The sequence below is a fragment of the Myodes glareolus genome, chromosome X (genome assembly GCF_982192425.1).
Source record: "Myodes glareolus chromosome X, mMyoGla1.1, whole genome shotgun sequence".
NCBI lineage: Eukaryota > Metazoa > Chordata > Mammalia > Rodentia > Cricetidae > Myodes > Myodes glareolus.
In genome coordinates, this window is record NC_142053.1 from 37300488 (window position 1) to 37372576 (window position 72089).

Consider the following 72089-nt stretch of genomic DNA (forward strand, 5'->3'; position numbering starts at 1 on the left):
TGTATTTTTATACTCTATTGTATCTGTAAAATATAAAGAGCAACCATGTACTGATAAATATCAAGCTACATCCCCAAGAAAGTAACTGAGACTAGTAAAAATGCTACCAATAGGGAAAAGAAATGTCAAGTGGTTTTGACAGAGGTTCCTCTGTCCCACCAGGTCCCACATCTATTTAGTCCCAAAGAAATACACACAGGTTTATATTAATTTGAAACTGGTTGGTCTAGTAACTCAAGCTTCTTATTAATTAATTCTTACATCTTACATTAACCCATTATTCTTGTCTGGCCCCACGTTGGGCACCATTTTTTAATAAAACACTGATTGGCAAGTAGCTGAGCAGGAAGTACAGGTAGGGCAACCAGGCAGGAAGAATAGTAGGGGTGACAAGAACAGAAGAATGCTGGGAGGAGGAACAGCCAGTGTGCAGTCATCATCCAGACACAGAGGAAGCCAGACACAGAAAAAGCAAGATGTGACTGCCTTGCCAATAAAGGTACCAAGCCATGTGGCTAGCACAGGCAAGAATTATGGGCTAATATAAGTTATATGAGTAAATAAGAAGCCTAAGCTAATAGACCAACCAGTTTATAATTAATGTAGGCCTCTGTGGGTTTCTATAGGACTGAATGGCTGAAGGATTGGGTGGGACAGAAAACTCTGTCAACAAAGTGGGGTGACAAAAAGGTTGAGGATCACTTATAACCCTTGGACAAATGACTTAAACACTGAATTTTATAGTTTGCTCCAGTAGCTTCATTTTTTTTTTCCTCAAAGTTTATTAAAATACAAAAGTCTCCAATTCCGCCCCTCCTCCCAGAACCCTCCCACTCCCCCCCACTCCCTCCCCTCCTCCCTCTCCATCCCCAAGAGCAGTCAGGTTCTCCCGCCCTGTGGGTAGTTCAAATTCCTCCCCCCTTCCTCCAGGTCCAGGAAGGTGAGCATCCAAACAGAGTGGATCCCAAAAATCCAGTATATGCAGAGGAAACAAGTCCCAGTGTCATTGTCAATGGCTTTTCAGAAAGACTCCGGGCCAGCCCTATTCAGAGAAACCGGCCTCATTCAGAGGATCTGGCTGGATCATGTGCTCGCTCATTCCCAGACAACTAGGCCTTGGTGAACTCTCATTAGATCAGTCCCCTTGTATCAGTGGGTGGTTGCATCCCTCGCAGTCCTGATCTCCTTTTTCATAGTCTTCCTGCTTCTGCTCCTCATTTGGACCTTTGGGGACTCATTCCGGTGCTCCAATGTGGGTCTCTGTCTGTATCGCCACCCATTGTCGGATGAAGGTTCCCTCTGATCTTGCCTTCCTTGCTCACGTTCTCTTTCCTTCTGCTTCTCGTTTGGACCTAGGGAGTTAAGTCCAGTGTTCCAATGTGGGTCTCCGTCTCCATCTCCATCCATCGCCAGATGAAGGATCTATGGTGATATGCAAAATATTCATCAGTATGGTTATGGGCCAAGGCCAGTTCAGGCACCCTCTCCTCTGTCCAGAGAACATTCTGGGGATCTCTCCTTGGACCTGGGATCCCATTTATAATCAAGTCTCTAGTAAACCCTAAACTGAGTCCCTTAGTTGAGATATATTCTTCCCTGATCCCATATCTATCCTTCCTCCCTTTTGAAAAAAAAATAATAACCCAGTTCTTATGACAAAGTTATATCCTCACGATGCACCTAAAAGGAAAAAGCAATTTTGGGATACTAGTATCCCATAAAGGTACCCTTTATCAGGAGATGCAATCCTCCTTCGCTGATCTAATGGCATTCCTCTTCACACGTTGAGACTGTATTACATACACATAAGAGGTTGGTTTTTCCTCAATGACAAAAAGATATGGAATATCATTATGTCTGATATGACACTAAAATACTCTTCTCCAGAATTTTATCTACTTTAAAAAATTATGTGAATGGAACTGGTGTATTAATATTTTCTGTTGGTAGATATTCCTGCTCAAGGTTTTATGTTACAGGCAGACATATTAATACTAACTCTATAGTTTTGGTTTGTTTTCACTATTATATAATGTTCATAATAAATACATTAAAATGTATTGTTATTTCTTAGAAAACAAAATTTTGATGGAAAAACATTAGTTACTTTCATTTTTTATTGCAATGTGTTAGATATTTGTACATTCATCTCTGTTTACAAATATGAAATTTTCCGTTAAAAAAAAAACATAGATGAATGGTTATGTCATTATAGGCTAGCAAACATTTTAATTTCATGATGTAATTCTAAATTATTCAAAAACTAACTGAACTAATTAAAATCATAAAAATATAAAAGATTACTGTTTTTCACATAATTGGCAGTATTTAGTGTTAGAATAACTTTTATATGAGAGATTTGCCAAATTTCCTTATATGAAGTTGTATTTTATAGTATCAATTCCAATTTCTTTGGTTATTAATGAGCATTTTATAATTTTACATTTGTTTGTATCCCTCATATTTGTCAGTTTTTTTACACCTTTGAAATACTTATTTTTATTGCATTTTCTATTCAATTATTCATATGATTTTTGCTGATACCTAGCCGTGATTCTACTCTGTGGAAACCAAATGGGGCATTTAGGAGGATACATTAAGTGAAGCAGTATGGGAAATTCTACAAAAAATTAAAGTGTCAGACTTTGGCGATTGGAAAGGCTTAGGTAGATAGGGACAATAAAATATAAACTAAATTGGGGGTTAAGAAGAGAACTCATGGAAGTTGAACAGTCAACTACTGAATCACCCCTGGATCAAGGAAGAAATAAAGAAAGAAATTAAAGTCTTCCTTAAATTTAATGAAAATAAAGACACAGCATACTCAAACCTATGGGACACTATGAGAGCAGTGCTAAGAGGAAAGTTCATAGCACTAAGTGCCCAATTAAAGAAAATGGAGAAAGCACACATTGGAGTCTTAACAGCACACTTGAAAGCTCTAGAAAAAAAAGAAGCTGACTCACCCAGGAGGAGTAGAAGACTGGAAATAATCAAACTGAGGGCTGAAATCAACAAAATAGAAACACAGAAAAAAATCCAAAGAATCAATGAAACAAAAAGCTGGTTCTTGGAGAAAATCAACAAGATCGACAAACCCCTATCCAAACTAATCAAACGGCAGAGAGAGAGAACACTCAAATTAATAAGATCAGAAATGAAAAGGGGGACATAACCACAGACACAGAGGAAATTCAGAGAATCGTCAGATCTTACTACGAAAGCTTATATGCCACAAAGGTGGAAAATGTAATAGAAATGGACATTTTTTTAGATAAGTACCATATACCAAAGTTGAACCAAGAACAGGTGAACAATCTAAATAGACCTGTTAGTCATGAAGAATTAGAAGCTGTTATCAAAAATCTCCCTACCAAAAGAAGCCCAGGACCAGATGGTTTCAATGCAGAACTCTACCAGAACTTCCAGGAAGAGCTAATACCTATACTCCTTAATGTATTCCATAATATAGAAACAGAAGAATCATTGCCAAACTCCTTTTATGAAGCTACAGTTACCCTGATATCAAAACCACACAAAGACACAACCAAGAAAGAGAATTACTGGCCAATCTCACTCATGAACATCGACACAAAAATTCTCAATAAAGTACTGGCAAACCGAATCCAAGAACACATTAGAAAAATTATCCATTATGATCAAGTAGGCTTCATCCCAGAGACGCAGGGCTGGTTCAACATATGCAAATCTATCAATGTAATCCATCATATGAATAAACTGAAAGAAAAAAACCATATGATCATTTCATTGGATGCTGGAAAAGCATTTGACAAAATTCAACACCCATTTATGATAAAGGTGTTGGAGAGACTGGGGATACAAGGATCATACCTAAATATAATAAAAGCAATATACAGCAAGCCGTCAGCTAACATCAAATTGAATGGAGAGAAACTCAAAGCCTTTCCACTAAAATCAGGAACACGACAAGGCTATCCACTCTCACCATACCTCTTCAATATAGTGCTTGAAGTTCTAGCAATAGCAATAAGACAACATAAGGAGATCAAGGGGATTCGAATTGAAAAGGATGAAATTAAACTTTCGTTATTTGCTGACGATATGATAGTGTACATAAGTGACCACAAAAACTCTACCAAAGAATTTTTACAGCTGATAAACACCTTTAGTAATGTGGCAGGATACAAGATCAACTCCAAAAAATCAGTTGCCCTCCTATACACAAAGAATAAAGAAGCAGAGAGAGAAATCAGAGAAACATCACCTTTCACGATAGCCACAAATAGCATAAAATATCTTGGGGTTACTCTAACTAAGGAAGTGAAAGACCTATTTGATAAGAACTTTAAGTCTTTGAAGAAAGAAATTGAGGAGGATACCAGAAAATGGAAAGACCTCCCCTGCTCTTGGATTGGGAGAATCAACATAGTAAAAATGGCAATTCTACCAAAAGCAATCTATAGATTCAATGCAATCCCCATCAAAATCCCATAAAACTTCTTCACAGACTTTGACAGAACAATAATCAAGTTTATATGGCAAAACAAAAAACCCAGGATAGCCAAAACAATCTTATACAATAAAGGAACTTCTGGAGGCATTACCATCCCTGACTTCAAACTCTATTACAGAGCTACAGTATTGAAAACAGCTTGGTATTGGCATAAGAACAGAGAAGTCTACCTATGGAATCGAATAGAAGACCTGGGTATTAACCCACAAACCTGTGAACAACTAATTTTTGACAAGGGAGCTAAAGGTATACAATGGAAGAAGGAAAGCATTTTCAACAAATGGTGCTGGCATAACTGGATGTCAACCTCTAGAAGAATGAAAGTAGATCCATATCTATCACCATGCACAAAACTCAAGTCCAAATGGATTAAAGACATCGACATTAATCTGTCCACTTTGAACCTGATAGAAGAGAAAGTGGGAAGTAGTCTACAAGATATAGGCACAGAAGGCCACTTCCTAAGTAGGACCCTAGTAGCACAGACAATAAGAGAAACAATGAATAAATGGGACCTACTGAAACTGAGAAGTTTCTGTAAAGCAAAGGACACTGTCAGTAAGACAAAAAGGCTACCTTCTGACTGGAAGAAGATCTTTACCAACCCCTCATCAGACAAAGGTCTGATCTCCAAAATATATAAAGAACTCAAGAAACTAGACACTAAAACTCTAATTAACCCAATTAAAAATGGGGTACTGAACTGAACAGAGAATTCACGACAGATGAACTTCAAATGGCCAGAAGACACTTAAGGTCATGCTCAACCTCTTTAGCGATCAGGGAAATGCAAATCAAAACCACTTTGAGATACCATCTTACACCTGTCAGAATAGCTAAACTCAAAAACACCAATGATAGCCTATGCTGGAGAGGATGTGGAGTGAGGGGAACACTCATCCATTGTTGGTGGGAATGCAAACTTGTGCAGCCACTGTGGAAATCAGTGTGGCGGTTTTTCAGAAAACTGGGAGTCAGCCTCCCTCAGGACCCAGCAATTCCACTCTTGGGAATATATCCAAGAGATGCCCTATCATACTACAAAAGTATTTGTTCAACTATGTTCATAACTGCACTATTTGTAATAGCCAGAACCTGGAAACAACCTAGGTGCCCCTCAATAGAAGAATGGTTAAAGGTGTGTAACATATATACATTAGAGTTTTACTCAGCGGTAAAAAACAATGACATCTTGACTTTTGCATGCAAATGGATGGAAATAGAAAACGCTTTACTGAGTGAGGTAACCCAGACCCAAAAAGAGGAATATGGTATGTACTCCCTCATAAGTGGATTCTAGCCATAGTTAAAGGTTTTTGAGTCTACAATTTGTGATCCTAGAGAAGCTAAATAAGAAGGTGAACCTGATGAAAATCATATAGTTATCCTCCTGGATAGTGGAACTAGGCAAGATTGCCAGGCAAACTCGGGTGCATGGGGAGTGGGGGGTGGAAGTAAGGGAAGATGGTCAGGGAGAGGGGAGAGGGGGAGGATTGGGGAAGGCTTGGGGGAATGGGAGGGGGGGAGGGAGGAAGGATGGTTGAGGGAGCAGGGAGGTTTATATCTCAGCTAAGGGAGCCATTTTAGGGTTTGCAAGAGACTTGATTCTGGAGGGGTTCCCAGTAAAAATTAAATAAAAAAATTAAAAAAATTAAAAAATATAATTAAAAAATAATAAAAGAAAAGAAAAGAATACGCTTTACTGAGTCAGGTAAGCCAGACCCAAAAAGAGGAATTTGGTATGTATTCACTCATAAATGGATTCTAGCCATAATTAAAGGTCTTTGAGCCTATTATTCGTGATCCTATAGAAGCTGGATAGGAGGGTGAACCTGAAGAAAATTCAGGTAGTTTTCCTCCTGGAGATTGGAAATAGACAAGAGTCCCAGGTAACCTCGGGTGCATTGGGGGGGTAGGAGGGTTGTTGGAAGGGGAGATGGTTAGAGAGAAGGGATCAGGGGAGGAATGGGGAATGTTTGGGGGGACTGGGAGGGGGTGAGGGAGGAAGGATAGATATGGCATCAGGGACGAATATATCTCAAGTAAGGGACTCAGTTTCGGGTTTACTAGAGACTTGATTATAAATGGGATCCTAGGTCCAAGGAGAGATCCCCAGATTGTTCTCTGGACAGAGGAGAGGGTGCCTGAACTGGCCTTGTCCCATAACCATACTGATGAATATTTTGCATATCACCATAGATCCTTCATCTGGCGATGGATGGAGATGGAGACGGAGACCCACATTGGAACACTGGACTTAACTCCCTAGGTCTAAACGAGAAGCAGAAGGAAAGAGAACGTGAGCAAGGAAGGCAAGATCAGAGGGAACCTTCATCTGACTCTGACGATGGATGGCGATACAGAGACCCACATTGGAGCACCGGATGGAGTCCCCCAAGGTCCAAATGAGGAGCAGAAGGAGGAAGAACATGAAAAAGGAAATCAGGACCACGAGGGGTGCGATCACCCACTGATACAAGGGGACTGATCTAATGAGAGTTCACCAAGGCCAGTGACTGGGACTGAATGAGCACGTGATCCAGCCAGATTCTCTGAATGAGGCCAGATTCTCTGAATGTGGCTGGCCCGGAGTCTTTCTGAAAAGCCATTGACAATGACACTGTAACTTGTTTCCTCTGCATATACTGGATTTCTGGGATCCAGCCTGTTTGGATGCTCACCTTCCTGGACCTGGAGGGAGGGGGGAAGAGCTTGAACTACCCACAGGGTGGGAGACCCTGACTCCTCTTGGGGATGGAGAGGGAGGAGGGGAGGGAGGAGGGGTTGGGAGGAGGGGCGGAAATGGAGACTTTTGTATTTTAATAAACTTTGAGAAAAAAAAATAAAGTGGAATTATAACAAAGAACAGGAACTCATTAGAAGAAAAGAGCAACAGAATTAAAAAAAAAGAGAGAGAGAATCCAAGGAAAGGGTAAATGAAAACTGTATCAGAGCCTATGATTCAATAAAACAATTAAAATGTAATTGGAGGGATAATCAAATTCATGTAATATAAAACTAAAAGGAGATATAAGGGAGTCAAAAGACAAATGGGAGGGTCAAGGGTATAAGGAAGATGAGGGAATAGCATGGTGTTTCAATAAAATATGGCTGTATTAACAACACTTTATGAGAATTTACAATTTAGGTGATTTCCAAGCACAACTTAAAACAAAAAGTTCAAGCAGAATTACCCAACATGTGTCAATAATTTCACTCCCTTAAAACATGAGTAATTAAATCCAAATCACAGTGTAAGAAATAAGACACCTCACCTTGAAGTACTAATCAGGGTGTCCTCAACAGACTATAAAATAACATATCTTTGCCAATATCCTTGGTTAGTAAACACAAGTTCTTGATAAAATCCTAATGATAAAAGTGCCACATATATTAACTAAAGACACAGAGAAATACATTTCAAAATTACTAGAAAATTAGCTTACTGCTGAATAGCTTTCATAGTATTTGAGTATATACTATGAAATATGTAGATATAGAATATGTAAATACATAATATATAGAATATGCTTGGGGATAACTAACATACATGGTCTTACCCAGTGCTGGAAACAGTACACTCTATCATTGACTTGACAGACAAGATTGGCCCACTGTTGCTATGGTTGCAACACTATTATGAGGTATCTACCTACATTCTTAGAGCATTTGAGACCTGTTCAACATGACGGAACTACATGCTTTGAACTGCAATCATAATCAAAGGCTCATGGCTTGGGAGTTCTTAGGTCATAGGATAGAACTTGCTCATGGAATTTTGCTCAAAAATAATGTGTAAAATTGTCTTTTAAATATTTCTATTTATACAGAAAGATTGCTCTCTACCTTGATCAAATAAATTGTGAAGTTGGCAACAATAATTACAAAGACCAACAATTTGTCAATGTGCAGAAAATAAGTGACATAAAACCAATCCGAAATCTTATGTTCCCAATAATGGGAAAAACAATGACACCTCCCATACTTGGTGTAGGAGGTTCTTCTATCTATGTGTTGCTTTCATTGGTTAATTAATAAAGAAACTGCTGGGCATGATAGGTCGAACATAGGTAGGTGGTGTAGTCAGAACTGAATTCTGGGAGAAAGACAGCAGTTTCAGAGAGACAGAGAGCTGCCCACCATAAAGCTGCCAGGTCAGACATGCTGAATCTTTCCCAGTAAGCCACGAGCTTGTGGTGATATACAGATTATTAGAAATGGGTTGAATCAAGATGTGAGAGTTAGCCAATAAGAGGCTAGAACTAATGGGCCTGGCAGGGTTTAAATGAATACAATTTGTGTGTTGTTATTTTGGGGTATAAGCTAGCCAGACAGCTGGGAGCCAGGCGGCAGTAAGCGGCCCGCCACTCCTTTTACAACATTACTCTCCAAATTTCAGGGATCATCACAAAAAGAGGAAGTAACAAGAATATAAGTGACATAAGATGAGAAGAGTGCTCTAACATGCTATTTTCTGGAAAGAATATAGGCGTTGCAGGTACTCATCACCTCATAGTACCTGTGAATACCTAGATGCCCACATAAGAACATGCCATTCAGGATTTTTTGAAACATAGGTGAGTGTGCTTTGCATGTTTTATCTCTTCTGAGGAGCAATTGGCAGTTAGTAGCTGTTGGAGAAGGATATTAAGATTTCCAGTGCTCTAGTGAATAGTTTCACATCTAAGTTCATATGAGCAGCACTATCTGGACTTAGTGAATTACCACATAATAAAGCCATGCAATTGGGAGGAGGATATATTGGATGGGAAATGGGTGAGGTTTGAGGAACAGCAGAAAGATATGAAGATATTTCATTGTATATACATATGAAATTCTCAGGAGTAAAGAAAAAATATTTAAAAGTACAATTCCACATATCCCCTGATATTATGAGCTTATACAATCACTATCGTGATTAAACAATAATGTCACTATAAATTTTTGATTATTCTATCTTAATGATAACTGTACTAAAGGCTTCTTTCTTCATGGTGGTGGTTTTGGGAGGACTGGTACCTATTAATTTTCCTTAGGTCAATTGGGTTATGGTCTTCAAATAGAAAACTTAACTACTTTTCTATTGTTGTGATCAAACACTAGGCAACATCCTTTAATTTCTGAAGATATACAATAAATAATCTGCTTTTCTTTTTTTAAAAAAGTTTATTACTTTATTAACAACATATATTTTGTACCACTCTCCAAGTTTGGAGTTTGGGCTTTTTAATAAAACAGATTAACATATACATAGAAAAATGCACAGATTATGCTTATATAGTGGTCTAGTTTCCTTTATATTGCTGGAGTAAAAAGACATGATCAAAAGCAATTTGGCATGGAAAGGGTTTACAAAAAGGCATGACCAGAAGCAATCTGGAAGAAAAGGGTTAACTTCACCATATAGTCTTATCATTAGGGGAGTCAGGAAATTAACACGAACAAAGACAATTTTAAAAACTTGAATGAATGCTTCTCATAGACTTGCTTCACTCAGCTTGCTTAGTTTGCTTTCTTATGCAAAACAGAAGTGGAACTACTCATAGTAAGATAGGTCTTCCTACATCAATCACCAACCAAGAAAATGCCCCACAGACTTGCTTATATTCTAATCTGATAGAGGAAATTCCTCAATTGAGATTCCTTCTTCCCAATCAAGTACATTTTGTGTCCAGTTGACAAAAATTAAAATGAGCAGCACAACATACAACATGTTATATCAACAAAACTCCTATGAGCAATTTGAATCTCCTGATGAAGTGTTTTGTCTCTACCAGGGAGAATCAGCTCAACAGAATTAAAATTTATTTAGCTTATATTGTGTGTTGCTTCTTTCAGCTTGCATTCTCTAGATTCTGAAACCCAAGATTTTTATGTTGCAATTATTCTTTTACAATTTGCCTTTTAGGATGTATTACTTTGTTAAAGAAATATGTATGTTGCACCTGTCTACAGATTCAGGGCTTGGAATTTTGAATAAAAATACAAATACATACAAAACATACTTTTTTGTGGATAAATAATCTAATCCAGTAGAAGAGTAAATTATTTGGACCATAAACAGAGTACCTTATACTACAATAGAATGTTTTCAAACTCTGGGACCCACTTAAAATTGGCTTCCATTTATGGAAAAGAAAATATTATTGGAGCAGCATCAAGTGTATAATATATTGCTTTTAAATTCTTAATAGATTTATTTAGCATTATGCTTAATTCTTTGTGGTCAGAATTACAGCAGTCAGTAACATGTTCTTCAAGAGATGTCCAGCATTTTAAGGGTCCCTCAATTGCCAAAATTTCTGAATATGAATCAAGCCTTTAATAAGTTTTATCTATAATTCTCTTGACCATATTTATTTATCGAGGTATCCATTATACATACCATATCTTCTCTGTGTAGTCCAATTAACCATGGCATTTTTAGAGTGAACAAATATTCATCTTATTATTTAAATTATGCATAGACAGATCAGATATCTTTCTACAAATTACAGAAAGTAAAACTATTCAAATGACTTTGTATTTTTAACTATTCCAAATGAAGTTTTACAACCTAAAATATGCTTTTTTTAATGCTTAAGAGCATCTCAATTGTTTAAGAAAGAGGTGGCAGCTATTTTAACTGATGTAACTTATTTGACCTTACAGTAATCTACTATCATTATGAAGGATTAGATTTTATAAGCATTAAATATTGAATTAAATGAATACCACTGCAGCATTCTTAGGGCCTATTGGGCTAGCAATAATCTGAGGCATATATCTGCATTATGCTCTACAGTTTCTAGTTAATTATTTTTTTGTGCAAAAGTCAATATAATGTGTTAACATACATTAAATGCCAGGATATATTGACTGCTATTGTTTTTCCTTTTCCTGTGCAAATGAACCAACGTCATTTCACTTCTGATAGGTCGCCAAGGACAGATCATAGAAACAAGTTAACTCAAGTATACCTTAGCTAAACAATGAGTTAATTAGAATTACTTTTAGAAATGTGAGTGAAAGGTCACTTGCAGAAGAAGAAACTTATTGTTGGCTACATCACTGAAGGAAAAACTCATTCATTCCTCAGCAACAATCTCTATATATCCTTAGACAAGGTTGTGTCTTTATGAGACCTCTCTTCTAGTAATCATTTGTAATTATTAACTCTCTATGAATCTTCAGAGGGACATGGCTTTGTGATACTACCATGATGTGAATTTAATGTTTTTAACCCCAGAGTCATAAATGCTTTCTCTCTCTCTCTCTCTCTCTCTCTCTCTCTCTCTCTCTCTCTCTCTCTCTCTCTCACACACACACACACACACACACACACACACACACACACACACTAAAGTAACTTACCAACAGTTGTTTCATACCCAAGAGACTTGAAATCCTATAGTTGCTTGGTAATTGAGGCTGGGTACCTCAAAAACTGAAGTCATTGCACAGTGTCTGTCTTACACTGGAGAGAGGTCAACAATTCATACCACAGAGGTTCCTATCTGGTACAGGAAACCATGAATTTTCTCAGAGAGTTGCTGCTTCTTACTCAGTTGTGGAAGTCTGAAAATACTGGTCCTGGTACCAGTGAAGAAATGAGCATTCTCAGCAAGAAGCTAAGTCAACTTGGCAGCCAGAAGATAGTGGAACTGGTCAAGAAGAAAAGACCAAACAAGCAAAATTTGAATACTCCTCCTTCTGCCGTGGATTTCCTAATCTGAATTGCTATCTGAAGATGTCACCCATGTTTGCTATGAGTCTTCCCATATCAGTAAATGCAATTGGGACAAGTATTCAGTTGAGGTTCTTTTCTCAGATGATTTAATTTGTGGCAAGTTAACATTAACATCAACCATCACAAAACATCTTTATTTTCAGAGTGATACTTAGCTGAATATCATTTATTCTTATTTTTTAGCATTATATAAAAATGCCTCCCTTGTATAAGCATGTAAATGTCAATAGGTAATCACAAGTAATTACTGCATATTTAACAGCTAAAATAAAGTTGTTTTAAAATATTTTAAAGTTTCATTGTTTATAGCATTTGTGACACTCATACACACACTTTTCATATAAGTAGAAAATGTACATTGTGGATTTTACACATGACACCTGACTTGTAGAAGGAAATGTTGCACACACTGAAGAAGTACTTGTCTCCAATATAAACAGCTTTAAAGCACTCAAACTAAAATGAATCCTCTCACACTAAAAAGAGTGACAAATATCTGAGGCTTCCTCTACCACCAGAAAAGCTTCTCTTACCTGCTTCTCTCTGGTCAAGTAGGTTGCTTGTAAAATGAGAAGTTGTTTTTTAAGTGTTCTTAGAGTAAACTTCATATTTATCCAAATATAGTCATCTACTTTGGCAAGAAACTTGGAGACTACTTCCTTATTAGACTTCCTCAGAACATGGGGACAGTCTTCCTACACCGAATAGTATATTAGTTATATTTTCGGCTCTGATTGCTTGACTTGCTTTTCAAAGTGTGTATCATCTGTCCTCCAAGGGTACTGGGGAGGTTACAGCTAGAAATATAATATGTTTGGCTTGCTAGACTTAGAATTAAACTTCTTTAAAAGTGAAAATAGTGGCTTCTGAAAATAGTAATATGCACTCATACTGGGTACCTCTATTCAAAGCCTTTATTGATTTCATTTTATTTTTTTTAATTTGGCTATAAGTTATTAGGCTATAAGTTAGGCTTTATTGTGGATTTTTTAAAAAAGTTTTGTTATTATTTTTAATTGTATGTATGTGTGGGTATCATTATAGGGGTACGTGAACATGAGTGAGGATACCTGAAGGTGTCAGAATAGGACATCAGATCTATTAGAGCAGTGGTTCTGAAGCTACATGAAAGGTCATGATCTTTCACAGGGGTCACCAAAGACAATGGGTAAAGAGATACTTATAATTCATAGCAGTAGAAAAATTACAGTTATAAAATAACAACAAAAATAATTTTATGGTTGGTTATATCCACAATGTGAGGAATTATATTAAAGGGTTTCTTCATTAGGAAAGCTAAGAACCACTGACTTAGAGTTATATTTGTAGGTATTTGTTAGCTACGTGACATGGGCACTGGAAACTAAACTCTGATACTAAACAAAAACAACAAGCACTTTAAACCCCTGAGTCATCAATCTTTCTTGGCCTTCATTATGGCTTCTTCATCGGCATTCAGGACATAGTACGGCCTCCCCCTACCGCCTACATCATTATCTCCATTTGCAATTAAACTGTTCTATACTGAGTATTCCCTTTTCCAGCTTCTCTCCAAGCATCTCTTTTGTCCTCTCATGGGACTCTTTTCTAGGTTCCTGAAATTTAGACAGAGTAGATGTGATTACACACACAAAACCTGTACAAGATTAGGCCCATTAGCATTCCATCAAGAAGAAAGGCACTTGTGAGGCTTCTACATCTCCTCACAGACAGTTTATGTTTACTGGGAATGGGGGTCTCATAAGACTCCCAACTGTTCCTTGAGGACACATAGGCAGTTAACAGTAGTGAGGAGCGAGGAGGTCATGAAGTTCCACTACCCTCTGAAGATTTACAGGCAGTTGGCAGTTGCTGGGGGAGGGGAAGATAACTTTCTTAAGGATTATAGCCATGGATAAGTTTCCCAAGACCCTGTAGGTCACTCCTCATTCCTGTTCCTGTAAGCAGGCCTGGTTAAACTTATTAGCTCAGCAGGACAGTGGTGGCACACGTCTTTAATCCATCCCACCATTGGGAGGCAGGGACAGGTAGATCTCTGAGTTTAAGTTCAGCCTGGTCTACAGAGCTGGTTCCAGGACAGGCTCCAAAGCTACAGAGAAACCCTGTCTCAAGAAACAAAAACAAACAAACAAACAAAAAACCCAGACAAACAAATAAAAAAAAAACTTCATTAGGTCACACACAAACACACACACACACACACACACACACACACACACACACACACACAAAACAAAACAATAAAAAAATCCATGAAAGTAGAATTAAGACCAATCAGGAAAGATGAGGTGATCACCAGGAGAAAAGAGAGAGGATAGGGTCATGGGAGCGAATATGTTCTAAATACATTATGTACCTGAGTGAAAAAGACATAATGGAGCTCATTATTATGTATAATTAAAGGTGATTAAAATAATTAAGAACACTGAAAGAAAGTATAATCAACATTTTGAGTACATTATTCAGGATTTTAACACATTAAACTCAAATGGGGGACATTTTAAATGCTGATAGATTATTTGCTGTTGTTTTTATTAGCTTTTTGAGAATTACATATAATATATTTCGACCATATTCAATCCCTTTCTCTAACTAGATTCACCCATTTTCCCTGGGGACAAATTTGTATTTTTTTATCTCATCAAGTCTATGTTGTGTCATTCCTGTACTCTAAGCATTGATAGTTTTCCTAACAGACTGTAATTTTGAATAGGTTGAAAATTTAAGAATTCAATTTTCTTTGACAGTAGAGTTTCCACCAAAATGAATTCATTTTGTGGGGAGATGGAGACATGGATCACTTTTGGAACCTGACATATTCTGCCTGATCTTACACAGGATTTATATATATATATATATATATATATATATATATATATATATATATATATATATATATATATGTGTGTGTGTGTCTGTGTGTGTGTGTGTCTGTGTGTGTCTGTGTGTGTCTGTGTGTGTGCAAATATGTATATATATATATGTGTGTGTGTGTGTGTATGTATATGTATATAACCTGTATATCTTAAAGGAAGTTTCAAGAGACCTTAAATTCTTGTTCATTTTACCTTACAGCTTTGTCTCTTTTCTTATTTTCACTGAGTATAATATTTATAGTTCGCCTCAAAATGCTGTCAGTGCTCCCAGAAGTCCAACTCATCCAGATAAATTATTTTATTATAAACTAAATTAGTTATAACTACCCAGAGAAACAGAACCAATAGTTTACATATTATGCTATTTTAAAAAATAAACAGGTAATTTTGAAACCCAGGAAGTAATGTAGTCTGCTTGTTATCTGTAAAATAGCAAACTAGGAAATCTGATAATAGAATTCAACCCAAACCTGAAGGCTAGAGACCCAAGGAACTGATATTACTAGTCCTGATCTTCAACTAAATGCTAGGAATAGCATTGTTGCTATATATCAGAAGAAGATGGATATCTTAGCCAAATAAAAAAATTAATTTGCCCTTCTTCCATTTATTTTGTATTGTTAGAATTCCATTAAAATCCTAATAAAATATAAAATATATTGAAAATACAGTTGAAGGATAAATAGGTTAGTTTTTTTTAAAAAAAGATAACCATGGAAAAATTACAACTATAGCAAGAACAAAACTAAGTGTCATCATAAACGCTTTAGTTAATAAGTACTGAATAAGAGTAACTTCTATTACAAAATCAACATTTATAATTTTATACTCTGGGAATATGTGAATCATTATTTAGTTTTGGAACTAACAAATCTTTTGGGTACTTAAAATAACTCTTCAAAAACAGAAATATACCTATGACAAAATGATGGCATGAAGTCATTGTCATATTTAACATTACCCTTTATTTTTGTCTTTGACACAAATGTAAACTATGTTTTTGTGTATTGAAAATTGAAATTTATGTGGTGGTTGTTCCAAAAACAAAACATATTGCTACCATATAACATGTATACCACTACTAAATATATACCTGAAGTACCCTAAATTATACATCAGAGATAGTTGAATACCTATATTTAAGGCAACACTGTTCAAAAGAGCCAGATTATAGACTAAGACTAGGTACCCATGAACTGACAAAGATACAAAGAAAATCTGGTACCTATTCACAATGGCATTCTGTTCAGACATAAATAAAAATGAAATTACAGCATAAGAAAATTGATTCAACTAAAGATCACTGTATTAAGCAAAATAAGTCAATACTCAGACAAATATTATAACTTCCCTTTTTCGAGGACTCTAAATTTTGCATATGTATAGAAACTCTTCATAAATGAATATTTAACAGAAAAATAGGTACAAGCTCGCCCGGGGAAGGCTAGGTTCTTGTGAGAGGCAGAGTAGGGAAAAACAGAGGGACGTATAGGGATAAGTGCATTCAAAAGTATATAGTATGCTGGAATAAAAATATTTTTATGAATCTCACCGCTCCATATAGTTAATAATTAATAAACATAAATAATAATCAATATTAGCAATATTAATCAATGTAAAATCATGTGCCATGAATCGAGACTAAATATTGTCCCCCCAAGTACAGAGTTAAAACCTTTCTTCTTCAAAGGTAATGCGATTTATCTGGGAGGTGGGTGGCAGCCCTGACCCCGACAAAGGAGTCAAAAGAGAAAAAGAATAAAAATTTTAAAACAAACAACTGCAAGCTCAAGTACATCATTTAAACTAAATTAATATCGCACTGATCAGAGAAGTAATTTTCCCTATTCCAACTAGATGAGAATATGTACCGTTAGTTAAAGGGCTTTCTCAAACACACATACATAACTTAGAAATTATAGTCTTATTTATACAAATAACAATGTCTTGCTAGTTATATGACTGATTGAATATATACTGCAGTATAGAATTATACATTTGTCCTGATGAAATAAAATCAAAGACACCTTGTCAAATACTATCTTCTCATCACATAATAAAAATAAATAAATCCTTGAAATTCAGTTGTACTACTAAATCTACAAAATGAACAAAATTTTACAAATTATGAGTGATAGTTTTGTCTATTGTCTTTAAAGAAAGAAAAGCTATAAAGGAGAACAATTTTATTTCTTTTGTAAAGTCACTGAATTAAAATATTGCATAATAGAGGATTCAGAGCATAAACATTATAAGGCATTTAATGTCCTACATGCTGGGAAACATTCACAAGTGGAAAACTCTCAAGGCGGTTTCAGATCTTTGTTTTATGATCAGATCATATTATCCAATTGTTCAGATTCTTGTTTCACAATGACATCATATTATCTGATTGTTCTGTACAAAATATACAACTTATTTCATTTGCTAAATACATTTTATATATTTTCAAGGGTAAGCATTATGACTAAGGCCTTATGTTTCCAGTTTATTTTATTATTGAGACACATAAGCTTAAATACACCTATGATATAGTCAGTAAAGGCTTTGAAAGATAATTAGCAATTACTGAATCAATATTTTCACAGTATATTTCCTTATATGTTTAAATTATAGCATCACTTTAATAGTAAAAATTCAGTAGTTGCTATATTTTGGTGGAAGACATTATTTATTTATTTATTTGAAATATTGAGATAGAATCTAAGGATTTTTGCATAATAGATAATAATTCTAACACTGAGATTAATTTCTGAATGTTATAGAACATGTTTCACTTAAAACATTAAAGTGACATTTCTTTATATGAAAGATTAAAAGAAATAGAAATTAATACTGTTATACATATTATAAAAATAATTATAAATTTAAAATGTATTTGATTGTATAAATATGTTTTCTGTGTAAAATTTTTTCCAAATGTGTGCATGTTTGCTTTCAGGACCAATATAAAAGGAGATTGAATAATGGATAATTATATTCAGTACCAATGGGTACCAAGTATAGATACATCAGAAGAAAATGGTAAAATTTTTTCTAAGAAAATAAAGGATCCCATTTCAAAGAGAGACTGTTTCGCAGCAGATTTACAGGTATTCTGATTCTTACAATCATTTTGTCCCAACTACTTTAATGTTCCCTTAGTCATAGATGCAGGAAATATGATATAGATGCTGTATCCATTGGAGTTGGGCTCCCCTATTGATCTCTGAATTTTATCTGTTGTGGATTTTTGCAATGGCCTCCTTTTGAAGTAAAAATAATCCTCTTTAATGAGGGATGTATCTATATTATCTGTGAGTATAAGAATAAGTTTATGAATATAATAAGACATTATACTGACCTATTAAGGAGGTAATAGTAGATTCTTTTCTCAGGTCCATATCACAAACCCTGGGAATCTGGTCAAGTTGTCAGTACTAGGCATGATTTCTATCTTGTTTAGTGGGCCTTAAGTCTAATTAGACAGTTGTTGATTAGCAACAATAACAAGTGAGTACCACTTATTGAATCTTTATGTGTATTTTACCGTGGTGTCTATTGTGGTTGTATGAATGGCTAGACAAGGAACTACAGGAAACTACTGACTGCTGAAAAGCGGGAGGGACATGGAAAGTTAGCCTCTCCTGTGGATGAGCTCTTTAAATATTCTTCAATACAAACTGCTCAGCCTTGAAACCATATACACACAAATAACAAAAATAGACTGAGTAGGTTGTATTTATATATTTTTAAATATATGTGGTGATATTTTCTTTGTGCTTTAACAAATAAAGCCTGCCTGAAGATCAGAGTACAGAGCTAGCCACATTAGTTAACCATACAGGCCAGGCAGTGGTGGCACATACCTGTAATGCCAGCACTTGGAAGACAGGGGCAGATAGATCTCTGTGAGTTCAAAGCCATCCCAGACTACATGAGACTGAAACACCCTAAAAGAGAAAAAGAGACAAACAGGGCCAAGCAGTGGTAGCTCATACCTTTTATTCCTGCAGTAGAGATGTGGAGAAATTATATAGCTGGGCAGAGAGAGGAATCTAAAGCAGGAGGAAACAGGAGCTCAGGATTCAATCTGAGGTTTCTTAGAGATGGCATTCAATCTGAGGACTTGTAGAGACAGGATATCCCATTCAGTCTGAGGATTTTATAGAGGTAAGAACTAGTGGCTGTTCTGCTTTTCTGATCTTTCAGCTTTCACCCTTTAATTTCTGACTCCGGGTTTTTATTATTAAGAATAATTAGAATTCACATTATGCATATGTATTAATTCTTCACATACACATATATATATGTACATTTATACATATATAACACTATAATAATTAAAGAAGAAGCCATCAATTTGAGAGTAGGGCATACAAGCAAGGAGTTAGAAATAAGGGAATTGTGAGGGGTTGAAGGAGAAAAGTAAATAAGAAAATTAATGTAATTATATATTATCTGAAGTACAGAAAAAAGAAAACAGAGTATCCCTCATTCATAACATATATTTTAGAATTAAAAACTGGAAGAGTGGCTAAAGAGATTGCTGAATGGGTTAATTTATTACCATCTAAGTGTGAGGAATAAATTTTAGATCCCAAGCACCCGTTAAATTCTAGGCCACGTGTGGCATTCCTGAAATCACACAGTATATCCAGGAAACCAAGTTATGTAGACTACCTAAATCAATGACTTCTAAATTTAATATAGAAAGTGGAGAACAATTGAAAACATAGGACACCAATCTCTTGTCTCCATGTGCACATGTATATACACATTCATATATAAACATGCACACATACAAGCATGCATACATATCACACATATATACAAATAGAAATCTAAAAACTGGGGCTCGGAATAGTGGTGCTTACATTTAATCCCAGCTCTAATGAGGCATAGACAGGTAGATCTCTGAATTCTAGGCCAACCTGGTCTACATAGTGTAGTGAGTTCCAGGAAAGTCAGGGCCATGTAGACAGAACCTGTTTAAAAACAACTGAAAAAAAAAAGAATAAACAAACTCAGAGAAAAATAGATAAATATAGCCTGGAAAAGTAGAGTTAAAGGGACATAAATAGGAAGCAAACAGATGAAGTATCCCTATTTGTATATGTTAACATCATTAGGTATGTGAGAGATCCAAAAGTCAACACAAGGAAATTCTTAGAGATGATAAATACTTTCAGCAAAAGTATAAACCACAAAATCAACCTACAAAATTCAATAGCCTCTATATTTCAGTAACAAAATAAAAATAAGAAATTGGACCTTTGCTTTGAGAGCCTGCCTGAGGACAGGTAAGCTCTGTCTCAGCTCAGCCACACTCCTGGCCAGCAAGAGACAGTGATCTTCTAGCAGACATCCATTGGAGGAGAGGTGAGTTTTCTCCTGTCCCGAGGGCTTTCGCTAGGAGGAATTCAGACTTTCCCCGCCCCCTTCAACTTTCTGGTCACCAGGCAGAGGAGGCTCCTCCCTGCAGAGCTCTCCCAAATCCTATCCCAGTCTTTATCCAGGCACACCTTCCTCTCTTCCCCCCTTCCCTCTGGGGCCACAAGATCTCCCCAGTGCAGCTCCCTTGCTCACTGGACCGGGGCTGTGAGTGCAACCCAGCAGGAGGGAGTGTCTGTGTTTCAATAGACTACCTGCCTAAAGGTAGACCTTCTGTCAGTGAAGTCCCTGCCCAACAAGGGAACCTGACCTGGTACCAGAAGATCCAATAGAGAGCATTTGAAGGAAGAGATGGGCAGACGCCAAGGCAAGAACTCCTCCAACAATCTAAAAAACAACATGAAAACACCAGATACCAATGACCCTACAATAGAAGGTCTTGAACCTCTTAATTCAGAAGAAGCGGAAAAAAATGCCATAATGAAAGCAATAGAGTCCCTTAAACAGGATATGAATAACTCCCTTAAAGAATTGGATGAGAAGTACAACAAAAAGATTGAAGAAATGAGTAAAGAAATGGATGAGAAATATAACAAAAAGTTCAAAGAAATGAGTAAATCCATGAATGATACACTGGGAAACCAAGAAAAAACATTCAAACAGGTAATGGAAACAGTTCAAGAATTGAAAACTGAAATGGAGTCAATGAAGAAAACACAAAACGGGGGCCGGCTGGATATGGAAAATCTAGGTAAACGAACAGAGACTACAGAATCAAGCATAACCAATAGGATACAAGAGATGGAAGAACGAATCTCAGAGTCTGAAGATACCATAGAGAAAATAAATGCTCTGATCAAAGAAAACAGCAAATCCAATAAATTCTCATCACAAAACATTCATGAAATCTGGGACACAATAAAAAAAAACCAAATCTAAGAATAATAGGGATCGAAGAAGGAGAAGAACTGCAGATCAAAGGACCAGAAAATATATTCAACAAAATTATAGAAGAAAACTTTCCCAACATAAAGAATGATATTCCTATGAAGGTTCAAGAAGCATACAGAACACCGAATAGACTTGATCAAAAAAAAAAAAATCCCCTCACCATATAATAATCAAAACACAAAACATACAGATTAAAGAAAGGATATTAAGAGCTGCAAAGGAAAAAGATCAAGTAACTTATAAAGGTAAACCTATCAGACTTACACCAGACTTCTCTATGGAAACCATGAAAGCCAGAAGGTCCTGGATAGATGTACTGCAGAAACTAAGAGAGCATGCATGCAAACCCAGACTACTATACCCAGCCAAGCTATTATTCACTATCAATGGAGAAAACAAAATATTCCAAGATAAGAACAAATTTAAACAATTTGTAGCCACAAACCCAGCCTTAATGAAAGTAATAGAAGGAAAATCGCAACCCAAGGAATCCAACATTGCCAACATTGCCTACAATAACTCAGACATCTAGCTACCCTTCACGAGCTTAACTCAAAAAAGGGACACATACAAACTCTATTAAACAAATAAACAAAAAATAATAATAACCGGAGTCAACAACCACTGGTCATTAATATCACTTAATATTAATGGACTCAATTCACCTATAAAAAGGCACAGACTAAGAGATAGGATACGAAAACAGGATCCAACATTCTGCTGTTTACAAGAAACACACCTCAAACACAAAGATAGACATCTACTCAGAGTAAAGGGCTGGGAAAAGGTTTTTCAAGCAAACGGACCTAAGAAACAAGCAGGTGTGGCCATTTTAATTTCCAACAAAATTGACTTCAAAATAAAATCAATCAGAAGATTTGGAGATGGACATTTTATACTCATAACAGGAACAATTCATCAGGAGGATGTCTCAATCCTGAATATCTACGCCCCTAATATAAAGCCTCCTACTTATGTAAAGGAAACACTTCTAGAACTCAAGGCAGTCATCAAACCACACACACTAATAGTAGGAGACTTCAACACTCCTCTCTCACCAAAGGACAGGTCAATCAGACAGAAACCTAACAGAGAAATAAGAGAATTATTGGAGGTATTGAATCAAATGGACTTAACAGACATCTATAGAACGTTCCACCCAAATAGGAAAGAATATTTCTTCTTCTCTGCAGCTCATGGAACCTTCTCGAAAATTGACCACATATTGGGTAACAAACCAAACTTCCACAGATACAAAAAAATATTAGTAACCACCTGTGTCTTGTCAGACCACCATGGATTAAAGTTAGAATTCAACAACAGTGCTACCCCCAGGAAGCCAACAAATTCATGGAAGTTGAACAGTCAACTACTGAATCACCCCTGGGTCAAGGAAGAAATAAAGAAAGAAATTAAAGTCTTCCTTGAATTTAATGAAAATAAAGACACAACATACTCAAACCTATGGGACACTATGAAAGCAGTGCTAAGAGGAAAGTTCATAGCACTAAGTGCCCAATTAAAGAAAACGGAGAAAGCATATATTGGAAACTTAACAGCACACTTGAAAGCTCTAGAAAAAAAAAGAAGCAGATTCACCTAGGAGGAGTAGAAGACTGGACACAATCAAACTGAGGGCTGAAATATACAAAATAGAAACACAGAAAACAATCCAAAGAATCAATGAAACAAAAAGCTGGTTCTTGGAGAAAATCAACAAGATTGACAAACCACTCTCCAAACTAATCAAACGACAGAGAGAGAACATGCAAATTAATAAGATCAGAAATGAAAAGGGGGACATAATCACAGACACAGAGGAAATTCAGAGAATCATTAGATTTTACTACAAAGGCCTGTATGCCACAAAATTGGAAAACGTAAAAGAAATGGACATTTTTTTAGATAAGTACCATATACCAAAGTTGAACTAAGACCAGGTGAACAATTTAAATAGACCTGTTAGTCGTGAAGAATTAGAAGCTGTTATCAAAAATCTCCCTACCAAAAAAAGCCCAGGATCAGATGGATCAATGCAGAATTCTACCAGAACTTCCAGAAAGAGCTAATACCTACACTCCTCAATGTATTTCACAATATAGAAACAGAAGAATCATTGCCAAACTCTTTTTATGAGGCTACAGTTACCTTGATACCAAAACCACACAAAGACACGAACAAGAAAGAGAATTACAGACCAATCTCACTCATAAACATTGACACAAAAATACTCAATAAAATACTGGCAAACTGAATCCAAGAATACATTAGAAAAATTATCCATTATGACCAAGTGGGCTTCATCCCAGAGATGCAGGGCTGGTTCAACATACGCAAATCTATCAATGTAATCCATCATATAAATAAACTGAAAGAAAAAAAAAAACATATGATCATTTCATTGGATGCTGAAAAAGCATTTGAAAAAATTCAACACCCATTTATGATAAAGGTGTTGGAGAGACTGGGGATACAAGGATCATACCTAAATATAATAAAAGCAATATACAGCAAGCCGTCAGCTAACATCAAATTGAATGGAAAGAAACTCAAAGCCTTTCCACTAAAATCAGGAACACGACAAGGCTATCCACTCTCACCATACCTCTTCAATATAGTGCTTGAAGTTCTAGCAATAGCAATAAGACAACATAAAGGGATGAAGGGGATTCGAATTAGAAAGGATGAAGTTAAACTTTTGTTATTTGCAGACGATATGATAATGTACATAAGCGATCCCAAAAACTCTACCAAAGAACTCCTACAGTTGATAAACACCTTTAGTAATGTGGCAGGATACAAGATCAACTCCATAAAATCGGTAGCTCTCCTATACACAAAGGATAAAGAAGCAGAGAGGGAAATCAGAGAAACATCACCTTTCATGATAGCCACAAATAGCATAAAATATCTTGGGGTCACTCTAACCAAGGATGTGAAAGACCTATTTGACAAGAACTTTAAGTCTTTGAAGAAAGAAATTGAGGAGGATACCAGAAAATGGAAAGACCTCCCCTGCTCTTGGATTGGGAGAATCAACATAGTAAAAATGGCAATTCTACCAAAAGCAATCTATAGATTCAATGCAATCCCCATCAAAATCCCATCAAACTTCTTCACAGACCTTGAGAGAACAATAATCAAGTTTATATGGAAAAACAAAAAAAGCCAGGATAGCCAAAACAATCTTATACAATAAAGGAACTTCTGGAGGCATTACCATCCCTGAGTTCAAACTCTATTACAGAGCTACAGTATTGAAAACAGCTTGGTATTGGCATAAGAACAGAGAAGTCGACCTATGGAATCGAATAGAAGACCCGGGTATTAACCCACAAACGTATGAACACCTGATTTTTGACAAGGGAGCTAAAGGTATACAATGGAAGAAGGATAGCATCTTTAACAAATGGTGCTGGCATAACTGGATGTCAACCTGTAGAAGAATGAAAATAGATCCATATCTATCACCATGCACAAAACTCAGGTCCAAATGGATTAAAGACATAAACATTAATCTGAACACTTTGAACCTGATAGAAGAGAAAGTAGGAAGTAGTCTACAATACATAGGCACAGGAGACCACTTCCTAAGCAGAACCCCAGGAGCGCAGACAATAAGAGAAACAATAAATAAATGGGACCTACTGAAACTGAGAATATTCTGTAAAGCAAAGGACACTGTCAGTAAGACAAAAAGGCTACCTTCTGACTGGGAAAAGATCTTCACAAACCCCTCAACAGACAAAGGTCTGATCTCCAAAATATACAAAGAACTCAAGAAACTAGACACTAAAACTCTAATTAGCCCAATTAAAAAATGGGGTACTGAACTGAACAGAGAATTCACAACAGATGAACTTCGAATGGCTAAAAAGCACTTAAGGTCATGCTCAACCTCTTTAGCTATCAGGGAAATGCAAATCAAAACAACTTTGAGGTATCATCTTACACCTGTCAGAATAGCCAAACTCAAAAACACCAATGATAGCCTATGCTGGAGAGGATGTGGAGTGAGGGGAACACTCATCCATTGTTGGTGGGAATGCAAACTTGTGCAGCCACTGTGGAAATCAGTGTGGCGGTTTCTCAGGAAACTGGGAGTCAGCCTCCCTCAGGACCCAGCAATTCCACTCTTGGGACTATACCCAAGAGATGCCCTAACATACTACAAAAGCATTTGTTCAACTATGTTCATAGCAGCACTATTTTTAATAGCCAGAACCTGGAAACAACCTAGGTGCCCCTCAATAGAAGAATGGTTAAAAAAGGTGTGTAACATATATACATTAGAGTTTTACTCAGCGGTAAAAAACAATGACATCTTGACTTTTGCATGCAAATGGATGGAAATAGAAAACGCTTTACTGAGTGAGGTAAGCCATACCCAAAAAGAGGAATATGGTATGTATTCACTCATAAGTGGATTCTAACCGTAATTAAAGGTCTTTGAGCCTATTATTCGTGATCCTAGAGAAGCTACATAAGAAGGTGAACCTGACGAAAATCATGTAGCTATCCTCCTGGAGATTGGAAATAGACAAGAGTGCCAGGTAACCTCGGGTGCATGGGGGGTGGGGGGACTGTTGGAAGGGGAGAGGGTTAGAGAGAAGGGAGTAGGGTAGGAATGGGGAAAGATCGGGGGACTGGGATGGAGGGAGGGAGAATGGATAGATATGGGATTAGGTAAGTATATACCTCAACTAAGGGAGTCATTTTATGGTTTACAAGAGACTTGAGTATAAAGGGGATCCCAGGTCCAAGGAGAGATCCCCAGATTGTTCTCTGGACAGAGGAGAGGGTGCCTGAACCAGCCTTGGCCCACAACCATACTGATGAACATTTTGCATATCACCATAGAACCCTCATCTGGCGATGGAGGGAGATGGAGGCAGAGACCCACGTCGAAACACTGGACCTAGCTCCCTAGGTCCAAACGAGAGGCAGAAGGAAGGAGAACGTGAACAAAGAGGGCAAGAGCAGAGGAAACCTTCATCTGATGTTGGATGGCGATACAGACGGAGACCCATATTGGAGCACCTGACGGAACCCTCCACGGTCCAAATGAGGAGCAGAAGGATGATGAAAATGAAAAAAGAAATCAGGACTGCGACGGGCGCCATCACCCACTGAAACAAGGAGACTGATCTAATGAGAGTTCACCAAGGCCAGCTGGACTGGAACTGAATGAGCACGTGATCCAACCAGATTCTCTGAATGTGGCCGCGTTCTCTGGATGTGGCTGGCCCGGAGTCTTTCTGAAAAGCCATTGACAATGACACTGGGACTTGTTTCCTCTCCATATACTGGATTTTTGGGATCCAGTCTGTTTGGATACTCACCTTCCTGGACCTGGAGGGAGGGGGGAGGAACTTGAACTTCCCAAAGGGCAGGAAACCCTGATTAATCTTAGGGATGGAGAGGGAGGAAAAGAGGGAGTGGGGGAAGTGGGAGGGTGTTGGGAGGAGGGGCGGAAATGGAAACTTTTATAATTTAATAAACTTTAAAAAAATTAAAAAAAATAAGAAATTGGGGCCCAACTCCAGCAGACACTCCCTATGAACCCACAAGCCATTCCTGCCAGGAAAGTAAGTAGCCTAATTCCTGGTGTAGGAGAGTCTTCTATCTATCTGTTACTTTCATTGGTTAATTAATAAAGAAATTGCTTGGCCTGATAAGTCAGAACACAGGTGGGCAGAGTAGACAGAAAAGAATGCTGGGAGAAAGCAGCAGAGTCAGGGAAAGGCAGAAAACTGCCCCCGCTATGAAGCTGCCGGGTCAGACATGCTGAATCTTTCCTTGGAAGTCACAACCTCGTGGTGAGATACAGATTATTAGAAATGGGTTGAATAAATGTGTAAGAGGTAGCCAATAAGAGGCTACAGCTAATGGGCCAGGCAGTGTTTAAAAGAATACAGTTTCCATGTAATTATTTTGGGTAAAGCTAGCTAGGAGCCGGGCCTCAGCCCACAGCTCCCACCACTACAGAGTTACAAAGTTTGCCAGGCGGGCGGGGCAGGAAGCGGCCCGCTGTTCCTTTTACAAATTCCAGACTTTCACCTCTCCTTTTGCTCCTCCAAATACAACCCCCCAGCCTCAAACCCAGCTCTGTAGCAGAACACCTATTGCAGTCTCCCTTTTCTCTCTGACCTCATCCCAAACAGATCACAAAGATTTTCTCCCAAAATCTTCCTTCACACAGATCATACCATTTTTTCCAGCCTCCAACATTGGCAGCTATTTCCTGGTAACACACTAGCTGAGCAGGCCAGCGAAATAGGTGAGCCCAATGAAGACCTTCACCACTCCCTCTTCCTCTTCAAATTTAATCCCCCAGTCTCATCTGAAATGGAGAATCTGCTACACGTTTTTCCCACCCTGAGAACACCTCTTCTCCTCATAACTTCCTCTCCAACTTGTTGATTTATCCCTGCTCCAAATACAACAGGCACCCCCTATTAACACACAGGTCACTCCCGCCAGAGAGGCATATAGGCTGATGGCAGTTCTTAATCTTTCCCTCTGTTCATCCACATCCAGTCCTATTCTCTCAACTCCGACTCTGCATCAGAAAAGCTCTGAAAACCTCCCCCAACTCCTCTGTAGTTGATCCCTCTGATCTTCCCCTCCTAACTTTCTTCCCTCCATTCATGTCTTTCTTTCAGCCCCCCAACTTCAGCAGACATTCTCTGATAACCCACAAGCCACTGTGGCAGTAGAAGCAGGGAGGCGGACTACAGCTCTTCACATCGCCTTCCATTCCTCCAGATCCAACCCCCTTCAGTCTCATGTCCAGCTATATAGCAGACCGTTGGGAAAGAACTCTTTTCACCATTGGCTCCCATTCTAAGGAGACTAAATGAGCAAATTCCAGTGCAACACTGTGCTTTCTTTTCACCTGTGCACCCCATCAGATGACTAGCTTACCTCCATTCCTAAGTGTCAGCTTGTAATACTCAGAAAAACATTTTACCTAGAAACCCCAGTGATTAAATACGTCAGTTCCACAGAATATTTAATCCCAAGCCACACATAGTCACCATACTCTCCTAAAAACCAGAGAAAATAGACACTAGGGAACAAAATACCCATATCCAACTATGACAAATCAGATTATCTGCACCTAGATCTATAACCTTCCCAATTTTGGATGTTTAGATGCCAGGGTAAACAGACAACAGTAACAAGAATGACACGTCTCCATTAGTACCTAGCAACCCTACCTCAGTAGGCCCTGAATATTTCAGTATAGTTGAAGCACAAAGAAAAGACTTTAAAACAGCCTATATGAATGTGATAGATGTTCTTTAAAAGGAAATAATAAATTCCTTAAAGAAATCAAGGAAAATACAAACAACAGAAGAAAATAAATAAAACCATTTAAGACCTGAAAATGAAAGTAGAAGCAATAAGGAAACCAAAACTCTGAATTCTAGAAATGAAAAAAAAATAGGAATTCAAACAGGAGCTATAGAGGTAAGTTTCCCTAAAGGACAACACACGATAGAAATCTCAGGCAATGAAGATGAAAATGAATATATACATCAAAAAAATTACAAATAAAAAACAACACAAAACATCCAGGAAATCAGGGACACTATGAAAAGGTCAAAACTAAGAACAATAGGATTAGAGGAGGAAGAAGAAATCCAAGTCAGAGGTTCAGAAAATATTTTTTAACACAATCACAAAAGAAAATTTCCTGACCTTTAAGAAGGAAATCCTATAAAATTGCAAGAAGCAAACAGAACACAAAGTTGGAAAAAGATACTCCAAGCAAAGGACCAAAGAAGGACCAAAGTGTAGCCATTTTAATATCAAACAAAATAGATTTCAACCCAAAACTTATCAAAAGCAATAGGGAATAAGACTACATAGTCAAAGAAAACATCCATCAAGGGGATATTGCAATTTTTAATATCTTTTCCCTTAGCACAAAAGCATTCAAGTTTCTAAAAGAAATACAACTACAGCTTAAATAACATACTGGCCCTCACACCCTGATAGTGAAGACTTACAAATCACACTCTGCCCAATAAAGAGGTCACCCAGACAAAAACTAAACAGAAATGTTAGAGTTAATAAACATTATAAATCAAATGGACCTAATATATTTACAGAACATTTCTCCCAAACACAAAAGACTATACCTTTTCTGTTCCTCATGGAACTTTCTGAAAAATTGACCAAATACTTGTTCACAAAGCAAGTCTCAACAGACAGATTAAAACTGAAATAACTCCCTACATCCTATCAGACAACATAGATATCCTATCTATCAACATAGAGAGAAGGATGCAAATAGACTCATATTTATCACCCTGCCCAAAAAACCCTTAAGTCCAAGTTGATCACAGACCTCAACATAAATCCAGATACAATAAACATGACAGAAGAAAGTGGGGAATAGCCTTGAACACATTGGTACAAGAGACTACTTCCTGAATAGAATGCCAATATAGCACATCCAGTAAGACAATAAAAGGGAACTCATGAAACTGAGATTCTTTTGTACTGCAATCGACACTGTCAATAGGACAGAATGGCAGCATACAGAATGGGAAACAGTCTTCACCATCACCACATTTGACAGAGGGATGATTTCCAAACTATATAAATATCTCAGAAAAACTAGACATCAAATAAATACTAGTAATCAAATTAAAAAAAGAGTATAGAACTCAACAGTGAATTCTCAACAGAAAAATTTCAAATCATTGGGAAACACTTAAAGCAATGTTCACCATCCTTCATCATTAGAGAAATGCAAATCAAAATGACTCTTAGTTTCCACCTACAGCTCTCAGGATGGCTAAGATAATAAAAAAACAATGCTGAAGAGGATGTAGGGCAAGGGGAACAGTCTTCCAAAGGACTTGGGTTACTTCTCCAACTCTGACATCTACAGCACACAGAGATTTTCTTCTAGGCTCCAGCAAACAGCCTCTCAAGATTTCTTTATGATGCCAAACCTCAACTTCTTTGCATGACCCCTTCAGTCTTGGGCCATCAAGTGGCACTGAGACTACTCTTTCATCAAAGGTCTCCCCTGAACTCTGACAGTGTCAAGCCTCTGCTGTGCTCCATGACCCCTTCATGCCTTCAAAACCAGTACCACCTGGGTGACATTACCAAGTCTGACTGCCAGCACAAAAACCCTAGTGAAATAGAAGCAGTAATTAAAATTGTCCTAACCAAAGAAGGCCCAAGGTCTTGTGATGATTTTATCACAGAAATCTACTAGATTTTAATAGTAGAGTTAATGTCAATACTCCTCAAATTATTCCATAAAGTAAAAAGAGAATGAACATTATCCAATTTGTTTTATGAGGCCACAGGTACCTTGATACATAAACTACATAAAGAATCAACAAAAAATAATTACAGATAATTTCCTTTATGAATATATGTGCAAAAATAATCAATAGAATACTTGCAGTAAAATGAATCCAAGAATCCATCAAAAAGATCATTCAACATGATCAAGTATGCTTCATCCCAGAGAGGCAGGAATGGTTCAACAGATGTTAACCAGTAAGTGTAATTCATCATATAAACAAATAGAAATATGAAAACCACATAATCATCTCATTAGATGCAGAAAAGACCATTGAAAAAATTGAACAAATCTCCTGACGAGATTAGTGATACAAGGGACATACCTAAACATAATGAAGGAAGTTTACAGAATGACCATAGGCATCATCAACCTCAAAGGAGAGAAACTAAAAGCAAGTCACCTTAAATTGGAAACATGATTAGGCTCTCCACTCTTGTTACATATTAAATGTAGTATTTGAAGACTTAGTTAGAAAATTAAGACAATGGAAAGTAAATCAAGGGAATAAAAATTGGAAATTAACATTTCAAATTACATTTATATACACATGATATTGTAGTATAAAAAGTAACCTTGAAAATTGTACTGGGAAACTTTTACAGATAATAACCACAAGTGGTTGAATACAAAATTAACCCACACAAATTAGGAGCCCTCCTATATACAAGTGGCAGAATGAGAAAGAAGTCATGGGAAGCAATGTATTTTACAGTAGTCTCAAATGTTACAAAATACTTTGTGGTAACTCTAAACAAGTGAAAGATATATATAAAAAACTGAAGAATAAAATTGGATAAGATATCAAAAGATGGAAAGATCTCCAATTATCATGGATTGGTAGAATTAACAGTAAACATGAGTATCTTACCAAAGGTACTCTACAGATTCAGTGAAATCCCAATAAAAAAAATCGAAGACAACTTTTCACAGATTTTGATAGACAATTCTCAACTTCATATGGAAACACACACACACACAAACACACACACACCAAAATCCAACCAAACCAATAAAAAGGACAAGAGCTAAAACAATTCCCAACAATAATGGAACTATAGAAGTTCTCACCATTCCCTAGTTCATGTTATACTACAAACCTCTAGTAATAAAAACTTCATGGTATTGGCATAAAAAAACAAATGCATTAATCAGAGAGAGATAAATTCACACACTTATGGAAACCTATTTATTAAATAAAGAAGTCAGAAATATGAAACTGGATGAAAAAAAACAGTATCTTCAAGAAAAGGTGCTGGACAGACTGAATTCCTGTGTGCAAAAGAATGTAAATTGATTTATACTCATACACTGAGCAGAACTCACCATCAAATGGATCAAAGATCTCAACATAAAACCAGATACACTGAACCCAATAGAAGACAAAAAAGAGGTAATGCCTTGGAACGGGAAATAACTTTCTAAACAGAACACTTTTATTGCAGGCACTAAGACCAACGATTAATAACTTTATGAAGTTGAAAATCTGTAAGGAAAAGGACACTGTCAATTAGACACAGCAGCAGTGACAAAATCGGAAAAGAGTTTCATTAACTTCACATCTGACAGAGGGTTCATCTTCTAAATATATAAAGAACTCATAAAACTAGGTATTAAAAACCCAAATAATCCATTTCAAAAATGGGGTAAAGGAGCTGGAGAGATGGCCCAGTGGTCAAGAGCACTGATTGCTCTTCCAGAGGTCATGCGTTCAATTCCCAGCACCCACATGGTGACTCACAACCATCTGTAATGAGATCTTGTGCCCTCTTCTGGCCTGCAAGCATACATACAAGCAGAACACTGTATATGTAATAAACAGATCTTTGGACTTAGCTCCCAAGGTCAAAATGAGGAGCAGAAGGAGGAAGAACATGAGCAAGGAAGTCAGGATACAAGGGGTGCGTCCACCCACTGAGACAGTGGGACGGATCTAATGGGAGCTCACCAAGGCCAGCTGGACTGTGGCTGATGGAGCTTGTGATCAAACTGGACACTCTGAATGTGGCTGGCAATGTGGGCTGACTGAGAAGCCAAGGACAATGGCACTGGGTTTTGATTCTACTGCATGGACTGACTTTGTGGGAGCCTGGTTTGTTTGGATGCTCACCTTTATAGACCTGGATGGAGAGGGGAGGACCTTGGACTTCCCACGGGACAGGGAACCCTGACTGCTCTTAGGACTAGAGAGGGAGGGGAGGTGAGGAGGGGGAGGGAAAAGGGAGGCGGGGAGGAGGTGGAAATTTTTAATAAATTAATTAATTAATAAAAAATGGGGTACAGTTTTAAACAGAATATAAAACAGGGGAAACTCAAATGAATGAGACACAAAGAAATGTTCAACATCCTTAGCCATATAAGAAATACAAATTGAAATGACTTTGTAATTTCATAACACCTGCCAGAATTACTAAGATCAATAACCCAAATAACAGTTCATGTTGGTGAGGATGTGAGTCCAGGATAACATTTATCTATTGTTGGTGGGAGTAAAAACTTAAATAGCCACTATGGAAATCATTATGATTATTCATCAGAATGTTAGGAATAGATCAACCTCAAGATTAAGCTACAGAACTCTTGAACATAAACACAAAGGACATTTTAGCCTACCACATAGACATTTGCTCAGCCGTGTTCGCTACTACTCTATTCACAACAGTTAGAAACTGGAAACAACCTAGATATTCCTCAACATAAGAATGGATAGAATGATGTAGTATGTTTATAAAATGTAGTATTACTCAGCTGTTAAAATATATGACAAAATAAAATTTTCAGACAAAGGGATAGTAGAAAATTTCATCTAACCCAGACACAGAAAGATACATATTTGTAGATATTAGTTGTTAAGGAAATAACCAAGCTACAATTCATAAATTCAGAGAGGTTAAGTACAGAGGAAAGGACTAGGGGGCACTCAAGGATCCCCCTGGTGTGGAGAAATGGAAAATTATTATAGGTAGACTGGGGGTTCAGGATGGGTCAGTAATTGGAGAAAGTTGGAGAAGAGGAAGGGAAATTGAGTTGAGGGGGGAATTTGTGGAGAGCCTGTTAAAATAAGAGGCATTTGGGGAGTGATAAGAAAACCTGGAACAGTCAAAAATCTAGAGCCTCATCCACTTCTCCAAAAGGTTAAAATCTCCTAGGGGGAGTCAACAAGGCCTAGTACATTGAGTTGAGGTAGGTCCAGGTCCTTTCCACTGTATCAAAGCTAAGCCACACATTCCAACATAGGAAATAGACTCCAAAATGCCAGTTCGTGCACCACGGATAGATCCTGGTCCCACTTCCAGGGTCCCTTCATACAGACCAAGATACACAGCTGTTGCCCAGATGTAGAGTGCCTAGTTTAGTCCCATGAATGTTCACCAGCTGTCAGCCTAGATTCTATGAGTTCCAATGAGCATGGATCAGCTGTTTCTGTTGGTTTCCCAATCAAGATCTTGACCATCCTTGGTCATATAATCCCTCTTCCCTCTCTTTTCAACTTGACTCACAGAACTTGGCCTAGTGCTTGACTTTGAATCTCTGCATCTGCTTACATTAGCTACTGGATGAAGGCTTTATGATTACAGGGTATTCAACAATCTGACTGCAAGCATCCTTTCCACTATTGCTAGGAGTCTTATCTTGGGTCATCCTTGTGGATTCCTTGTAATTTCCCTACCAACAAGTTTCTCCCTAAGCCCATAATGGCTCCCTCTATCAATATATCTTTCATTGCTCTCCCGCTCCACTTTCCCCCAGCTCAACCATCCAGTTCGCTCATGTTCTCATTCCCTAAAGCTCAGTGGTTAAGAACACTGACTGCTCTTCCAGAAAATTTTGGTTTGAATTCTCAGCAACTAAATGGCAGTTCACCACTATTAACTCCATATTAGGGAGATTCAATATCCATTTTTTGACCTCTCCAGACACTAAGCATGCATGTACTGCACAGGCATACATGCAGGGAAAACTTAAAAAATTCTTAACCCAAAACATCCAGGAAATCTGGAACACTGTGAAAACACTAAACCTAAGAATAATAGGGATAGAAAAAGGAGAATAATTCCAGCTCAAATGCACAGAAAATATATTCAACAAAATAGTAGAAGAAAGTTTTGCCAACCTAAATAAAGTACAAGAAGCATACAGAATACCAAATAGACTGGAGCAGAAAAAAGCCCCTCACCACCTAATAATCAAAACACTAACCATAAAGAATAACGAAAGAATATTAAGAGCTCTAAAGGAAAAAGAACAAGTAATGTATAAAGGCAGACCTATCAAAATTAGACCTGAATTCTCAGTGGAGATTCCAAATGACAGAAGATCCTGAAAAGATATATTGCAGACATTAAGGGACCATGGATGCCAGCCTAATCTAATATGCACAGCAAAACTTACAATCACCATAGATGAAGAAAACAAGATATTCCATGACACAACCAGATTTAAACAATACATATCCATAAATCCTGCTCTGTGTAAAGTACTAGAAAAAAATTCTGAATCAAGTGTGTTTGCTGTACCCATGAAAACATAGGCATTAGATTATTTCACAACAGCAAATCCCCAAAACGGAAGTACGCACATACTATCACCAGCAAAAACAGAGCCAAATAAAAGGAATTAACAATCACTGGTCATTAATATCCCTTAATATAAATGGACTCAGTTTGCCTATAAAAACATATGCTATATGAATGAACAGGAAAACTGTATCCATCCTTCTGCTGCATTCAAGAAACAGACCTCAAGTTCAAAGATAAGCATTACCTCTGAGTACAGGGCTGGGAAAAGATTTTCCAATCAAAAGGACCTAAGAAACAAGCTGGTGTAGCTAGCCTAATATCTAACCAAATAAACTTCAAACTAAAATTAATCAAAAGAGATGAAAAAAGACATATTCAGCAGATGAAAAATCCACCAAGATAAAGTCTCAGTTCTTAGCAATTATGCCCAAAATACAAGGGCACCCACATTAGTAAAAGAAACATTATTAGCTACAAGGCTACAGTGAAAACGTGTCTCAAAAAACAAAAACAAAAATTAAAAGAAACATTACTCAAGCTTAAATTACGCATCAAACTCTACATCCTAATAGTGGGAGATGTCAACCCCCCCTCTATCAGCAATGAACAGGTCTGTCAGAGAGAAACTTAAGAAAAAAATAAGGGAATTACCAGATGTTATGACTCAAATGAACTTAACAGACATCTATAGAACATTTCACCCAAACATAAAAGAATATAAATTCTTCTCAGCAACTCACAGAACTTTTTTCAAAATTGACCACATACTTGGTCACAAAGCAAATCTCAATAGATGCCAAAAAATTGGAATAACTTTCTGTTTCTTCTATGATCAACATGGCTTAAAATTTGAATACAGCAACAACACAAATTACTGAAAACCTAGAAACTCCAGATAACACTCAACTGAATCACCACTGAGTCAAGAAAGAAATAGAAAGAAACTAAAGACTTCCTAAAATTCAATGAAAATGATGGCACAATATGCCCAAACTTATGGTATGATATGAAAACAGTGCTAAGAGGGAAAGTTCATAGCACTGTCTACATAAACGATTTGGAGGGAGAGACCTCACACTAGCAACTTAAAAGAATACCTGAAAAGCTCTCGAACAAAAATAAGCAAACACACTGATAAGGAGTAGACAAGAGGAAAAAACCAAATTGAGGGCTAAAATCAACAAAATAAAAATAAAGAGAGCAATGCAAAAAAAAAATCAATGAAACAAAGAGTTAGTTCTTTGGGAAGATCAACAAAGCCTATCCAAACTAACCAAAAGGTGGAGAGAGAATATCCAAATTAACAAAATTAGAAATGGAAAAGAGACAGAATAACAGTCATTGAGGAAATTCAGAGAATTAAGTCATTCTTCAAAAACCTATACTTCACAAAATTAGAAAATTTCTTTTAATTGTTTTTAGTGAGCTACATGTTTTTTTTTTCTATTTCCCTCCCTTCCTCACCCCTTCTCTCTACCCTCTCCCTTGATCCCCATACCTCCAATTTACACAGAACTTGTTTTTTTCTACTTCCCATGTAGGTGAGATCCATGTATGTCTCTCTTAGAATCCTCTTTGCTGTCTATGTTCTCTGATGTTGTGAATTATAAGCTGGTTTTTCTTAGTTTTATATCTAAAAGTCACTCATGAGTGAGCACATATTATACTTATCTTTTTCTTAATAGCTACCACATGCCAAAATTAAATCAAGACCAGATAAACAATATATATATATATATATATATATATATATATATATATATATATATATATATACCTATAGCCCCTAAGGAAATAGAAACAGTTATTAATGGTCTCCTAATAATAAAGAGCCCAGGGGTGGATGATTTCAGTAACAAATTCTACCAGAATTTCAAATAAGAGCTAATACCAATACTCCTTAAATTGTTACACACAATAGATAAAGAAGAAACATTGTCATTTTTTATGAGACTTCAGTTTCTCTGATACCCAAATCAAACAAAGATGCAACAAATAAAATGTAATACAGACCAAACTCCCTCATAAACATTGATGCAAAAATATTTAATAAAATATTAGAAAATCAAATTCAAGAACACATCAAAAAATCATATATCATGACCAAGGAGGCTTCATCACAGAGATGCAGAGATGGTTCAACTTATAAAAATCAGTGTAATCCACAGATAAACTAAATGAAAGAAGAAAACATATTATTATCTCATTAGATGCTGAAAAAGCATTCGACAAAATCCAACACCCCTTCACGTTAAAGGTCTTAGAGAGATCTGGGATACAAGGAACATATCTAAACACAATAAAAACAATATACAGCAAGCCAAAAGCAAACATCAAATTAAATTGAGAGAAACTAAATGCAATTTCACCAAAATAAGGAACAAGACAAGGCTGTCAATCTCTGCATAGCTATTCAATAGAACTTGGAATTTTAGATAGAGCAATAAGACAGCAAAAGTAGATTGAGAGGATACAAACTGTAAAGGAAGAAGTCAAAACTTTGCTATTTGCAGATTATATGATGGTATATATAAGTGACCCAAAAAATTCTTCCAAGAAACACTTGAAGCTGAAAACCACCTTCAGTAATGTGGCAGGATACAAGATCAACTCAAAAAATCAGAATCCCTCCTACATACAAATGATAAAAAGGTGGAGAAAGAAATCAGAGAAAGAACACTCTTCACAATAGTAATAAATCATACAAAATATCTTGGGATAACTCTAACCAAGCAACTGAATAAACTGTATGACAAGAATTTCAAGTCTGTAAAGAAAGAAATTGAAGAAGATATCAGGAAATGGAGAGATCTTTCATGTTAATGTATAGGTAAGATTAACATAATAAAAATGGCAATAGGAGCAAAAGCAATCTACAGATTCAGCACAACCCCCATCGAAATCACAGCACAATTTTCATAGTCCTCAAAAGAACAATATTCAACTTCATATAAAAAAATTAAAAAACAGGAGAGCCAAAATATCATGTACAATAAAGGGACCTACAGAGATTTCTCTACCCCTGACTTCAAAATCTACTATCTATAGAGCTACAACAATAAAACAGCTCAGTAGTGGCATAAAAACAGACATGTATATCAATGGAATTGAATAAAAGGCCCTGTAATAAATTCACACAGCACTGTACACATGATTTCTTACAAAGAAGTCGAAATTATACAATGAAAAATAACATCTTTAACAAGTAGTGCTGCAATAACAGATGTCGACATGTAGAAAAATGCAAATAGATTCATATCTATCCCCACGCACAAAATTCAAGTCAAAGTGGATAGAAACCTCAACATAATTCCAGTTACACTAAACCTGCTAGAATAGAAAGTGGAGCCTGGCAGTGGAGGCTGTGATCTCTGTAAGTTCAAGGCCAGCCTAATCTATGAAGGGAGTTCCAGGCCTGGCTCCAAAGATACAGAGAAAGCCTGTCTCAAAAAACCAAAGAAGAAGAAGAAGAAGAAGAAGAAGAAGAAGAAGAAGAGGAGGAGGAGGAGGAGGAGGAGGAGGAGGAGGAGGAGGAGGAGGAGGAGGAGGAGGAGGAGGAGGAGGTAGAGGAAGAGGAAACTAGCATTAAACACATTGGCACAGGAGACTACTTCTTGAATATAATACCAGAAGTATACACATTAAAATTGACAATTAGTAAATGGGACGTCACCCAAATTAAAAACTTCTGTAAGGCAAATGACATTGTTAATAAGACAAAACAGCAGCCTACAGAATGGGAAAATATCTTCACTACCCCAAAATCTGGCAGAGGGTTAATATACAAAATATATATAAAAAAACTCAAGAAACTAGACATCAAAAAACCAAATAATTGGGTACAGATCTAAACAAAAAAATCTCAAATGGCGAAAATATACTTTAAAATTTGTTCAACATCCTTAGTCATCAGGGTAATGCAAATCATAACAACTCTGAGATACCACTATACACCTGTTAGAATGGGTAAGACCCAAAACACTGATGACAGTTTATGTTGTTGAAAATGTGAAGTAAGGAGAACATTCCTCTGCTGTTGGTGGGAGTGATAATTTCTGTAGCCACTTAGAAATCATTATGGCAGTTTCTCAGAAAAATGGGAATCAAGCGATCTTAAGATGACCCAGCTATACCAATCTTGAGCATATACCCAAAGGAAGCTCAGTCATACCACAAGGACATTTGCTCAGTTATGTTCATATCAGCACTATTGATAATAGTCATAACCTGGAAACAACCTCAATGTCTCTCAACTAAAGAATGTATAAGGAAAATGTTGTACATATTTACACACTGGATTGTTACTCTGCTGTAAAAAGCAATGACCTTATAAAATTAGCAGGCAAATGAATGAAACTAGAATACATTATTCTGAGTGAGGTAACCCAGACCCAAAAGGACAAGCATGGTATGTACTCACTCATATGCAGATATTAGGAGTAATGTGCTCCAAATAATATACATTCCAAAGCTCCAGAGAGGCTAGATAACAATTAAGGTCCAAAGATGGTTGCATGGATTTCTGTGGTAAGGGTAAATAAAAGAGACTTTCTGGGTAAAATGGGGCAGCGGTGGGGGCATGGGGATTAAAATTTGAGGGAGCAGTCTGGACTGAATGGGTCCAGGAGATGGTTTGCTGAGGGATGGAGAGGGAGAGTAAAGAAAAAGACATCTTAATAGAGAGTCATTTCTGTGTTAGGAAAAAATTGTGTGCCAGGGGACCTCCTAGAAATCCACAAGAATGACCCCAGTTAACACTCCAAGCAATAGTGGAGAGAGTACCTGAACTGGCTGGATAGTGTAATCAGATTGGTGACTACCCTAATTGTCATCAAATAGTAGTTATACAGTAACTAATGGAAGCAGATGCAGAAATTCATAGCCAAATACTGAGCTGAGCTCCAGGAGTCCTCCTGAGGAAAAGCCAGCACGGTCAAGGTCATGACAAGGAACCCACAGAGACAGCTGAAATAAGCACATGGTTTCTAAACCAACAGTTAGGAACCTACATGGACCCTAGCTAGGCCCTCTGTATGTCTGTGACAGTTGAGTAGCTTAGTCTGTTTGTAAGGTTCCTAGCATTGAAATCAGGACCTGTCTCTTGTGCTTAGCTGCCTTTTTGAAACCTGTTCCCCATGCTGGATTACCTCACTCAGCCTTTGGGGCAGGCTCAGTTCTACTTCAACTTTATGTGCCATGCTTTGTGCAAGCCCAAATGAGGCTTTTCTCTCTCTCTGGAGACTGAGAAGTGTGTAGATGGGGAAGGGAGTAGATGGGATCAGTGGGAAGGAAAAGGAGGCGAAGAGGTAGCTGAAACTGTGATTGGCATGCAAATTAATGAAAAATAAGTAAAATGAAAAAAAAGAAAAAAATCATCATCGCTGATGCAGAAATTGAAATTTACAAGTAAATGGACAGAACTGGAAAAAATCATCGAGTGAAATAACCAATGAACAGATAAACAAACACAGCATGTTCCCTTTCACACTGTGTTCCTAGTTTTGAAAATTTGCTTCATATATTTAATATAGAGTACATGTGGAAGTCAGGAAACTACAAAGGGCCTATTAATGAGATGCATTAAATCCAAGGGGATAATATAACCATATGAATGTAGGGAGTGGATATATTAGGACATAGTGACTTGGTTAAAAGAGGAGGAATACTGAGGTCAAAAATTAAAGCAGGGAGTGAGGTAGGGTAAGCAGAGGAGGGTTAACTTTGATGGAAGTATATAAGAAAGCCAGGTAGAAACCAACTACCCTATAACACAACTAAAATATTATTTTAAAAATAAAAGTTAGAAATAAAATACCCTGCATGATTGGATACGTTGTTTCTAGAAGTTATGGGTTAATAAGCAATAACCTTATTAGAGAATGAAGGATAATTCTGTATAAACTGTTAACAATCTTAGAGGTCCCCCAAACAAGACAGGTTCTTGCCAATATTCTTGGTTGCTGATTAATCTAATTTCTGATACTGCAATAAAATACCCTAGGGAAAACCAACTTGTGGAAGAAAGGGGATTATTTTAACAAACAGTTCATCATATTAGGAAAGTCACCCTAACAGGAAGTTAAAGTAGCTAGTCACATAAAATACAGTCAAAAGTATAGAGGAAATAAAAACAAACAGGCGTCTTTTCTTGCTTTCATTCTTTTTTCTGCAGGTTCAGGACTAAACCTAGGGAATTGTTCTGCCCATAGTAGAATGAATCTTCCCACATTGGTTAGCAAGATGATCCTCCAAGTACAACCTAATCCAGACAATTACTCAATTAAAAATCTCTTCCCCAAGCCAACAGTGGTGGTACATGTTCTTAATCCCAGCACTAGTAGGGCAGAGTCTAATGGATCTCTGTGACATTCAAGTCCAGTCTGGTATGGGCTACAATTTTAGACCTTGTTTCAAAGAAAAAAAAGGTCTTTTCTCAGATGATGGTTATGTCATGTTGCCACTTAAGAACTAACTGCCAACTGCAGATAGTTCCTGAGTGAAGCATAGGGTCTTGAATGATCCTCCACTACCTACTCTACAATTTTGGATGGCTTCATCTACCACAGTTACTGTGCAGGTAACTCTAAGTGCTGTGAGTTCACTTGTGCAACAGCCCTCTCATATTCAGAGGACAGCATTTCACAGCTCTCCTTAATATCCTCTTTCTATTACATTCTTTTTCTCTATTTTTCTGATGCTTGTTCAGGGCACATGTGAGTGTGTTGATAAACATTTAAGACAGGACTGAGCATCACCACTCTGGCAAGTATGAGTGTCTTTGTTAACTGCTGATTACTGTAAAATTTTTTTTTTCTTTTCTGACCAGGGTTCAACACAATCTAGGTCTATGGGAATGAACAAAAACATTTACATAGGAATTTGACAACATTACTTTTTAGCATAAGAATAAGCAAGTTCCAATCTAGGGCTTATGACATCCTCATCCACAGGCTTCTGTGCTTTTGATCAAAATGTGACAAAAAGAAAGCAGTGAGTTACTCCCTAAGAATTATTCTCTGTGTGTTTGGCCACTGACAGATTGTCCATGCTCCAATGGATCACTGCACAATCAAGCACATTTGAGTGGCACCAATGGGACTTAGTGTGTTACTACAATAAAAACAAAGAGGACATATCAAGATGGACATGAAGGGCTTTAACAGAGGTGAATATTATCATATTTCATTGTATACATGTAGGGGATTCTCAATGAAAATAATAATTCAAAAAATACTCCTAACCATAAGTTTCCGATCAGAAACTAGATAATAAAACCCTATTTGTGATGACACCACATACCTTGGTTACAAGATATATAAAAATAAATCTGGCTAACATTCATCATTGTTGAAGGTGCTATAGCAGCTACAAGGGGAGGAAATCAGACAAGCCATATTCAGCTGTGACTCCTATGAACTTCTACACCAACATATCAGTCACAATAGTGACAAGATTGTGGTGGTAAACAGCTGCTCTCTGACTGGTTTTGAGATCTCTCCACATATGTGTAACCCACTTGAAAACATTTGGGTGAGGCAGTCATAAGCCCTAAGTAGGCTTACTACTGCTGTTACGTTAAACTGACACAGCATTAAACTGCTTTCAAAACATCTTTGTTTCTACTGATAATTGATATTCTCTTGTCTTAATATGAGAAACCTGTCTTTGTAGTGAAGGGTTGTGAATGTAGAGACTGATAGATAGGTCAGGTGGTAAGAACCAGTGATGGCTGACTGCTTACTCAGAGGAAGAAATTTGTATCACTCCCTCTAAAGCTACATTCCTCCATCTATGGAAAATCACTGAAAAGGAGACAGGAAAAACATGTAAAATCCAAAATGTTGGGAGCTACAAAATGGCATCATCTGAACAAAAAAACAGTCACTCAATCTTGAACTCACTGTGCTTGCGGTTACTTGCAGTGGACCTGAACAAGACAAGGCCTGTCACAATCAGTCATGAATAGGGGAGGAGCATACAGAGTCCTGTCCCTCCATGCTGAAATACAGGCTACTAAAAATTTATGATAGTGGATGAATCATTTTCTGAAGTTTTGTGTTTGTGAGCACAAAAGGATAGTCCCAAACTTATGAAAACACACACACAAACCTGATTAAACTTAATGGATCACTCTCATTTACAAAAAAGACATTAAGATGAGAACAAATTTATAGGAAGGAGGGAGTGTTGACAGAGGTGAAATGGAGAGAACGGAGGAGAGAGGGTGAGCAGAATTAGACTGCATTGTTTATGTGTATGATTGTCACTGAAAATTTAATAAAAATGATACAAGTAAATGCAGTCAATCTCTGTAGAGTTTAAAAAGTTGAAAATGTTGAATATTATGGCATTTTAATGAAATACAAGTGTGGCATCACATTTGTTTGCCATGTGTGGAGGTATGCAGTTGTAATCAAAGAACCTAGGTGTTGGGGATAAATTGATCAGAAGTTTAAGGCCACCCTTGGCTATATAGTAATATTAATGCCAGTATAAGCTACATGAGACCTCCTCAATAACAAAACAAAAAGGCAGATCAAGAAATGCTTGCTTAATTTATATATATATATATATATGCACATAACTAGTTAACTGTACATATGCAATTTTACATGCATATATATATAAAGTATACATTGTATTTGATATGCTACAATTTTATATATAGTATAAAGTGTAGGAGGTATATTATTACACTACATACTATGTATTATATATAGTATGTGATGTATTGCTAATATTGATGCTATGTGCTGTATAATAAACATTATATATTGTGTATTGTATATAATGTGTAATGTAAATACTTTATATTATATAATACATATTAAAAAATTTGTATGCTAAAAATGTATTTCACTTTTACAGTTATTGAAAGTGAGAAGACTGGTGTCCTCTATTCTCTCTAATTTCTACAGTCTTTACAAGAACATGGCCCACCAAGTCAACTAAGCAAGAACTCACATGGGCTCAGAACTAAGAAAGCACAGTCAATATTCCTATATGGATTTGCACCAGGTCCTCTACATACATGTTATGGCTGTTAACTTGGTGTTCTTGTGAGATTCCTAAGAGTGAGAACCAAGTGTTTCTCTTACTCTTTTTTCCTGTTCGATACTGCCTTTCTCCTATTGAACTGTCTTGTCCAGCCTTGATATGAAAGTTTTTGTCTTATCTTATTGTATCTTGTTTTGTCAAGTCTGGCTATTTCTTGGAAACATGCTCTTTTCAGAAGAGTAAATGGAGGGGGACAAGTTCTTGGGGAGGAGGAAGGTGGGAGGGAAGTTAGGAGGAGTGGAGGGAAGGGAAACCATGGTTGGGATATACTGTTTGAGAGATATTTTCTATAAAAATAAATAAATGAATAAATAAATGAACCATAAAAACATAAAGACTAAATTCTGAAATTTTAATTTATTCGAAAACTATGCCTCTGCCTTTTAAGATCATAGGCTACTTACTGCAAGCTGTGACACAGGATGGTTTTTTTTCCAGTATTTCATCTCTCACCAAATGCTGCTTCAGAGATCCTCTCCCACCTCTTGATTCTGACTGTATTCAGTTATTGTCATAGCTGCATTATGACATAAGAAGCAACTCTCCCTGAAGTTGCCTCAGCAGACTCTGGCCCACCAGAAAGGAGACAACATTCATGTGTTAAGGACCTGCTGCTCTCTCTCTGGGTGGTCCAAATAGACAATCTATTCTGACTTGCAGAGGATCAAATCCAGACATGTTTGACCCAGCTATATTAGACATTCCAGCTGTGATTTTTGACAATGGTTCTGGACACTGTAAAGTTGGAATTTCAGGAGAGAGTGCACCCCGACATGTCATCAACTCTGTTGTTGGCCACCCAAAATTCAACATACCATCAGCAAGAACCAATCGGAAAAGGTACTTTGTTGGAGAAGAAGCCCAATGCATGTATGATAACTTATACCTGCACTATCCTATTGAGCGTGGACTGGTAACTAGATGGGATGACATGGAAAAACTGTGGAAGGACCTTTTTGAGTGGGAGCTAGGAGTGAAACCCAGTGAACAGCCAGTTTTCATGATTGAGCCCTCCTTGAACCCACAAGAGACCCGAGAGAAGACCACAGAAATAATGTTTGAGAAATTTAACGTACCTGCCTTGTACCTTTGCAATCACGCAGTGGGAGCCTTGTATGCTTCTGCATGTATCACTGGCCTGGTAGTGGACAGTGGAGATGGGGTCACTTGCACTGTCCCTATCTATGAGGGCTACTCTCTGCCTCATGCCATCACCAAGCTATATGTGGCAGGGAGAGATATCACAGAACACCTCACCCGACTCCTTCTTGCTAAAGGTTACACCTTCCCCTGCATCCTCAACAAAGCAGTGGTGGACGACATTAAAGAGAAGTTATGCACTGTCTCCTGGGGATGTGAAGACATCCACAAGAACGATCAGCAGGCCCTAAAGGAATACAAACTTCCAGATGGAAATGTTATTCAGATGAATGAGCACCTGTGCCGGGTGCCTGAGGTACTTTTTACACCTGATCATCTAGGTATTCATGATCTAGGGATCTCAAAAATGGTCTGCAACAGCATCAAGAAGTGTGACACTGATATCCAGGACACCCTGTTTGCTGATATTGTGCTGTCTGGAGGTACCACCCTGTTTTCTGGGCTTCAGAATAGACTCCTGAGAGAACTGGAAATTCTGGCTTTTGAGGGAACCCCAATCAAGATCACAGCTTCCCGAGACAGATGCTATTCAGCTTGGGTTGGTGGATCTGTCATGACTTCCTTGAAAACATTCAAGCAGATGTGGGTCACTGCTGAAGACTTCAAAGAGTATGGGGCATTTGTGGTTCAAAGAAAATGCTTTTAAGAACCACTGAATTCAAGGGACTACTCTAAATGCCATATTGCAGGAGAATTCGTGGGGACACTACCAGTCTTTGGCATTTAATAAAATGATTAATAAAGCTATAACTTGCTTTCCTGTTGAATTATTTATGCCCCAGAAGTAATTTTGTAAAGATGTTTTATTTTATGTGTACGTGTGTGTGCCTGAGTGTATGCATATGCACAACACATGTGCAAATGTCCATGGAGGGCATTAGATTCCCTGGCCTTGAGAGTTACAGGTATTTTTGAGCACTAAACACATGTCCTCTGCACTCAACCCCTTGAGTCATCTCTCCAGTTATCCAAAGGATGTTTTTATTGGTTTTATATATATATATATATACATATATATATATATATATATATATGCTTTCCTCTCTTATAGATATTTTAAGTGTGCTTTTTACTTAGTAAATAGTGCATAAGTTCTTCAAATGTGCATTTAGAAGGTATGTACTAAAAGGTTCTGGGGCCTCATGCATAGAAAATTGGCTGATTATAGAGTCCTACGAATTTGTTTCAAATTGTTTTCCCATATACCCTACTGAACAGTACACACACACACACACACACACACACACACACACACACACACAATATCCAGTAAAACAGTGGAGAAGTCAAATAAAGTAACAATATCATCAAACACATTCTTGTGGGTCAGATCACTTTTTGAATTTATAACTAATGTTATTTCAAGAAGTTTTGTAAATAAATAGGTGAGCTCCAAAATTCCCATTTAAGGCTCTATAAAAGATGACAAACTATGCTTCCAGATTATTGGTTTCTGTTTTAGTTTCAATAGTACATATTCCATAATTTTTTCTACAAAGTAAATTGCTAGGAATAGATCATGTTTTTCAATAAAGTAATTGTTGAATAAGTTACATATACTTGTCTTCAGTTACAACGTATTTTTCACAAACATTATGGACAGATATAGTAACAATCTATTTCTGTGAAGAAAACAATGGCATTTTCTGGTATCATAAGAGAAAAAGATTTACATACACATAATTTTGCTTATTTTCACAAATAAATATAAATGAACACATTTCAAATAAGCATTTGGAGACAAGTTTGAAAGTGAAAGTGTTCTCATTTGTTTCATGTTGCTTTGACAAAACAGTGAACACACCAATTGGGGAAAGGAAGAATTTATTATATCTTATAATCAAAGGAAGTCAAGGCAGTAGTCTAAAGCAGAAGAAGCCTGGTGGCAAGAATTGAAGGATACCCCAAAGAGGAACACTACTTCCTGGCTGTTTCTCTGGCCTCCTGAGCTGTTCTATTTATGATATAAGACTACCTGTTCAGGAGTGGTATTACCCACCACAGTGATCTGGACTCTCTTACAAAAATCAGCTATTAATAAAATGCCCCACCAACATGTCCACAGACCAATCAGATGGAAACAGTTCCTTAGCTGAGGGCTTCTTTCCCCAGGTGTGTCAAGTTAGCAACTGAAACTATGAGAGTAAACACCATAAGTTTACATAAATTGTTGGTGAAAGGATTTTTAAAAGTACAGGAGAGTTTTCTTCTAGACTCAGCTCCTTACCCAGGTTTACAGTACTAAGTATAAGTTTGTTCTCATAAATTAGGCCTTAAATCAGAAAAGTATTGGTTTTCCCCAAGGACTTCATTGTCACCATTGCAAAATGGGAGTATCTTTTCAGATCAGTAGTTATTGTAGCTCACAAGGTTTTCAACTGAATAAGCCTGTGGAGGATTCTTTTCCTCCAACAGCCCATAGAGCAGCTTCTGGAACTATGAAAACTAATCACCAGGAAGCAAGCCACTGGGACAACCCCAGTTTCATTCTCTCTGTGCTGTGTGGTGTCTTTAGCAGTAAGATTTTAGCATCAAGATCAGCGCACAACCAGGAATAACTATCCACAACTATTCTTAGTGATAGAGAACTACTATAATTTTTCTAAATTTCCATAGTGTCAAATAGCTTTCTAAATTCTTATATATATTCATATATGTATATATATATGAATATATATATATATATATATATATATATATATATTGCTGTTCTCATCTTCCATTAGAGAAAATTCTCTTTATAGTACATTGTGGCTAATGCAGAGAACCATAACTGGTCAGAATATTGTGAATGTATTACTGTAGAGTACTCCATCTTAAGTGGCACAAAGTTTGGGTTTGTTTTTCTTTTGAGAGAGTGTTTCTCTGTGTAACAGCTCTGGCTATCTTGAAACTTGTTGTGTAGACCAGGCTAGCCTTGAACTCATAGAGATCTACCTGCCTCTACCTCCCAAGTGTAAGGACTAAGTATATGTGCCACCACACTTAACTAAGTGGTACAAATTTATAACAACTTCAACACCCAAGGACCATGAAGCATCTCAGAGGAGGGGATAAAAATATTTTAGGATTCAAAAGTGTATTCTGAAAATTATAAAGCCATTGATCTCACAGCAGCTGTGGTTCCCTGCACAAGATCCAGCTAGTCAACATCTCAGTGTGGGGTAACCATGAGGACCCACCTCTAACTGAAAAATAACAATTGATAAAAAAAACCTGTTTATTCAAGAGTATGGCCTCTCATTTGTTGCCCACACTCCAGTGATCACCTTCACCTGTGACTATATGGGCATCACCAATAAGATTCAGTAGGTTATAAAAAAATCAGATGTGAAGAACAAATTATGAACACATAACGAAAACATTGTGAGCAAAAGTGGAGGAGCCAGAAAGATTGTAAGAGCCAGAGGGAATAGATGGCACCAAGGAAAAAGTGTCTTTGAGACACATCAGGCCTGATACACATACGAATTTATAGAGACTGTGAAAGTACACAGAAGACAAGGGCAAGTTCAAGCAATGTGTTGTTCCAGAACTGAGAGAAAGAAATGGACACAATTCCAATTTCTAACAAATAAGCTGTCTCCAACTGGCATCCCCTTGAAAAGGAAAAATTAGTTTCTCCAATGGAGTCTGACTGGATATACAAGACACACTTAAATGTAGGCCCCATGTCCAGTAGTAGATGGTCAACACAGAATGAACTCAGTGGTATAGTTGGAGAGTTTCTTTTATCTTATAGGGCTTTGTTTGACATTTAAAAAAATCTTACTGGTCTTTTGCTTATTATGGGTTCTGGCTTTATATTTTTATAGTCTGGGGTTTTGTGTGTGTGTGTGTGTGTGTGTGTGTGTGTGTGTGCGCGCACATGATTGTATGTGTGTCTGTGTTTCTTGTTTTGTTTTGTTAACTCTGTTTTTTTGTTTAGTTTTGGAATGTTTTCCTTGTTTGTTTGTTTTGCTTCTTTTCTAAAACAGAAAGAGAAGACCTGGAGTTGGATAGGTGAGTAGGGAAGGAGGTTTTGGGGGAGTAGATGATTAGGTAAGAGAAACCGTGATCTGAATATATTATAGGAAAACATTATTTCAATTAAAATAATGTTCTAAATCAAAACAAAAAAAGAATGCAAGTACCAGGAGAAAGGGAGGAGTGCTGTGGAAATTTCTCCTATACACATTATTCAGCTGGTGCATATATGAATCCACAGCAGATGAAGTTACCAACAAGACACTTATGCAAAAGAAAACCAGTAAATATTCCGCATGGATGCGGGAGGTTCACGGACTCCACTCACTCCACCCCTATCTGAGGAAATTGGTAACTGCTGGATGAGGGAGCTATTACTTTTGTATGGGAGTGTGATTAGCCACTAGTAGGTTTCCCATTTTTCAGTGGATAACCCTTTACCCATAAACAGATGGAGATCACTAGGTGGACTCAATTGTGTTTTAAAACAGATTATGAAGAAAGAAAAGAGCTATTTTGTAGATATTATCATACTGCAAACATATACAAAGCATTCAAAAATAGAAAAAATAAGACATTTTTTCAAATCAAAGAAAAATTGATAAATGTATCACAGACAGTTGGCTTACTAGCTTTTCTAGCAATTCTTTGTCATGAAAAATAAGATCTTGGGCCTGGAGATATGGTTCAGCGCTGGAGAGATGGCTTATGGTTAAGAACATTGGCTCTTATTCCTGGGGATCTGGGTTCAATTCCCATCATCTGCATGGCAGATAGCAACTATCTGTAACTCTAGTTTCAGAGAATCTGACATTATTATACCAATGAACATAAAATAAAGTCAAATAAATTATTTTTTTAAAAAGAGATCTTAAAAGTGATAGTTGACTTTGGAAAACAGCACATTTCCAATGTTGGTGTAATAAAAATGTATTGCAACAGAATCATCAAAATGTGGCATAAATACTATCATCTGTTTTTATTGATAAATAATAATGATGAACTGAAAAACAACCATTCCTTTATGATTATACATTGTGTATGGCTGTTTTTATTTCACCAAAATCAAGTTTAATGGACACAACAAAGAAATTATCAATGAAATTTTAAGCTATTTGCTGTCTGTATCTTTAAAGAAAGTTTACCAAATGTAATTCTGTAACAAATTATTAGAATTTGTATTTACAAGTGAGCAGTTGGGTGAATCACAATGCACTATGTAGACAAGTACTGTTGGTGGGTATGAAGGAAATTAAGAACGTTTTATATTACTTGCAAAATTTACCTGTTATACTGCTATTTTTGTAATATAGAATAGTGATGTTTATGAACTAATTTTTGTTGAAAAAGATTATGTGGAATAGAAAATGAATATAATATATGGTATTTACTAAAAATGTGTCCAAAAACAGAGATGTTGACCAATGAAATTGAATAGAAGACCCAGATATTAATCCACAAACCTATGAACACCTGATTTTCGACAAAGGAGCTAAAATTATACAATGGAAGAAGGATAGCATCTTTAACAAATGGTGTTCGCATAACTGGATGTCAACCTGTAGAAGAATGAAAATAGATCCATATCTATCACCATGCACAAAACTCAAGTCCAAATGGATTAAAGATCTCAATATTAATCTGACCACATTGAACCTGATAGAAGAGAAAGTGGGAAGTAGTCTACAAGACATGGGTACAGGAGACCACTTCCTAGGTAGAATCCCAGTAGCACAGACAATAAGAGAATCAATGAATAAGTGGGACCTCCTAAAACTGAGAAGCTTCTGTAAAGCAAAGGACACTGTCAGTAAGACAAAAAGGCAACCTATTGATTGGGAGAAGATCTTCACCAACTCCTCATCAGACAAAGGTCTGATTTCTAAAATATACAAAGAACTCAAGAAACTAGACACTAAAATTCTAATTAACCCAATTAAATAATGGGGTAATGACCAGAAAAGAGAATTCACAACAGAAGAAGTTCAAATGGCCAAAAGACACTAAAGTTCATGCTCAACCTCCTTAGTGATCAGGGAAATGCAAATCAAAACAACTTTGAGATACCATCTCACACCTGTCAGAATAGCTAAACTCAAAAACACCAATGATAGCCTATGCTGGAGAGGATGTGGAGTGAGGGGAACACTCATCCATTGTTGGTGGGAATGCAAAATTGTGCAGCCACTGTGGAAATCAGTGTGGCAGTTTCTCAGGAAACTAGGAGTCACCCTCTCTCAGTTCCCAGCAATTTCACTCTTGAGAATATACCCAAGAGATGCCCTATCATACTAGAAATGTATTTGTTCATCTATGTTCATAACTGCACTATTTGTAATAGCCAGAACATGGAAACAACCTAGGTGCCCCTCAATAGAAGAATGTTTAAAGGTGTGGAACATATACACATTTGGAGTTTTACTCAGCGGTAAAAAACAATGACATCTGGAATTTTGCATTCGAATGAATAGAAATAGAAAACGCTTTACTGAGTGTGGTAGCCCAGACCCCAAAAGAGGAATATGGTATATACTCACTCATAAGTGGATTCTAGCCATAATTAAAGGACATTGAGCCTATAATTCATGATCCTAGAGAAACCAAATAAGAAGGTGAACCCAAAGAAAATCATATAGTTATCCTCCCGGATATTGAAAGTAGACAAGATTGCCAGGAATAACTTGGGTGCATGGGGGTGTGGGGAGTGGATGTAAGGGGAGATGAGTAGAGAGAAGGGAGAAGTGGAGGATTGGGGAGATCTTGGGGGAATGGGATGGGTGGGATGGAGGAAGGATGGATATGGGGGCATGGAAGTAAATATCTTAATTAAGGGAGCCATTGTAGGGTTTGCAAGAGACTTGATTCTAGAGGGGTTCCCAGGTCTAAGGAGAGGTCCCCAGCTTGTTCCTCGGGCAGCAGAGGAGAAGGTGTCTGAACTGGCCTTGTCCCATAGCCACACTGATGAATATCTTGCATATCACCATAGAACCTTTATCTGGCGATAGATGGAGATAGAGGCAGAGACCCACCTGGGAGCACTGGACTGAGCTCCCAAGGTCCAAATGAGGAGCAGAAGGAGGGAAAACATGAGCAAGGAAGTCAGGACCGCGAGGGGTGTGTCCACCCACTCTGGTGATGGGACTGATCTAATGGGAGCTCAGTAAGGCCAGCTGGACTGGGACTGATAGGGCATGTGATCAAACCGAACTCTTTGAATGTGGCTGGCAATGAAGGCTGACTGAGAAGCTAAGGACAATGGCACTTGGTTTTGATTTTACTACATGGACTGGCTTTGTGGGAGCCTAGTTTGTTTGGATGCTTACCTTCATAGACCTGGATGGACGGGAAGGACCTTGGACTTCCCACGGGCAATGAACCCTTACTGTTCTTAGGACTGGAGAGGGAGGGGGAGGGGTGTGGGGAGGGAGAAGGGAGGTCTGGAGAAGGTGGCAATTTTTAATAAATAAATAAATAAATTAAAAAAATAAAGAAAAGGCACAGTGTAAATAAGAACTACATATTCCAAAAAAATGTGGTGAACAAAAACGTTACAACTCAAGGGATGATATGTTTTCATGAATCAATAATTTTGTTCTCCAGCCTTTCACATGTACCAATGTGAAACTACATTGAAATTGAAAATAAAAATAATAAAATTAAAGAGAATAAAATCAAAAGAATTAAAATAAAATTTGAAACATAGCATTTACAATGACATCTTATGGTCCTTGAAGATGATTTTTGAAGATTTTAAAATACTTTTGAAAATTATAAAGAGCAGGTAAAGAAATGGTAAATCTACATTGATCATCAATATATATTTGCTAAATTACAAAAATAATATTTTATCTATAAAATATGTATGTTTAATAAATCATAATTAATGCAAATAAAGTTATATGACAGAATGAGCAAATCTTAAAATTTATTTTTAAGATCACAGACAAGAATATTCAGCACAGTGAAGGAATTAAACTGAGATGATGAAGTTGAAATGGGATATTAATAATCATTATAGCTAAAATACTGTGAAAATAACTCAGGGAGAGACAAGCAGATGCATATAATAGAAAGTGACTACCAAAATGAAAACAGAGTTATTGTAAACTCTGGGAAGAACTCTACTGCATGGAAAAATAAAGTAATGTAGAGGTCAGAGACAATATCTGTGATCGGATCTGTACTACAATGAAAGGGAAAAATCCATGGTAATTTATGCAGGTGGGGACATAAATAAAGGCCCAGTACAGGGAACTATGACAATTAGAATATTCCCACTTTGAACTGTTTAATTTGGAAAAACTTTAATAGAAGAAATGAATAAGCCTCTCACAGGTTATCTCATTTGATTGTGAAATATGGTGGAGCTGAAATCAATGCAGGTGCTATGGGTACAGAGAAACATAGTCCTATAATTTCGCATGCATACTTAAGACAAAAGTTACAAGATATGAGACTATGAGGAAAAGTGGTGGCTGATTAATTTATATAACCCACTTATTTATAACTTGCTCATTTCCCATGAATATCAGGTAACTAGAGGACAATAGAGGAAGGATAAGCACTACAAATGAAATTGTGCATGAAACAGGAGGTATTTGATAGATCTAATTGGAACAAATAAGACTCTGCTCATAGAAAAGTTAATAGGATGACTCAGCAGGAACTACAGGAATGGCATGAAGCATCAGTGGCCCCCCCTGAGCTCCATGGTAAGAGATGCTATTTACCAGGTAGAGGAGACTCTACTCTTGCATGAAGTAGACTTCCTTAAAAATTGAAGCAATTATAGATTGATTGGAAAATACAGAAATGAAGAAGTCTGTCTTAGTGACTCAAAAGCAAATGTTACTAAGTAAAATAAAAAAAAAAATTACAAAGTCAAATCCCGTGTGAGACTCTGGAAGGCCATAGAGCCAAATCACAAACTTAAGAAATATATAAATGAAAGAGTGATACAGGTGAAAAATCCTATGATTAATTCAGTAATGACCAATTATGCCCAAAAAGTAACTTTTTTGTTACTCATTTTGTACATTTTTCTACTGTACAGTGGAGATGAAAATTAATTCAATTAGGTCCCTTATTGCTTCCAGATGTGGCTAACTGAGAAGGAATAGCATGACACAGTTTATGCCTAGGTAATGTCACATTCAGGGAGCTTCTATGGGTATAACTGATGAGATTGTAGCCATTTGCTTCCTTGTCCCTAGACAATTTGGAAAAATGAGAGTCACTCCAGTCCTCACTGAAAGTATGAGATGTGGAGGGATACATGGCAGGAACTTGGGATCAAGAAGCAGAATGTCTCATGGAGAATAAATATAAAAGGTAGATGGAGAGCTAATTGAAGTAGTATCTCCCATCCATGATGCTGACCCAACACTGATTTTTGAAGGATTGATTGATATAAACTATAGAATTTTCATGCTGTATTGAACTTCCCTAATATTTTTCTCTAGTCACTCTTTTACTACAGATGTCACAGATCAACTGGTACCAGCTTAGGTGGGTTAGAGGCCTTCACATACCATCTATCTTATATATATATAAGCTTATTGAGCTTTACAGATTAAAAAATATTAAAAAATATTGAATTTTACAGATTAAAAAATATTTAAATGCCATGAGAGGATACCTAAAGGAGTATGGAAAAAAAATTTGAACGCGGTTTCAAAGACCAGGTACAACCGTGGAAGCTTGGAAACATTAAAGTTGGGTAAGGCACAGATGACATCCAGCAAGGTGACAAAACAGTGTATATCTTGACACATTAAGGAAATGGTTAAAGGGTTTTAACAAATGTAACCTGTGTGCATGGGAAAAGATTCTACCAGAAGCCAGGCATTTATTAGGTAAAAATCCTGGTGCCAGACTGGTCTACCACCATAGCAGTTGTTGACTATGAAGGCTTCTGAGCCACTTAAATAATACAGGATGTTGCTACTTCTGTTGGTTGCCCTAAGGAGTAAATTGTTAAGCTGTATATCTGAAAATACCATACATTTTTATTGAAAGACATAGAGAGACTGCACTCAGGCTAAGCTGTATGATAAACCCATACATGATGATGTCCAGTTTTGAAGGTGTCAGAACTAATTATTGCCTTGCTATTTCCATCAACCATATGATTTATATCTAGACCCTGCCTGCTATACCATTAACATGCTAGGTAAGATGCATCTGCTGGTGAAAGAGTAGCGTAGCTGTTATGCATGTAGCAAGCAGATTTCTGATTCAGTTAAGCTCTTCTTCACAGGAAAGAATTTACATTTGGTACGCTAAGACCAGACAAAAGCAGTCTGTGGTTTGTGGGAAGAGGGTCATAGCCAGTAAAAGGAAACTGCTGATATTTTGCTAAATGAGCATCATATGTCTGACAAATTCCCTTCTATATATTTCTATTTATATCAAAGAATAGTTTTTGCTGTCAATTTTAAGAAAAACTTCTTTCTGTGGATAACATTTAAGGCAGAGATTAATAGTTTGTCAAAATGCTGAGAATAGTATCTACTGAGTGTTCAGGTCTAAATGGGGCACTTATATTACTGCCTTCAAAGCTGAGAGAATACCACAGGAGAGTGGAGGGAAAGAAATGAAGAAGCACAGAAAGGGGTGGAGTATATAGATTGTTGTCCTCTGGGCATGAAAAGTCTATTGCCCTCTTGAATTTCCAATGACTTGGAATGATACTATCACAATTTTCACACTAGTGTATATAGAAGCTCTATTTTCAGTAGGAAAAAGAGTAAGGAAATTCAAGTGGTCATTGATTAGCAAATAATGCTACCTAAGAATACTCTGAAGACTCAATAATTAAATTATATCACATAATACATGAAAGAATATTAAGAATACAACTATAAGTAAAAAATTGCTTAAAAGATAAATGTTATTTAATTTCCCTTGTATAACACAAGTGAAGTAGTCAAAATCATTCAGATATCGTGTATAATAATTTCCACAGAGAATGAAGAAGGTGAAAGAAGTTTGTTTTAATGTTAGCTGCTTAAAATTTCTTAATGAAACACAAGTACCATATGATTCAACTTTATCCCTAGTGAGCATATAATCAAAGGACTCTTTCTCTTACTACAAATACCTGCACATTCATGTTTATTGACCCTAATCAGAGTAGCAAGGGAATGGAATCAGCCTAGATGTTAACTGATAAATGGATCATAAAAATTTTGTGCACATATACAAAAGGAATGAAATAAAAATGAATTATGAAATTTTCACATAAATGTATGTAACTAAAAAATTATATTGAGTGAGATTACCTAATCTCAGAAAGATAGACATTTTTTCTTTCATATGTGGATGCTAGCTTCTAATCTTTAGATCTTTATGTTTAACTTGAAGTAAACATTAAAGTTAGGAAACATGAAAGTGGTCATTGTGGGAAAAAGTATAAGAGGTGATATGAATGGGAAAATAAGAATATTGTGGATTGAGGTCTATGTAGGCAGAGTTCTGAGAGGATATGAAAGATGTGGTATAGAGGAAGCATAACAATCATTAATGATGTTAGAAAAAGCAAAGTTTAAGTGTATATTTCATAAGTTTCACACACACTCACAAAAAGAGGAAGAGATTGATGTCATGAAATTAAGAGAGTGGGGCGGATAGGGAGGAGTTGGATTGGGAGAGTGTGGAGTGGAAATGATATACACAGGACTCAGCTATAAAACTGTGAAAAAAATAAATTCATTGTTTAAAATATGAACCAACACAACAAAAATCAAGGGTTATTTGGAGCTACCCTATAAGGGGGAATAACTATTTTCTCAGAAGCCATAAATTACTAAATGAAAAATTCAATGTAAGATATAGGGTACCCACCTCCTTAAACTTGTTGATCAGAGAGATCTCACAAAACTCCTAAATAACACATTTTGTATTGTTCTTGGTTGCCCACCAAAACTAGATGATATGACCCTATTGCCATATCATGATTTCAAGGCTTTATTCATTGAAAGTTCAAGAACTGTGGTGTGGGACAATGGTCTATATTCTGTCAATTATGTTTTAAATAAGTGCTGATTGGTCAGTAGCCATGCAGGAAGTATAGGTGGGACAACCAGATAGGAAGTGGAGGTGGGTCAATAAGAACAGGAGAATTCTGGGAAGAAGAAGCCCATTCCTCCCCAGTGCTGTGAAGACACCAAAGAAGGAAGATGTTACCTACACCGTCGAAAAAGGTATTGAGCCAAGTGGCTAACACAGATAACAATAATGGGCTAATGTAAGTTATAAGAGTTAATAAGAAGCCTGAGCTAATGGGCCAATCAGTTTATAACTAATGTAGACTCTCTGTGTGATTTCTTAGGTATCTAACTATTGTGGGAACTGGGCAGGACAGAAAATTCAGACAACAGTACTGACTTGGAGTCTTTCTTCTTACTAGCTAGCTTTCATAGTGTCAGAAGTACTGTGCAGGCTTCTGGTAGAGAAAAATCTTCAACAGTTTTGACCAGGAATGAGTCCTGAGAACTAAAATCACTACCAGTCTAGCAATATATACACACTGGATCTTTAGTGACATGAATTTTATACAGGTAATTAATATTTTTTAATGTGATGTGAGGCCCATGCTACAGGAGAGAACTCATTCCTAGTACTGTAAAGAACAAAATCAAGAAGTGTGACTGGGGCTGGGGAGGTCATAGGCTTTAGGAGAGAACTTATTATTTTATTGAATGTATATAACATCAGAGTACCTCCTAAAACATTTGTCAGAAAAGACTCTGTAGTAGATGGTGACTAATTCAAGTACTCAAAACCATTCCAAATGCAGAGAATAAATAACAATACTCAATCCTATATAGGACATCTCTCTCCACTCAGTTCAGTGTTCACTATTGAGAAGAGAGCAGCTTTTAAGAGCCAAACTTAGTAGATGACTACAAAGAAAAGGAAACTGTTTTGTGAACACAGCAAAACTGTTGCACATATAAACTCACAGTGGTAGTGATAGTATGCACCAGACCTCTATGAGCTCAAGTCAGATAGAATCCTACCATGGAGAGGAGTAGAAAGATTGTAAGAACCAGAAGATTAGGGAGTTTGCTGTGAGATTACATTTCCTAGTAATATAAGAAGCCATATGCATAAAGTCTCACCAACCTGACTACCCAAATGAGCTGATCAAGACAATGTTAATGAACATGCTAAAGTGGATGGGGAAAAGCCCACAAGGCTTACACAAAGAACTATAAATAACATAGAAAGCTGAGATCAGGAGAGGTTCTTCCCTAGGGAAGAGCACATCAATTAGTTTTCCATTGTCAAATTATCAGCTCTGAAAACATAATGCAAGTAACATTATATTGATAAATAAGCTATGTTTAAGAAGTTATATTTAGAAATACATATATAAATATATGATGTACACATATGTATATGATAAAAATTAGTGAATAATGAGGTCAAGAGATTGAAAGAGTATTAAAGAGTTTGAAAGAGAGTGGAATGGGGTATATGTGAAGATTTAGAGGGAGAAAAGGGAAGGGAGAAATGCTTTTATTATACTATAATTAAAAAAAACTTTATAACATACATATACACATGCCATATCTATGTCTATTTATACATATGTATACTTGATATTAATCCTTAGTCAAATTATTATCTAATAAAGACTTTTCTACTATTCTGAAAAATAGATTGCCTGTGCAAATGCCCAAGGCTAATCCTTACCAAGTGTAACACTAAACAGTTTTGATGACGAAATCATCATTGAAAGAGTAAAGGTTTTAGATCAACATGGTAACATATATGTACAATTCCAGCACACCAGCACTTGGGAGGTTAAAGAAGGGGTTTTACAAACTCTATGTCAACTTAGTCTGGAGAGAGAGGTAACCTTTATTAAAAAATTAGAAAGAAAGAAAGTAGACGAAAGGTCATACTAGCACCCATATCCCCAGGTAAGCCCCCCAACTTACAGACTACCAACAATCACACAGTGACTGCCTAGCCTATCCCTAATAGGCTTTTTTTTCTCATTGTAACCCATCCTGACTCACACATCAGGCAGAAACCTACTCTACCAGATATCAGAATGACACCTAGATCCCCAGGACTTCTGATTAGACAAGAGACCACTCCAGCCATCAGAACTCTAGCCAACTTGGGTGAAAAAATCCCTGTTCAACCAATACTCACTAAGGTCATCAGAAGTCCGGCCACTCAAGCAAAGAACCTCTACTCAACTATAGGCCACTCTTGCCAGAACACCAGAGAGTAAACAGAAGCCAAGGGAGAAAACACCCATCCAATAATAACAAATCAAGAAATCAGCAGCTATACATATAATCACTCCAAATCCAGATTCCTAAGTTTCCATGTAAGAACACAAAAAAATAACAGCCAGTAATGTGGGAGGTAATGTATTTTGTGAATGCATTTTATTGTCATTGTTTAATAAAGAAGTTGCTTTCTTCGAATGGCTTAACAGAGTAAAGCTAGGCTGAAAGAGATACAGAGAGTAGGTGGAGTCAGGAGAAGCCGTGTAACCTCACTGGTGACAGACATGGGAGGGAACTTTACTCAGTAAGCCACAGACACATAGCAATACACAGATTAATAGAAATGGGTTAATATGAAATATAAGAGTTATGCAGAAATATGCTTAAGCTATTGGCCAAACAGTATTACAAATAATATAGCTTCTGTGTGGTTATTTTGTGGTCTTGGCAGCCAGGAATGAACAAATTGGTGGACTAACGTGGTCAACTATAACCACATAAAACCTGAGAAAACACAAAAAGTAATTCTAGACACAAAAGAACAGAGTTAAGTATGGCTTTTTGGTAGCAGCATTTTCTCAGCTGAGTTCTGTTTACTAGAAGTAAGCAGAGGCATAATTCTTTTAAGAGAAGGCTTCCTGACTCAGCAGTAGTGGCAAAAACTGTGTGGCTCATTTAAGAGATGTCTTCCTGATTCAGCATTTGCAGGACAAAAAAAAATGCCTGGTTTCAAAACAGCAGCATGAACAGCTCTGGGTCTTTCAGGAACCCAAGCACATGAATGGGCCCATGTGCCTCTATGCCCACTCAGGTTTGGAAGAAAAGTAACTGAGACCATGCCCACTGCTCACAGTCCTCCTCTCATCCTCCCTCCCACCTGAGCAGGGAGTGGGATCATGTCAGCTAGGCACGCACAGGCAGGAAAGCATGGCAGATTCCTGCTGCAATATACAGAGATATTTTCAAGATGTACAATGTTTTGCATGGCAGATTTAGCTTTTACTCAGGGTTTATATGCTACACGATACTTGCCAGAGTTGAAGTAGTGAGGATGGTTCCCACTTGGTAATCTCAGAGGCACTGAACAGACTTTTACCATGTTGGACTGGGTGTAGCCAAAAGGCAAAGCAGCCTTAATCCTAGTAATGCCTTTTAGCATTTTAAGAAGAGCTCTTGGGAAGAAAACCATTTCAGATATACTATAGGACAGATTCAGACATAAAAGACCTCTAAACAAGACACAGTATGTTTACAAAATGTACATAGGCTTGGGAGAAAGAAGAGAAAAGAGTAAAGAGACAGTAAATGTAATAAAAGGCAGTTATAGATTAAAAAAGTAAAGATAATAAAATAAATATTAAACTTATAGAAAAAGTAATAGAGTAAGAAAAATAAGCCATGTAAAAATGGACTATACACAGAGAGCCTGGATTATGTATATTATTGTGTTTTTTTTGAAACACAATATTTTGACTGGGAAGAAGCTAAATACAGAGAGACATTTTCTTGTATGGACTGCTAAGCTAAGCCATCATATATATCTTAAAGGTATCATGACTCCAAAATGTGGGTCTAAGGATTTGTTGCTTTGGAAAAGAATTTCTTCTCTTCTTTCCACAGAAGATGAGAACCTGAGGATTAATTCCAGATTAACGTGGTATTATGGACAAAGATCCCCCCGAAAGGTTGCATTGAACATCTCTAAAAATACTTTGCACAACAAAAAGCAGAAACAGTTTGGGAGAACTATGCCCAAATTTCCAAATATTGTTTATAAATGTGTGTTTATATCTTAAGGGAGATGTGCTATAGATATGGATAATTTGCATTGATATGAATCTTGCTTTATTTGATATAAATTTAAGGCCAATTTTGTTATATGTATATTTCTGCTCTTGATTAAGGTATTTTGTTTGTACAGCTCATTTTAAAATGTAATGTATAAGTAAGAAATATAGGCTAATAGATAATCATCTTAAATAATCAAACTTGTAGTCATGTTATTTAGGATTTTGAGATATATAGAGATATATTTCAGTTAGGTATTCTTCAAATCAGTCAGAGACAGTTAGAATATGACATTCAAAATGTTTTAAGAGCTTAAGACTTTTCATGATAGTGAGACCCATATGCTCTTGGCAGCACCAATCTACATTAAGAGGATGATAAGCATCGAAGAGATTCCTTATAGCATTGGTTAGCCATCTGCGCAAAAATGTGCCCTTGCTTGTACTGCTTGATGTCATGCTGTATGTTATTCCTGGACATGCAGGATCCACAATAAATGACTGCTGAGGTTGCCTAAAGAAGGTGAGACAGTCCTTCAGGGTTCCTGATTTATGAAAGAGGCTGAAAGACATTCTGCAGGATACAGAAAATAGTGACTGACAAACTGCCAATATAGGTGGAACTGTCTTTGAAATTTCCTATTTAATGGAAAAGTCTTATGAATACTATGGGCCTATAGACTGAATATGGATGCTCAAACATTACAGAAGAACTTTGAGTGACTGTCCAGAAAGCTAAATGTCTCTGTCAAATCTAGACTTTTGGAAGTTTCTTACAATGCAACTGTTTACTTAGGTAATATTATATCCTTCTGGAGTGTTTGATGGAGCTGAAGAATAGATAGTTAAAATTATAGTTTTTCTTGATTATGATAAAACATAAAGCAGTCATTAAGCAAGAATTAATTACAATATTTATATATGCTTTAGGTTTTATCTTTGTCAATTGTAAAGAACTCTGAGTGACTGTCCAGGCAGTAAGACGTCTCTGTCAATTTTAGCATTTTGAAAGTAGCTTATAATGTACTTCCTGTTTACTTATGTAATATTATATCCTTCTGGGCTTTTTGATGGAGATAAAGAATAGATAGCTATATTTAAAGTTTTCCTTAGTTACAATAAAAGATAAAGTAGATATAAATATAGCTATAATTCTTGCTGGATACATACTTTTTTTAACCTGGGTACAATTTCTCTTTATTTTTTTATTTTTTTGAAAATAATTTTATTAAATTATAAAAGTTTCCATTTCCGCCCCTCCTCCCAACACCCTCCCACGCCCCCCACTCCCTGTCCTCCTCCCTCTCCATCCCTAAGAGCAGTCAGGGTTTCCTGCCCTGTGAAAAGTTCAAGTTCCTCTCCCCTCCCTCCAGGTCCAGGAAGGTGAGTGTCCAGACAGACTGGATCCCAAAAATCCAGTATATGCAGAGGAAACAAGTCCCAGTGTCATTGTCAATGGCTTTTCAGAGAGACTCCAGGCCAGCCACATTCAGAGAATCCGGCCACATTCAGAGAATCTGGTTGGATCGTGTCCTCGTTCAGTCCCAGTCCAACTGGCCTTGGTAAACTCTCATTAGATCCGTCCCCTTGTATCAGTGGGTGATCGCATCCCTCGCAGTCCTTATTTCCTTTTTCATTTTATTCCTCCTTCTGCTCCTCATTTGGGCCTTGGGGGGCTCAGTCCGGTGCTCCAATGTGGGTCTCCATCTGTATCGCCATCCATCATCAGATGAAGGTTCCCTCTGGTCTTGCCTTCTTTGCTCACGTTCTCTTTCCTTCTGCTTCTCGTTTGTACCTAGGGAGTTAAGTCCAGTGTTCCGATGTGGGTCTCTGTCTCTATCTCAATCCATCGCCAGATGAAGGTTCTATGGTGATAAGCAAAATATTCATCAGTATGGTTATGGGCCTAGGGCGTTTCAGGCACCCTCTCTTCTGTCCAGAGAACAATCTGGGGATCTCCATTATGATCAAGTGGGCTTCATCCCAGAGATGCAGGGCTGGTTCAACATACGCAAATCCATCAATGTAATCCATCATATAAATAAACTGAAAGAAAAAAAACATATGATCATTTCATTGGATGCTGAAAAAGCATTTGACAAAATTCAACATCCCTTTATGATAAAGGTGTTGGAGAGATTGGGTATACAAGGATCATACCTAAACATAATAAAAGCAATATATAGTAAGCCGACAGCTAACATCAAATTGAACGGAGAGAAAGTCAAAGCCATTCCACTAAAATCAGGAACACGACAAGGCTGTCCACTCTCTCCATACCTCTTCTATATAGTTCTTGAAGTTCTAACAATAGCAATAAGACAACATAAGGGGATCAAGGGGATTTGAATTGGAAAAGATGAAGTTAAACTTTCGTTATTTGCAGACGATATGATAGTGTACATAAGCGACCCCAAAAACTCTACCAAAGAACTCCTACAGTTGATAAACACCTTTAGTAACGTGGCAGGATACAAGATCAACTCCAAAAAATCGGTTGCCCTCCTATACACAAAGGATAAAGAAGCAGAGAGGGAAATCAGAGAAACATCACCTTTCATGATAGCCACAAATAGCATAAAATATCTTGGGGTTACTCTAACCAAGGAAGTGAAAGACCTATTTGACAAGAACTTTAAGTCTTTGAAGAAAGAAATTGAGGAGGATACCAGAAAATGGAAAGACCTCCCCTGCTCTTGGATTGGGAGAATGAACATAGTAAAAATGGCAATTCTACCAAAAGCAATCTATAGATTCAATGCAATTCCCATCAAAATCCCATCAAACTTCTTCTCAGACCTTGAGAGAACAATAATCAAGTTTATATGGAAAAACAAAAAACCCAGGATAGCCAAAACAATCTTATACAATAAAGGAACTTCTGGAGACATTACCATCCCTGACTTCAAACTCTATTACAGAGCAACAGTATTGAAAACAGCTTGGTATTGGCATAACAACAGAGAAGTCAACCTATGGAATCGAATAGAAGACCCGGGTATTAACCCACAAACGTTTGATACATATTTTATATGTAATTTTCTATATTAAATTGAAAAGCTTCCTTTTTAATTAAACAGAAAAGGGGAAATGGTATATGGACTTTTCTGTATATGTATATTGTATACATAATATATACATATTGTATATATGTATATTGGTTAACTAAAGAAGTTGTTTTTGGCCAGTGGCTTAACAGAATATAGCCAGTCTTCAAGATATATATATATCTTGGATATATATATATATATATATGTGTATATATATATATATATATATATATATATATATATAGAGAGAGAGAGAGAGAGAGAGAGAGAGAGAGAGAGAGAGATTCTATGGAGCCACCAGTGGAGAAAAGATGCAAGCTGCCAGTTGGATCCTTGCTGGTAGGCCATGAGCCTCATGATAAAACATAAAATAAAAAGGTTAACCAAAGATATAAGAGCTAGGTAGCAATATACGCAAGTGATTGGCCAAGCTGTGATTTAAATAATATACTTTCTGTGTGATTATTTCAGGAGTATGAACATCCAGGAAATGAAGATGCAACCTCCTACAATAAGCCAGTGCAGTGATATTTTGTTTGTGTTTAACAAATAAGTTTTACCTGAATTGGAGCTAAACCACTGTTTAGCCATAGAGGCTAGGCAGTGATGGTACATACCTTTAATCCTAGGACTTGGGAGACAGAGACAGACGTATCTCTATTACTTCAATTCCATGCTGAACTACATGAAGTTGACCCAGTCTACAAGAGAAAGAGAGCTCATATAAAGGTAATCTTAGCATTTGTGATCACACTCCTTTAATCCCACCACTAGGGAGGTGGAGAGAGGAGTGATATGCCTGGGCAGAGAGAGGAATATAAGGCAGGACGAGACAGGAGCTCAGTGTAGTCTGAGGTAGTCAGTCTGAGGAGATCAGTCTGTGCAGTCAGTCTGAGGATGCAATTTGGGTAGGCAATTTGAGGACAGGATTGCCCTTTTTGTCTGAGCATTGGTATTGTGATCTAGCTGCCCTCACTCCCCCTGACTGACAGTGGAACTTCCTTGTTGTCTGTAATTGTCAAGGATGTTTGTGTTATTTAGGGCTGGTGGTTTTCCACAGAAGCAATAGAGATATAAAAGGCTTTAGCTTTGGGAAAATAAAGGTTGCTGTTCTTTCTCCTAAAAAAAAAAAGCCTCTATGTCTCAATCCCGGCACCCCTCCCACCAGTTTTGGTATCCAAGCTGTGCTGGCATGGCAAGTGTAGGTTCCACCGAGATCTGGAAAGTGGGGATAGGTGAACGAGGTCACTTTGTCTGCTGGCTAAATCGAGGAGCGGATTGGGGAAGGTAATGTGTTTTTTTTTTCATCCCCAGAGATACTCTGAGGGACATTCTCCAAAAGATTACCAAGTATAAAGATGTGGGAGGGTGAATTGAAGGCTTAAAAAAGTAATTGAAACTCTTAAAGCAACAAGGTACAGAAGTAACAAGGAAGGCAGCTGAACAATAGCTTAAGTTAGCCCCTGGTTTATAAAAGGAGGGGTTTAAATGTTCCAGACTGGTAACAAGCCAAGTCAGATTAAAAGGAGTATGTGTTTCTTCAGCCCCAGAGACACTCTGAAGGATGCCCTTGGGAAGTCTTGCCAGTAGGGAAGTAATAAAAAAGAGGCATGATGGTGAATTGAGGGCCTCAAAAAGACAGAATATATACAGATGTATGTTAGTGGTGTGGCAGAATTGTCTGTATTCTGTCAATCATATTTTATATAAATGCTGATTGGCCAGGCAGGAAATATAGGCTTGTCAACCAGACAGGAAGTAGAGGTGGAGCGATGAGAACAGGTGTATTCTGGGAAGCAGGAAGCTCCCTCTGCATTCCTGCCCCAATCACAGGGAAGCAAGATGTAACCTGCCCTGCTGGAAAAGGTACTGAGCCACATGGTTAACACAGACAAGAATTATGGGTTAGCATAAGACGTAAGAATTAGTTAATAAGAAGACTGAGCTAATGGGCCAATCAGTTTATAACCTAATGTAGATTCTGTGTGATTTTCTTTGGGATTTGCCAGCTGTGGGGTACTGGGAAGGACAGAAACCCCAACAAACTGGCCCTCATGTTACATGTTAGTATGTTGATTGTGTTGTCTTTTGTGTTCTTGACTAGAGAAAGACATTTGATTCTGGGAAATGATAAGAAGGGTATTTTAACTTTAAAATATGGGTCTAAGGACTTGATAATTTGGAAAAGAGGTTCTGTTTTTGTCTCCACAGAGGATGAGAACCTGTGGATTCATTATAAATTTATGTGGTTTGATTCACTGAGACCCCCTGAAATGTTGATGTAAAGTACCCCCAAGAATACAGCACACCTGCTCAGCAGGAAATAGCCAGACATGTTGATGATTCCCAAATTTCCTCAAATATTGTTTAAGTGGGGCCCCTTCAGTAGTTCTGGAGCAGCAAGTGTGCCTCCAAGTTCCACTCTGCTTTATGTACCTGTTTGGACCTATAGCAAGTACGGCTGCGGCCAGGAGGCAGCTGGAGTAGATCTTTGCTAGGTGGCTGCAGTAAAGGCATGTTGCCCTGGCCCAGTCAGTGCCCTACCTGGTGGATGCTGCAGTGGTATCAGGAGTATCAGCAAATATGGTAACAACTGTTGGACCATAGAAGACAATGCTCTCCTTGTAAGGATTCCTGCTGCCATGCCTGTGCCAGTTAAGGATGAAGGGCACATCCCTGTTCTGTATGACAGAAGAGAAATTTTATCTCGACCACCACATCTACTGCTGTAGAAATTGCTCTCTCCCAGACTGGGCAAATGGTTGAGACTGTCAACCAGTAGGCTAAAAGAGTCAGCAATGATTTGGACATTCAAAATAATCTTAATGGACATATTCAATTGGGCATATTTACCTTGAACCAACAAGTGGCTCTGACTCAGGAGCAAGTGGACTAACTTTGGACTTTTCAATGTCTAAAATTTTCTAGTTTTTTATCTTGTTATGTGTGTTACTCCTGGCACTGTATTGCATGCTTCCACTACTGTTATGGAACTCAACTGTCATATGCGAGGGGTTTGGAATACTGCTTTTGTTAATTTTACCACCAAGTTAGTGCATGCTAGATGGTTGCAGCTCTGGTCTGGCTTGTTGACGCTGTCAGTCCTGGGAATACTTGGTTTAGGGCTACATGTCTGGGTAGCCATTGATGGGCAATAATTTGGAGACAGGATGCCACCTAAGACAAGGAATGTTAGAGGGCTGTTCCCCATGACAGGCAAGGTATTCCACTCAAAGTAACAAGATAGGCACCGTTTATTTTATAAAATAAAACGGGGGGAGTGGTTGTGATGTAGCTGCCCTCACTCCCTCTGACTGACAGTGGGAACTTCCTTGTGGTCTGTAATGAGAAGGATGCTTGTTTTCTTTCTGGCCAGTAGTTTTCCACAGAAGCAGTAGAGGTATAAAAGGCTTTAGCTTGGGGCAAAATAAAGCTTGCTCTTCTTCCACCTGAAAAGAAGCCTCTGTGTCTCAATCCGAGTACCACCTGTCTGTTCTGGTATTCAAGCTGTGCTGGCACGGCACATTGGTAGAGTTAAAACTCTAGTGCCTGACAGTTCTACCTCTCCTTCCATTCCTGTATCTGATTCTCAGTTTTTATTATTAAGAACAATTACAATTTGTGCTATAGTCAGGGCAATTTGTCACCACCAGAGTACAGCCATTCCACTACACCAATCCCTGAATATTCCAATTCAGCTAAAGCACAAGGAAATGAATGTAAAAACAATCTTATAATGATAGAGGTCCTTAAAGAAGAAATTTAAAAATTCCTTAAAGAAATCAAGAAAAAGACAATCAAAATGGAGCATATCAATGAATCTCACAAAAAATATCAAGAAAGCAAAGAAAAATGAAAGAAAGAGTTGAACGAGATGGATAGCATTGTTCAATACATAAAAATGGAAAGAGAAGCAATGAAGAAAACAGAAACTGAGAGAATTTTGGAACTGGTAAATCTAGGTAAGTAAACAGGAACTACAGGTACAAGCATCACCAACAGAATTCAAGAGGTGGAAGACAGAATCTTGGGTGTTAAAGACAGGATAGAAGAAACTGATACATTGGTCAAAGAAAGGGTTCAATTTTAATAAAAAAAATTCTCACACAAAACATTCAAGAAATATGGAACAGTATGAAAAGATCAAATCTAAGAATAATGGGAATAGATGAAATAGAAGATTTCCAGTTCAAAAGCCCAGAAAATATTTTTAGAAAAATCATTGACAAAAATTTTACTAACCTAAAGAAGAGCATGTTTGTAATGGTAAAAGAGGCTTGCAGAAAACAAAATAGATTGGACAAGATAAGACCACTTGCCACATAATAATCAAAACACTAAGCACACAAAACAAAGACAGAATATTAAAAGCTGCAATAGGAAAAGTCCAAATAACATATAAAGGCAGACCTGATAGAAATATGCCTGACTTCTCAATGGAGACTCTAAAAGCCAGAAGGGCCTGGACAGACATGCTTCAGACTCTTAAGAGACTATAGATGCCAGCCTCAGCAATACGCAGGAAAACTTTTAATCACCATGAATGGAGAAAACAAGATATTCCATAGTAAAGTCAAATTTAAGTAACAGATATCCAAAAATTCAGCCCCACAGAATGTATGAGAAGGAAAACTTCACCCAAAGAGATTGACTACAGCCACAAAAATACAGCCAATAAATAAACTCACAAAAGAAAAACCCAAAAGACTCTCTCTCTCTCTCTCTCTCTCTCTCTCTCTCTCTCTCTCTCTATATATATATATATATATATATGCATATATATATATATATCAGGTACACACACACACACACACACACACACACACACACACATGCACATACATAATCACCACCAGCAAAATAACCAACCATTGGTAGCTGATATCTCTCAATATCAATGGATTCAATTATCCAGAAGGAAGACACAGACTAACAGAATGGTACTTAAAACAGGATCTGTCCTTCTGCTGCACACAAGAAACATACTTCAACATCAAAGGCAGGCATTATCTCAGAGTAAATGGTTGGAAAAAGATTTTTCTAGCAAATGGACCAAAGAATCAACCTGGTATTACCATTGTAATGGGTAATCAAATAGACTTCAAACCAAAGTTAATCAAAAGAGACTGGGAAGGATATTTCATACTCATCCAAGGGGGGAAAATCAAACAATATGATTTTTCTATTCTTAGCATCTATGCCTAAAACACAAAGGTGCATACACTTATTAAAAAAAATACTACTAAAACTTAAATCACTGGGACCTGAGGTAGGTTGACTCCCAGTTCAATTCCACTCATGGGAATATACCCAAGAGATGCCCTATCATACTACAAATGCATTTGTTCAACTACGTTCATACCAGCACTATTTGTAATAGCCAGAACCTGAAAACAACCTAGGTACCCCTCAATAGAAGAATGGTTAAAGAAGGTGTGGAACATATACACATTGGAGTTTTACTCAGCAGTAAAAAAAAAAATGACATCTTGAACTTTGCATGCAAATGGATGGAAACAGAAAGCGCTTTACTGAGTGAGGTAACACAGACCCAAAAAGAGGAATATGGTATGTACTCACTCATAAGTGGATTCTAGCCATAATTAAAGGATATTGAGCCTATAATTCATGATCCTAGAGAAGCTAAATAAGAAGGTGGACCTAAAGAAAATCATATAGTTATCCTCCTGATATTGGAAGTAGACAAGATTGCCAGACAAAACTTGGGTGCATGGAGGTGTGGGGGGTGGGTTAAGGGGAGATGGGTAGAGAGAAGGGAGAAAGGGAGGATTCGGGAAAGTTTGAGGGAATGGGATGGGTGGGATGGAGGAAGGGTGGATATGGGAACAGTGAAGTAAATATCTTAATTAAGGGAGCCATTGTAGGATTTGCAAGAGACTTGTCTCTAGAGGGGTTCCCAGGTCCAAGGAGATGTCCCCAGCTTTTTCCTTGGACAGCAGAGGAGAGGGTGCCTGAACTGGCCTTATCCCTATAGCCACATTGATGAATAACTTACATATCACCATAGATATGTAAGATCCATCTTACATATCATCCATCTGGCGATGGATGGAGATAAAAACAGAGACCCACACTGGAGCACTGGACTGAGTTCCCAATGTCCAAATGAGGAGCAGAAGGAGGGAGAACATGAGCAAGGAAGTCAGGACCAGGAGGGATGCGTCCACCCACTGAGACAGTGAGACTGATCTAATGGGAGCTCACCAAGGCCAGCTGGACTGGGACTGATGGAGCATGTGATCAAACGGGACACTCTGAATGTGGCTGGCAATGAAGGCTGACTGAGAAGCCAAGGACAAAGGCACTGGGTTATGATTCTACTGCATAGGCTGACTTTGTGGGAGCCTGGTTTGTTTGGATGCTCACCTTTATAGACCTGGATGGAGGGTGGAGGACCTTGGACTTTCTACAGGGCAGGGAGCCCTGACTGCTCTTAGGACTAGAGAGAGAGGAGGAGATGGGGAGGAGGAGGGAAAAGGGAGGCGGGGAGGAGGTGGAAATTTTTAATAAATAAATAAATTAATTAAAAAAATAAAACTTAAATCACATATTGACACTCACATATTGATGTTGGGATGGAACAATACCAAACTCTCATCAAAGGAAAGGTCATGCAGAGAAAAACTAAACAAGGAAATACTAGAGCTAACAGACTTTGTGGACCAAAGATATTTGTACGTAACAAATATCTACAGAATTTTTCACTCAACCACAAAAGAATACAGCTTCTTTTCAGCACCTCAAGGAACATTCTCAAAAATTGTCCACTTATTTGATCACAAAGTAAGTCTCAACAGATTAAGAAAATTGAAATAAGACCCTGCATCCTGCCAGACAACCAGTGAGTAAAATGGGTTTTCAAAAAAGAAAGACATAAGGCTTACGAACTCTTAGAAACTGAAAAATTCCCTACTGAATAATTACTGGATCAAGGCAGAAATAAGAAATTAAAGACTTCCTGAAAATCAATGAAAATGAATGCACAGCATACTCAAACTTATGGGACACAATGAAAGTGGTGTTAAGAGGAAAACTCATAGCACTGAGTGCCTACATAAAGAATTTGGAGAAATAACACAGTAATAATTTAACAGCACACCTGAAAGCTCTTAAACAAAAACAAGCAACACCCAAGAGGAGTAAAAGGCAGGAAATAATTGAACTGAGGACTGAAATGAATTAAATAGAAACAACATTATAAAGAATCAATGAAACAGAGGCAGTTCTTTGAGAAAATCTACATGATAGACAAACACACAAACTAACTTAAAGGCAGAGAGATAATATCCAAATTAACAAAATCAGAAATGAAATGGGGGGACACAATAACAGACACTGAAGAACTCCAGAAAATCTTCAGGTCATACTTCGAAAATCTACACACGAAAAAGTTAGAAAATCTAAAAGAAATGGACAAATTTCTCAATAGATACAGCTTGCCAAAGTTCAATTAAGATCAGATAAACAATTTAAAATGGCCTATAACCCCTAAGTATATAGAAACAGTCATTAA

General features: G+C 37.2%; 1 protein-coding gene across 1 annotated transcript; it reads left to right on the forward strand.

Annotated features, from left to right (window-relative positions):
* The first annotated feature begins 44911 nt into the window (after window positions 1-44911).
* On the forward strand, window positions 44912-46212 carry Actrt1 (actin related protein T1). Its single transcript, XM_048439204.2, has one exon. It carries the CDS (start codon window positions 45015-45017, stop codon window positions 46143-46145), a length of 1131 nt encoding a protein of 376 aa, XP_048295161.1. The 5' UTR covers window positions 44912-45014; the 3' UTR covers window positions 46146-46212.
* Window positions 46213-72089: the final 25877 nt, after the last annotated feature.

Coding starts and splice junctions, on each gene's coding strand:
- Actrt1 (XM_048439204.2), top strand. CDS start 45,015: ATGTTTGACCCAGCTATATTAGACATTCCAGCTGTGATTTTTGACAAT.